The sequence below is a fragment of the Pinus tabuliformis genome, chromosome 2_2 (assembly GCF_031772625.1).
Source record: "Pinus tabuliformis cultivar Carrire ecotype Pingquan chromosome 2_2, CPIR1, whole genome shotgun sequence".
In the NCBI taxonomy this organism is placed as follows: domain Eukaryota; kingdom Viridiplantae; phylum Streptophyta; class Pinopsida; order Pinales; family Pinaceae; genus Pinus; species Pinus tabuliformis.
In genome coordinates this window covers 348,650,353-348,711,300 of record NC_142300.1, presented here as the reverse complement: position 1 = coordinate 348,711,300, position 60,948 = coordinate 348,650,353, and the positions used below count along the sequence as shown (strand labels likewise).

At 37.6% G+C, this 60,948-nt stretch overlaps 1 pseudogene; it reads left to right on the top strand.

Moving 5' to 3' along the window:
- The first annotated feature begins 1,826 nt into the window (after nt 1-1,826).
- On the top strand, nt 1,827-37,895 carry LOC149192694 (serine hydroxymethyltransferase 3, chloroplastic-like; annotated as a pseudogene).
- The last annotated feature ends 23,053 nt before the right edge of the window (nt 37,896-60,948 follow it).

The following is a 60,948-nucleotide window of genomic DNA, read 5'->3' as shown; positions in this document are numbered from 1 at the left end:
TCTTGTGTACAACATAGTAATAGAGGAAGTGGATTTGTTCTTACAGAGTGATCATAGCTGGTAGACTGTGATTGTTTTCTACTTTGGGAGTAGAATTGGACAACAGAACCTGGAAACTGTAACAGAAAAGACAGATGAGGAATAATTCTAGCAGTGTGTCTGATGATTTTATGTTGAATACAGGTGGCAGCAGTTGTATATTGAAAGAGTACGCAGTGGAAGCATGGTAGTTCAGAACCTGAGAGATTTGTTGATGTGACAGTGGATCATGGCAGTAAGCTATGACACAAGAGAAGTTTGCAGAAGACAAGCCAGCCAAGAAGCAAATTGATTAAAGAGGTATGAAAGTTTGTTTGATGATTAGCAACAATTGAATGAGTGAAAAGTTTAGCACAAGACTACAACAGTAAGACTATGGGAAGAACTTTTGGAAGTTCTTGGAGTGTGGCAGAACCTTGAAGAATTCCAACAGAGGTTGGATAAGGAGGACAAGTGAATGTTCTCAAAAGAGAGTGAAATATTGCAGAAGCCAGAAGGAGCAAGGTGTTGCTCAGAGAGTGGTTCCAGAGGTAGAGAACCATAAGATACCAAGAGACCAGGCTCAGAAGGAAGCTTGCATTGGTATAAAGGTAGGTTTGAAGACTTACAAAGGAGAGGCTTGAGTGCAGTTAAGTGGACAAGGGAAGTTCACAAGAGAAGAGGTGAAGACAGGGACTATGGAAAGTCATTGCAGAGGTTCAGAGAAAAGCCATAACAGAAATAGAGGAAAGGATGTCAAGGCAAATGACATGACGAAGAAATGGAGTCAAGAGGAGCTTGACAAGGAGATTACTGAGTTAAAAGAACAACTCGATGTGTTAATGATGCTGCTAGAGGAAAACCAAAGACAAGGTTGGGTCTTGAGGAAAAAGACAGTGAAGTGGCCTAAGTTACAGAGAAGGCTATAGTAGAGGCAAGTGAAACGGCTGGTGGAAAAACTCAGAGAAGATGAGTTGGAAATGGAAGTTTCCATTTGTGAAGTAGAACGGGGTGAAGTTCTGGGTGAAGATGAAGAATGTAGATCAGTTAAAGATCTCATGAACTATTGTGATAGTTCAAGGCAGCATGGAAAAATGTGGACAAAGGTAGCAGAAGAGGATATAAAGCCTTATATTTTTTAATCTAATAACTTTGATGTGTTTGTAGGTTTTGCAGAGGATTAGTAGTCTTTTGAAGCTATCATAAAAATTGATGAAAGTCTGGATGAAAAGAAGGATGAATAGTACCTCTCAGAAGATAAAAACTCTGAAGCAAAGTATGATGGAGTATGCCCCTTGAATGAGGAAAACATTGACTTGTTGCAACAGAAAGAACTTATTGACGAATTGATATTTGGAGCTGTTACAAAACATGGAAAATTTCTTGGGGAAGAAGGAGATGAAGTTCAACATTAAGAGCTGATATGTGAAACATCAATTGGGGCTATTGAGCCTTATATTTTTCCAACTGACAATTGTTGTATGAATACAGGGATTATAAGTGCTAAAGAAAGACAGTTCTCAAATACTGTTACAGAGCGTGGAGTTGATGAAGTATTGATTTTTGAAAGCATAAGGAGAGAGCAAAAACTTATTTCTGTGGAGATGAATGAAACATAATTGTCTATGGAAGAAAATCAGAGTGAATCACTCAGAAATAGTGACTATATAAAGGATGAAGCTGGAAAAGTGCATTGTGATAAAATGCTTGAGGAGCTTGAATTGATGGAGAATTTTCTAGGAGAACATGGCAATATAAAAGAAATAGTTACATCAGTACTTGGTAGTAGTAGAGAGTCTTTAATAGTCATGGAGATAGAAGAGTGTTTTAATTTACAAACCAATAGTTTATTTGCAGGTACAGTGGATAGAATGAATGAGTATGATGTTGTGATCGAAGATATTGAACAGAGGTTGTTTGGAGATGAGATAAAAGTTCATAAGCAACAAGAGGGTAAGGATGTAAGGGTGGTAGTAAGGATCCAACAACTCCAAAGTGAAGGTAACCAGTAGAAGGTTAAAGGAAAACTTGAAGAAGAGACTATGTTAGCTGAAAACATAGTGAAGAATCATCATTCCATCATGATGATAGGCACAATGGAGATAACCATGGACGTTGTTGAGGCCGTCAACAAAGAAGAAGGAATAAACTCTCATCAAAGGATTAGTGAATGGGAGAAACGATTGGAGCTACTGGAGAAATGGCTAAAAGCACCAGTAGAGAAGAAAGATCTTGATGAAGACTGCAAAGGATCTGCATCAGAGGAAGAGAAATAAGTCCAACAAGGAAATGAGTTGGACATAGAAATTGAATTGATGATGGAGCTGATGAGAAAAGTGTCTCAAAGGGAGAGTACAACATCAAGAAAGCAAAGCAGCAGCAACAAGAAAAAGACAGCAACAGACTGTGAGAGCATAGCTAGTGGGGCAATGCAGCATAAAGTATGGAGACCTGGAGAATAGCAGCAAACAATAACAACAACAACAACAAAACAATAGAAAGGAAGAGAGGCAGCCAAAGACAGAATACAGAACAAAGTCTAGGATCCAGGAGGACAACGATTGGAGACACATGATCTAGAGATCATGATTATTTTCTACCATGGGAGTTTGATGTAGGAGCATCATGGTTCCAAATTTTGTACATTTAGTAGAAACTAGGAGGTCTTGTGTTTTCAGGGGAGTTGGTTCCCTAAGTATTTAATTAATGTAATTTTCAATGTTTTGAGTGATTTAGAATAGGATTTAATTTAATATTGTGAGGAATATTTGTAAATGTTCTCTAATGTAGGACATGAGAGATTTAGGCTAGTTGAGATCTCATAAGGGTTTTAGGGATCTAGAGGTCTAATATAAGATTTTGGTTGAGTAAAGAATGGAACTAGGAGAAGCTTTAGGAGAGATTAAGAGATTGTTGGATCTGAACTGAAATTAATTCAGATTTCTCTTTGTATATATAGTAAACATTCGAAGCATTCAAGAGGTTGGCCCGGGGCTGTAAATTGGGCCTTACGAGTATGGCTACTGGCCTATGTAATTATATTCTATTATATTAATGAAAATACAAAAACACAGTGTGCGTGAGGGTGAATAGATTATGTGTGCAATTCGTTTCTGAGTGAGTCATAGACAAAGTATAAAACTGGATTAAATCACTAGTCTTCAGAAATAATATGATTTCTGTGTCGAGCGACATTGGTGAAACCTTATGAAGTTTCCTTTGTGGAATTAATGTTGAGATGTTTGTTTAAGAATCTGTGTGTAAGGCATATATAAGTCGAGATCCTTATTGTAATGGTAGATGGATCAACCAGGAGTTAATTGCAGTCCTATTATTGAGGACAGGCGGAGAACAACTATACTTCTTCGAAGACAGAAACTATGATTTTTCCCCAAATTCGAAAGAATTTTGAATTAGGTTCCGAAGGTAGAATGGAAGCACGAGAAACAAGCAGATCTGGATTTACCTTATGGTGTCTATAATGACAGGATGGTTAATTTTGCCTCCAATGTATCCAGAGATTCCTCTTCGACATTCATGGCAATGGTCATGGATCTGCCATAGTTGAACATGCCTGGATCATCCCACGCCGACTAAATCTATTTAAATGATTTGTCGATGAATGAAATGTTTGTATTGAGGTTTTCTTGTACCATATGTATTAGTAATCATACGGGGCCACTAGCAGAATTGAACCAACAAGTTTATCCTGATTATAGACGGACATTTGTTAGGTTGCAGTAATAATGGCTATATGCAATAAGCCATCTCATATCATGCTTTATTATTATTGGTTTCTGTCAGGTCTTTATTTTGTGTCTGAGAGTGATAGACAGATTAAATTAGGAAACCTAGCCCTTCAGGCCTGCGCTAGACTCTTGTTTATCAGGCTAGGCTGCCTTTAGTTTGTTTGTGGTTTTATGTTTAAATATTAGATTTTGAGACTTGAGGTTTTATGAGCTATGGCAGAGTGCGGTTTTCAACCAGGGCACACTATATACAGAATGAAATCCTGGGATTGAGTAGCCTCAGTCTTAGGTTTGCATTAATTTGGGTTTTGCAGCCATATGGATGCATCAACTTGTGTCATCGCCAAGCCAACAATCAAGAAGCAAGGCTTGTACACTTCTCTTCCTACTCCCAGCCAGCCCTAGGAATCCAAATCCATGAACTATCTGTCTGGCCTCCCTTCTACCAAGCACAGTAATGACTGTGTATTGGTGGTCATGGATAGATTTTCTAATATGGCTATATTGGCGACCTACAAGAAGAGTATCACAATATAGGACAATTCCAATCTCTTCTTTGAATGAATGTGGGTACATTTTGGGATTCCGCAAACCGTTATATCTGATCGAGATAGTAGGTTCCTTAGCACATTTTGGTCGAGTCTCTAGTCGTTATTGGACACCAAACTCACCAAGTCGATTGCATTCCATCTCCATATTGATGGCCAAATGGAGGGCGTCAACAAGATGATATGCACATACTACGCATGTACAAATCCAAGCATGCACAAACCTGGGATGAAATCCTTCCCTATGTGCAACACAGTTATAACAGATCTCTTCATAACTCAACTAGCCACAATCCTTTTCAAGCTGGTACGGGATTTCAACCATTGTGTTTGGTTGATGTTGTCATGCCTCATGCGACTACAGAGGCATAATCTACACATGTATAGTCCAAGGCTAATAAAGCAACCATGTTTATTGAACGCATATAGCACATCCACCAATAGGTTCACAACATCTTGGATAAAGCCAATGTGAATCATAAACAACGACATGACCAACATTGGGTGCCACATAAGTTTCAGGTGGGCGACAAATTTTGGTTGCATTTGTAGAAATAATGCCTTTTCGGAGCCCATTGGAAGCTTAAACCACTCTGATATGGGCCTTATACCATCACCAAGGATATGGGAGACAACAATTTCAAGCTCAACATTCCCCCATTCCTTGATCTACACCCAATGTTTAATGTGGACTACCTTCATCCATACTTCCCACCATTTTCGGACACATCAGACATTGTTGAACAACTGACACCAACACAGCTCAACCTAGACTGCATGGAACAAACCATAATTGACCGAATCATGGACACATGGATCAAGAACAATCGTCAATAGAGGATCCAATTATATCAGTTTATCAAAGTTGGCCAACTCTTGCACCAAGGCAAGTGGCTCACCATGGAATAAGTTCAACAGAAGTTTCCCCATCTCATGGAGGCACTCAACACAATGGGGAACATTGCTTCCTAAGGGGGAGTACTAATCCAGGTGGATAGTGGTGGCCACCAAATTATTCCTCTTAGACCCCCAACATTGTTTCCTTTCAATTTCCTTAATTATAGCATAATCTTCTATTTTTGGTAGTTTTTCCAAGTCCTGAACTTGCGAAGCCATTTTGAGGCCCTAAACGATGTTTTTTTGAAAAATGCGCCAAGCCCACAATCATTAGCAAGGGCTTGCCAGGAAAATTTGTTTTCCTCGAATAGATCTTTCTAACAAGGTATCATGCATGCTAAGAGGAGATCATATGGCCATTACGACCCCGAGAAGTTGGCATTCCAACTAATCCCAACGAGGCTCACAAAATTTTGGTACTTCACTCCTAGTGTTAGGTTTTTGGATGTTTAGGGGTTTCCATTGTTTCTCAAATAAAAAGGCCTTTGAACCTCATTGTAACACAGTTAAAAATGCATGTAGCCATCACATCTTTTCTCATAGATAAACTACCATCACTTGAGCTAGTTCATTTCTATTATGCATGTAAACAATTTGAGTATTTGTTATTAATGAATTGAAGTTCAATTTTTGTTGTAACTCAGTGTTTCTATTTAAGTTTGTATTTTGTTTCACTCCTACATAAATATGGATAATCAAGTTGACCCACCTTATGAATGGGTGTGACCCTTGATAAAAAAACCATCTAATTTGACCATTATAAATAGACCATTCAACCTCCTCAATTCATCATAAAATCAATTTCGACCTTAAGAGCTATTAGTCATCTATTTACACTTGTAAAGGAAAAGGGAGACACTTGAAGTTGACCAACAAAGTTTGAACATATTTATATCTATTTGAACTGTGTTGACTTGGCATTTATGGGTTACTTTGACTTCGAATCTTTGATTGGTTATTGGAGCGAATATTTAGAGTATCTTTGACTAGACATTGATTGAATCTTTGGATAGAAATTTGGATGTTGACCAAACCTGTTTGATAGTGTTCATCGCAAGTGAACTGTGACAATTTGATTGATTTTTTCTAAGAAATTGTAGAGGCCAAAATTTGCCTTGTTAACCAAATTTGACTATCTACACAAAAATATTGATATTCTCTCTCCTTTGACCAGGTTTTGATTCGCATTAAAAGCTTGGAATTGGGAAAAAATTTCTAGATAATTTATATTTTAAACTTTGTTAAAGATCGAATTTTCCTTAGAAGAAAATTTGGTTGGGTTTTTCCCAAGGTTGGGTTTTCCTAGGATAATCTTGTGTCTCTTCTGTATATGGTTATATCTTTATGATCCTATGGTTATTATTGCATTATAATTGAGAGTTTATGTGTATAATTGCTTAATGATATAAGTGACATAAGAAAACTCGAAAATTAAAATCAATGGAAGTAATTAGCAAGATTAGAAATAAATTTCTATTATAAGAAAAATCAACATGGTATCAGAGGCTAGGTGTGTTGAAAAGTGGTTGTCATAGATGTCAACCCATGCAATGCTAGAAGAAGCCTTGCTTTTGTTGACAAAGATGAATTGGAAAATCATGATTTTTGGGGTCAAGGTCACCTTCATTCGATGCTCCTCATCATGCCAATTCCAACGGTATATGGCATGCCTCATGGTTCATCTCGGATAGGGATTTATACTCTATCAAAGGTTAAAGCTCCCTTCTTGTGGTCAAAGCTCCCAAAATAAGATGATGTGGTAGCTCATCATTGGCCTAGAAGGATTTTCATGAGAGGTCTTAATAAATTAATTATTGTTGAAATTTTTAATTGGAGGGATATTCATCAAAGGCTCATTATGAATTTTTTATAAATTAAATTGGTCTTAAAGGTTTTTGGCTCCAAAATGAAATTAATTTTTTTTTTTTTCCCTCCAGTAGATAAGTCGCCTTCCCTCCTTTCTATAAGTCAGATCCATCAAATTGCACCATTCAAGATCTATAAAAATGGGCACTTGTCTCTCCGCGAGGGCATGATTTGAATGTTGAGATGAAGTGGGATATCTCTACGGCCTGTGTAGTCTTGATTAAGAAGGTCAAATTTCTAAAAAAAAATTGGATTGATTCTCTTGTTTTAGGTTATAGCTCTTCGCCATAATTAATTCATGGCTCATATGAACGGCTAAGAATGATCCATACTCCTTTTTCTGAGGCAAAATTCACATTTATTCCAGGTTGTTTGCATCCCTTCATTGTAGATTGATCTGAGATATTTCAGCCCTCTTAAGGAACAATTAGAGGCAGCTTTAGGCACATTACTGAGACCTAAAATGTAGGCCTATCAACGACTATAACTTTTACGTTTTAATGAAGGGTTTTTTTGCTTACTCGAGGATATATCCATTCCATATCTCCAAGCCCTAAGAGAACTGATATGTGCATCTTTGTGGTATTTTTTTGAGGTGTTTTGTTGCCTGACACCAATGTTATTTCAACCTTTCTTAAAGGTACATAATAGGTTCAAATAATGGTTTTTTCAATGGACTTATTGAGGTACTTTGAGCTCTTTTTGAGACTGAGTTGAGGCATTCACAAGTGTTTGAGACGTCATTTTTTATGGAGATTCTATGCACTATTTATCCCTTCTCCCTAGTAATTGTTTTGCCCCTTTCTGAGTCTTACATTTAGACATCTATGAACTAATTTGTGGCATCTCTATGCAAGAAACACAATATCCTTTGATCAATCCACAAGAACAGTTAAAGCGAAGCTGAACCAGAGGTTAGTTCACATCTCTTGGAGGCTATTCAACTCAAAAATCAAGGTATGCAGCAAAATTCTTAGGTTTTGAGCTTAATTGACCTATTCAACCCTTTAAAGAACAATTTTTTAGATCATCTTGGTATCATTTTTTATAGCTACTACTTGCATCATATTGGTCATCCTTGGTCCTGTACAAAGATAAGTTTTTGGTAAATTTATGTAGCACATTATGACTAGTTTCTGAACATGATTCATTAGTCTTCCATGGGAAATATTTGTTTGATAGTTATTTGAGACAGATTCATACCCTAATTAGAAGTAACCTAGTAGAATATCTTTGGCACATCATTGTATTGTTGAGAGTTTCACTGAATAGGGTTTGCAAGAAGTGTAATAGTTCTTTTGATAGAACTAAAAACAGAATAATCTTTGTGAACAAAAAATATCCTATGGTGTAAGAGTGGAATCTTGAAGGCATGAATAGACTTTATTAGTTTAGAATATTAAGAAGAATAAGATATCATCTACAATAGTGAACATTAGGAGAATCAAAATTTGAGACAGTGAAGAAAAGTCAGTTTTTTAGTAAATGCACACTTTGACATAAGTAGAGTAAAAGGTAGCATTGGATGAACAGAGTTGAAGTACAAGAATTGTTGCTCGTTTTCATTGTCACGTCATTTTGCAACAATTAAAGAAGTATGGTTTGCTGAACATATGAATATATTTGCAAGTGGTTCTTTATCCCCAGTATGGGAGCCCATAATTGTTTGTCTATTTTATTATCATATTCAGGGTGGTTGGGTGGTGTAGGGTAGGAGAGTGAAGTCTCCTTTAGGTTGTAGCTTGAAAACACTTCAGGGTCGTAGGGTGGTGCTAAGGAAAGTTGGAGCTTGCAGGGTGCTAGAGAATCCTATGAAATGTAGTTGATAAAACTAGGGCATTGGAGTTGGAAAAACCAGGGTGCAGAAGCATCCTTTTAGGAGTTGAAGCTACCTAATAATTTTGAATGATTTTCTAGAGTACTAGGGGGTTGGGGTTTCCCTTTCAATTGGAGTTTAAGCATACTTTTGTACTCATAAGAATATTAGAAAAGTGTTTAATGATTTTTCTCCCGGAAGGGTTTCTGCCTAAAAATTGTTGTGTATTGGTCTTGTGATGTGGTGTTGATTACTGTTCTATTGTTCATGTTCTAAAATTTTATAGTTAACTAATCATAAGTGAAATATTGATTCACCCCCCTCTAAGTATTTCCAACAAGGTGAAAGAGCAGCCACTATAGTACTTTGAAGAAAGCAAGCTTTGGAATAATTTGAAGTTGGTATTAGAGACAAGAGTTCATAAATACTTGATTCCTTTATTGTTTGAAAAATGGCTGCAAACCTTAGAATTGAAGACAAGTTGGAAGGTGCAATCAACTATCAATCTTAGAAAACTAGATTACTCCTCATCTTGGAGGAAAATTACCTTCAAGAACATGTGAAGAAAGATATTCCAGAACTAGAGGTAATTGAGGAGAAATAAAAGTACAAAAGATTGAGGCCAAAGTAAAGAGAATTCTTGTATAGTTCGTAAAATACCAATTTATTCCTCATTTTAAAAGACTAAAGATTGTCAAAGCAATGTACAATGCATTAGTAAAATTATATGCATGCAACAATACTAATAGGAAATTAGCCTTGAAGAATCGTCTTCACAACATTAACATGACTAAATTAGATTTTGTTACCTCTTATCTTATGAAAATAACTTAGGTCAAAGATGAAATTGTATCCATTGAAGATAAAATTGAAGATTCCTAACTAGTTATAGTTGCTCCAAATGGATTTCCTTCATCATGGGAACCATTTATCCAAGGAATATGTGCACGTGGAAAATTGCCATCATTTGATGACCTATGGGATGATTGTATTCAAGAGGAAACCTAGTTGTTGGCTAAAAATGAACCTTAGAATAGAGAAATTCAAGCCCTTACTACTCACACAAAGAAAGAGAAAGAAGGAAGGAGTCCTAGAAAATTTGATAAAAAGAACTTTGAAAATTTTGATAAGAAAAATATTAGAAAATTTGATAAGAGGAACTTTGGAAAGTCTTATGAAATAAATCCAAGAAGGTCATATCAAAATAAGAAGGGCATATCAAAGGTTAAATGCTTCATCTATCATAATATTGTTCACTATGCATCACAATGCTTTGAAAGAAAGAAGAAGGAAAAAGAGCATGCTTCTACTACCAATGTCTTTCTTTTTTTGTTTATGTATACAGTCAATATTTTTATTTTCTTTTTTTTGGTAGGTAAGCACCCACGGGGGATTTGAACCAGTGACCTATCGCAAGGAGTGCCTTAACAGTGCACCCATTCACCACCAATCCAAAGCCCCGTGGGCCGTCAATATTTTTATTTTCAATTGGTTGTAGCCTTGGTATTTTCTTCCTATTTTTTGTTTTTTTTTAAAACAAGATCAGATATTGGTATTGCTTTCAAAAAAAGGATGAGGGAGCAAGCTCCCATTACAAAATTTCTGGAACTAGCCAGGAAGAGGAAGAGAGCGAGGGACTTTCTCCATCAAAATCAACTGCTATCCTATTATCATAGATTCATGGCCTCCCTACTACATCTTGCTTGTAAAATCTAATGAACCGATGTGACAAAAAATTGCATTTACATTTCATGATAAAAAATATTACTTAGATAAGGGACAGATAAGGTTGGTGCTGAGACAAACTGAACACCAACAAGAGTGTTCTGAAACAAACTGAGAGTAGGGAATAGAAGCAAGTCTTTATTTCTGTTGCTTCGATCCATCATGACTGAGTTTTCTCCAGTATTGTTGGTGGTGATTTCTCTGAGGAAAGTGACAGAGTTTTCCAGGTGAGTGCACCTATTGTTCAGAGTCTTGATTTCAAAACTTTGATCCTTGAGGTGCTTCATAAGATATGCATTCTCTGTTTTTGTTTGGTAATGAACTTGCTTGATTGTCTCCCTTAGCTGATTGATTACAAATTTGTGTTCTCTGTGGTGGACACAACAATCATTCTTAGAAGTGCGCTCAAGGGGATCCATTTGCGCTAGGGGCCAATGAAGAACCTTTTCTGTGGAACAATAGATAGCAGAGGCAAAAGACTTAGATTTCGTCAGGTGAAGATGCAAAATACAGGGCAAAGGGTCGCTCTAAAACACAGAAGGCCTACAAGACACAGGAAAACATAACACTTGGGTCGCTGCCCAATCCCAAGCAGAACAAAGAGCAGTGAGGATATCTAGGAGAGCGCTCAACATCACATTAAGAGGAGATCGAGATAGGGATGAAGGCAATGAGAGATGAGAGGAGATATAAAAGGTGGAGGGTAGGTAGCTTTCAAGAATCGAGGAGAAGGGAGGATATCATCACGAAAAGAATGAGAGACAAAAATCTAAAAAATCGGCTTGGGGCAGAGCCAAGGGGACGTAGTGGATTTTTTTGGGATTACACTTCTGATAGGGAGGATAAGGAGTTGGGATTTCTTAGGCTTCCCATGCCCATGATGTGACCACTGGAGTGATGGATTTGATTTCGAAAAAGGGATAAGATTGCTCAAAGGATTAATAAGGACTGACAAACTCGAAAAATGCATCTTCGGGAGGATAAGCACTTCATTTCTGCTCACATGAAAATCATGCCTACGTGGAAGAGAATTATTAGATTTATGGAATATCTTTGTAGTGTATTTCATCATTTATTTTGAGTTCTCCCTGAGGATGTAAGCATGCATGTGTTTGTCAGCAACCTTGTTATGCTCTCTTAAAATATGAAAATAAGAGACGTTACCTAGAATTTTAAGTTGATGTCGAATATGAGAAACAATCTAATTGAGTTCAACATTTTTTGAATTTGTTTTAAAAACCATTCGCTAAATTAATATTGAGGAATCCCCTATAATGACTGGATTCATATAGTTTATTTTGTTTAGAATTTCAGATCCCAAGAGAAACCCGTATGCTTCAACTTTATTATTTGATTCTATACCCAATCCCATTCAAAGGAGATTGAATTTGCATTTCCTTGTTCAGTAATGTGACCAAATGCTCCTCCTTTTCCTGGATTAGATTTTAAAGCTCCATCAAAGAAAAGACATGGACACTTCAAAGAATTTATCCACAATAGAAAGTCTTTTTATTTCAATATAATTTTCCAGTCTTTTGGCTTGCTAAGAATAGGAGGAGGATAGTTCCTAACTTGAGGTTTATCCATGAACAAATGGATCCATGCTTTCTCTTCTTGTTGGAGGTTGCTTGGATCCAAATCCTTTGCTTCTTTAGCATGTATAATTTTGAAGCGAGCCCAAAGATTTGGCAAGGATTTTCCTAATTTCAAGATTTTTGTCTTGGAAGATTTGCTTATTGCGAGCAAGCCATATTTGCCAACAAAGAAAAGAAGGGAGGCAACTCCAAAATTTTCTTACCAGGTTTTTATTTTTGAGAGAATAAGGATAGGACGCTTTCCAATTATCATAGAAGTATGAGAGGGATAGATTGAAATTAATGTTGACCTCTATTGGATGAATAAGCTTCAGGCAACAATCTTTAATAAAATTACAATTTAAAAAAATATGCGGGCATTTGGAAGGTCCATGAATTCCTTTTTGCCTGAGATTGTCTGCAGTAAGTATATTGCCTTTGAGCATTGTCCACACAAAGTATTTGATTTTTGTTAAGATTTCTATTTTCCACACATATTTCCAATGAGGCCAAACTTGTAGACCAAGATTTTCTTGGAGCTTTGCATACCCAAACTTAACTGTATAAACCCCTCCAGATGGATTCCATTTGAAGTTATCTTAGGTTCGAAGACTTATAAGCGTTGCACCCTTAAGATTTGAGATAATCAATTTCCATTGATTACTAAGGTCGAAAGGGAAAGTTGGGGGAAGCCACCCATCCCATGAGTTATCTTCATGATTCCAGGAAGAAATTTGATCAAGAGTATTTATTCCTTTGCTTTGCATCCAAGTCTTGAGAGGGTGGATTTCTTGGAAGTCTGAAAGAGGGGGAGATCCCATGATGTTGTCACTCCACAAATTGATATCTTTTCCTCCTCCTAGAAATCTGGAAGTATTATCCTTTATCAATGGAAGGGATTTCCTGATAAGCTTCCAAATGTGTGAACAAGGCTTGATAGGGATTTTTGAAACTAGAAGTTGTTGACGAGAAGAGCTCAAGTATTTTTCTTCTAGTACTTGTTTCCACAAAAAGGGTTATCCTGTTATGAATCTCTAGATTATTTTAGCTCTGAGAGCTATATTCATCAATACCAGGAGTTGAATGAAAATTCCACCATTCTCATATGGTGCTGTCACCTATTTCCAATTTATTAGACTATTTTTTTTACTCCACTTTACCCCCTTGCTAAAGGAATTTTCTTATGATAAGTTCAATATGCTTTTGAATTCATATAGGTGCTTGTATAATTGCAAATTGGTACAATGGGAGGGATGATAAGACTACTTTAATCAAGATGACTCTTCTAGCTAGATTGAGCCATTGCATTCCCCAATTTTGTATTTGTTTTTTCATTTTGTCAATTGAAACTGTCCATATCTCTGCTTTCACATTTTCTTTGAAAATTGGAAGTCCCAAATACTTGAAATGATTCCAATTTGCATTAAAGGGAACATCAAAGATTTGTGAAATGTGCTGAAGGATTCTTGCTGAAGTATTCCAACCATAGATGCAACATTTATGGTTATTTAGAACACAACCCGAGAATTCCAGAAAACTGTCCAAGATTTTTTTAATTCTTTTTGCAAATATACACAAGGCCCTACTTGAAAAAAGGGTGTCATCCACGAATTGAGAGTGATTGATGCTTTTGAGACCCCTGCTGTAGTGTATGCATGTTATGGTGCCATTCTGCCTACTATGTTCTAAGCTTTGACTTGAAGAATCTGCCATGATAATATAGAGAAAATGAGAGAGAAGGCATCCTTGTCTTATGCCTCTTGAGCTTTGGAAAAATTCCCCCAGTTTCCCATTCACAAGAGGGGAAATCCAAGGTCGCTTTATACAAGCTATGATGAGATTAATGAAGTCAGAAGAGAACCCAAAATTTTGTAGAAAAATAGTAAGGAAAGGATGAGAGACTCAGTCAAAGGCATTGTCCATGTCTAATTTTAGGATGGAGGATTTTTCATTTCTAGACATACTGGAGTGAATGGCTTCTTGAACCAACATTATGTTATCCATGAGTTGCTTGTTGGGAACAAAGGATCCTTGGTTTTCAAAAATAAGATTGGGAAGAAGGGTTTAATCCTATTGGCTAGAATTTTGGAGATAATTTTATAGGAGGAATTGTAAAGGGATATGGGTCTAAAACGGTTAAAAGAGGAAGGCTTGGTTTCCTTGGGGATAAGGGCAAGGTAACTGGAGTTGGTGTTTCCACTTAATTTCTTTTTTTTGAAGACCCAATGAATCATTTTTAACAGGTCCTTTTTGATGAGCTGTTAAAAGGAGCAATAGAAGGAGATGGAGAAGCTATTAGGCCTCGGAGCTTTGTCAGGATGAAGACTCCAAATAACTTGCTGAATTTCAGCTTCATCCATTTCTTTTGTTAGAAAACCATTTGTCTCTTCTATGATTAGTTTAGGAATGTGCCTTAAGAAGTATACATAATTTTGTTCCTCTTGATTTGAAGAAAGCAATCTCTTGAAATGCTGATATGCTTCCCTTTTTATTTCCTCTTGACCCTTTATATCAACTCCCCCTTCTCCAATGATTGACTCAATGCGATTTTTGAGAAATCTCATTTTGGTGGTGTTGTGGAAAAAGGCTGTGTTTTTTTTTGCTAGAATGTATCCACAAGTTTCTTGATTTTAATCTCCATGTATCCTCCTCATTTCTATTATTCTTGTAAATTTCCTAATGAATTTCTTTTTCTCTTAGATGATCCTCCCTTGTTACATCACCTTCCTCACTAATTTTCTGAATATTTTCAAGCTTCTTTTGCATCTCTTCTTTCCTTTTTTGAGGTTATTTGTAATGTAATCAGACCCATTCCTTAAGTGATTTTTTGACATTTTTTTAACTTTGCTTCCTAAACAAAAATTGGGGAGCCATTTATGCTTTGTTTCCAAGTTCTTTCCACCAAGTTTCTAGCATTTTCAGAGTTTATCCAAAGGGAATTGTAGCGAAAAGGAAGAGGTATGAAATTTTCGCTAAACCCAAATTTTATCATTATTGGCTTGTGATTTGAAGCTGCAGATGGGATTATTTTTTAGGTCATTGAATTGAAATCTGAAGTGATATTGTCATGGATTAAGAATCTATCCAATCGTTCCTTTATGTTTCCCGGTTCTAACCTTTTATTACTCCAGGTATACTTCCCTTTTTGAGTTGAACATCTAATAAATTATTTGCTTCCATGATGAGTTCTAACTTGTCTCTGAAGGGGTTTGATTGAAAGTTACCACCGCTTTTTTCATTAGCATTCATAATCAGATTGAGATATCCACATATAATGTGTTTTTTTCCATTTTCCCACTCCATGCATTCAACCAAGGAATTCCAACACTGTTCCTTATCCCTAAAATGAGAAGGCGCATAAATATTAAAAAGACAGATTTGATAACCAATAAGTTTGTTTTTGAATTCTGTTTTAATCCAATGCACTTATTTATACTGATAAGTTAGCTCCCATGTGGAGAGATTCCACAATGTACATATTCTTCCTGAAGCCCCAGATGCGTTTATTGTTGTTCCTTCAAAATTATTTATTCTTTGGATTATTTGGGTCATTTCTTGTTCAAAGGATTTGGTCTCCTGTAATAAAAGGAAGTTTGGGGATTCTGATTTTATAAGGTCTTTTGTCATATTGACCTTCGAGAAGTGCCCGAGGCCTCTACAATTCCAAGAGACCAAATTCATTATTTACTATTTGATGGAGCAAAGAGGCCTTTTCCTCTCAAATTCTTATTTGTTTTTTCTTTGTTTCCAACACTTTTTTCTATGAATCTTTCAATAGGTTGCTGGTTCCCAAGGCTATATCCTTCATTGTAGCTTCATCCCTAATTTCCTTATTTGTTTTTCAACCAGATCTCTTATGATTGTCCTGGAGAAGGAGGGAGTCTTTTGACTGGTTTCAAGTCAAAATTTTTTCAGGAGGAGGGGGCAGAGGCAAGGGAAGAGGGAAGAGGGGAGAGGAATGAGAGGGGGAAGAGGCAAGGGAAGAGGGGAGAGTAATGAGAGGGGGAAGGGGGGATGAGGCAGGAGGATCAGAGGGAGAAGGGATCGAGGATTCGATTGGGAGGGGGGAGGCTCATCATTTTCATGGTTGAAAGATGCAAAGGGATTGGATTCAAGAGGGATGGAGAGGGAAGAGGGGGGAGGGACATTTCGAGAGGGAGGGACAACAGAGAAAGGAGCAAAAGGATTTGAAGGCTTGGATACATATTTTTGTTTTTTAACTGGTTTCCATTGAGGGTCTTGAGAGATGTTAGATTCTTCTATTTCCTTCTTTGGCATATATTAAAAAAATGACCATATTCGTGACATACCTTTCATTTGAAGGGAAGTTGTTCATAGTCCAGCTGCTGAATGTGAGTCCAATTGTCCACTTTAATCTTCACTGCTTCAGGTAGTCCCTTTCCCAGGTTGACTTCAACACAGATTCACTTCGATTAATGTATTTCCCAAATGCATTGCTAATAGCCTTGACTGATTCATCCCCCCAACAATGGAGAGGGAGGTGAGGGAGACAGACCCAGACAGGAACTACATTAGGGACATCGAGCTCAGGATCGAAGTCTGGAGTCCATTTATTAAGATATAAGCCTTTGGAATCCATGAAGTAGGGGCCATTTCTGAAAATGAGGTCTGTGTCTTCTCTAGATTCAAAATAAAAGGTAAAGAAACCCATTCTGCAAAAACGAATGGAGATTTCACCTGAAATGAAAGTGGACCAGTTCCTTTCAACCCATGTTTGCACAGTTTTGGGAGAGGGCCAAAGTGCAGTAAACTGTATGACGAATTCCTTTTCAGATAGTGAAAGTGCGGCTTTCCTAATCAACAAGGGAGGCAACGTGATTTCTGGAATGTCTTCAAGCTTCTTTACAAACTTAGACATAATCAAACGATTGCAAGGAGGGCCCAAGGAGGAGATGAGGTCGTTGAAGGCCATAATAGCGTCATCAGAGGGGGGCACAGCATCAGGGTGAGCCCCCTCTAGAGGGGCCACGGGGAAAACACAGGGAGAGAGATGGGGGACGATCTTTGGGGGAGAGCACAACGCGGGAGTTCACAACACCCTAGCAACTTCTTCCTATTTTTTATTATAATAAAGGATTTTTTATTTTTTTTTTATTTTAAAGATTGCTGTAGCACAAGGCAATGTAGTAAGAAGAAGCAATTTCCTACAAAGTGATCCAACCTACAAAAATAAAAAATAAAACACCCAAACCCCAAATATACAAAAAATAAATCTAAAAACCCAACCCATGTTAGAGAAATAATTTACAATTACACAATTATTTTACAAATTATACAAGGGTTTTAAAATGAATTTTGATAAAAGATTTTTTATAATATTTTTCCTTTGAAGAATGACTAGAAATGCTTGAGAAAAAATTATGTTCATTATAGCGTAAACGAAGATTTAATCCACTATATAAAAACTAGGGACCCAAGCAAAATGATCCTTGCCCGCAGTCTGTGAACTTGGAGACCAATGATTGAGTACTTGCAAACACCATGTATTATCTCAAAATAATCACGTAAAGCACAACATAGGAAGCCCGAGTCAATACATACCACATATAATGAACAAGAACACCTCGAGTTGCACCCAAAGTCTTTTATTATAGCAAAAAAAATAGTTCCCAACGGGACAATAGTTTACGAAAAAATTTCAGAAGCAGTATTCTAGCGAGAGATCAAGATGACTAGAGACTTAACTGACGCTTTAATTTATAGTTGAATCCTCCAAATGGAAAAATAAAGGAAAATTTCTTTGATCCTTGTCAAAATAATATTGATAATTGATAAACACTTCAAGATCTTTTAATCTTCGCCCTTGATTTTTTTTTTTTTTGAGGGTTTTTCGAATTTATCATTTAATTCCTTTTTAATTAGCTGAAAATTAATTATTTTGAGCTAATTTCCCCAAAAAAATGACTTTGACTTAACCACAAGGGTCAGGGAGTACAAAATTTCTTGAAATATACAATAATCCCTTGGTGGAGGACCTTTAAAAATTGATTCTTTTAAGACCAACGAATTTTTCCATTTGGAGAAATTATTTTCCTAAGGCAATTTAATCTGACTCTAATTGACTAATTTTCTTGCTTAGGATTTAATTTTGTTTTGCCAGAAAAATTAATTAATTTAGACATGAGGGGATTTAATTATTTTTCCAACCCTCTAATACGTAAGATTTTTCATTTACAAGACTCAAAGAGGGAAAACACATTTGGCTTAGACTCTCAAGACACATAACCCATCCGCCACACACTATGATCTAGTAAACCAAGTGATTTGCAATAAAATAATTAAGCCAACTAGCTCAAATTATTCCCAAACCACTTTTACATCAGACTTGACTAAAAACATGAGTCACCTAATAATTCGACAATAAATTTCACCCAAGCTTTGGGGTTTAAGCTGGAGGGAAAAAACTATTTTGATCAGCCCTATCTAAAAACATAGGTAATCAATGAGGTAAAAAAACCTCTTTGGACGGATTTCATCTTCAAATTATAGGCTTACCTAGGTTGTTACATAGACTCAAGGTTTTACTAAGATCATTTACAATATATAACTTGCAGCATGGGAGGACCATGACACATGAACTGTTGATATGTGATCCAATCCTTGTTGAAAAAGTTGGCACTTCCGCTTCCCTGGAACATTGACAATTTGAGTGCAACATTTGGTTCCATATGGGGACATGTTGCTTCTATGATATAATGTGAGAATCCCATAATCGTGCATCTAAGGAAACAAAAGTCCATCAAATAGATATCCATTAAACATCGAAATCATCATGCATATACAAAAAATACCACTAGAATAGAAAATCTACTATAATAAACTGAAATAAAAAAGACACAATATAAATGCGCGAAATAAACTATGAAATATAAAGGAAATAGAGTTAGAAATTGTTAATTTTAGATAACAATGGTATGTTCTATGCTTAAGAGAAATTTACTTCAATTTTCTTAGTAGCCCAATATCAATTTCTAGATTAGCAATCACATTAACATCATAGTAAATGTAGATAGAACATAAATAAAAACAGTAGAAGAAAAGCCAAGACAATAGGACACAAGATATAGCGCCAGCCAGGGACAAAACCCAATGTGGGGAACCCTTCAATCAATTCTTCTTATTATTCTTCAAAATTTTAGCAGAGGGAGAGTACAAAATGCAATATTCAGTTGCCCAATCAAAGTGAAATCTGTCCAAACAAACAACAACCACAAAAAGCCCTAACTAGAAAGTCAACGCTGGTTAACAGGGAAGAATTTGACCTCCAAAATAGCGTGGTCAAACCCAGTCAACTCGACCTCCAACAGTCATTTGAATCAGCCCAAAACAGTCCCAAAAAACTTAGTCAAACTTGGTCAACATAGGTCAACGCTGTAGTCAAACCCTTCTACAGTCAATGTTGGTCAAATAGTATGGATTGGCTTGAATTTTGTGCCCAAAAATGCAGCCTGGACAAATAGAAATTATCCCACCCAAATCACAATCAAACAAAGTCAATGCTGCTGGTCAAAATTCCCTGAAATTCGGTCAACATTGAAACAGAAAATCCGTCTTCTTCTTCGCATGTGTGGAGAGAGAGAGGAGCCAAGAAATCCCTACCCAATCCGATGAGGAGAGAGAGATGTATGAGAAGATGAGTGATGTCCAAATGAGGCAAAGGAACCTTCTATTTGTATGCAAATGATGAGGATGAATAGACGTCACTGTTGGGCTTCTGAGCTTACATTAGTTTGTTGGCCGACCTTGACAATTTGTCCATAAACAAAATAAATTCATAATTCCATTTGTACATGTCATAATGAGATGATATTTAGATCAATCCTACACCTCTTAGAGAGAGGAATCCAATAAAAATATTAGCTGCATCATATGAGCTATCCAAGGTGGATTTTAGCCCTAGTTTCCAAACTTAACACTCCCTCACAACTAGGAAGAACTCCACCTGCCAAACCATCTGACAATTAGTACCATCCCTGTGATCCCTGCTCTGCTCTACTTTTCTCTGTTGAACCATGAAAAAATAATGAAGAATAAATTATCAATAATGTATCATACAATTCTCCACTGACCCAAAGTCAATGTCCAATAATCGAGAGTGTATTATACTACTCTCCACTGACCCGAAGTCAGTTTCCATTGATCCCAGATCAATATCAAACATTCTAGCATAGGGAGTATGGTAGTACATGATGCATCCATCGGTAGTACTATGGTCCCTATCCTCATTTCCCTACTCATTGGCCATTGAGAGGTACTTCCCATCAGTCCCAGACTGCATGGGTAGGATGTAATGCTAGGAGAAGGTGAACCACTCATCTCGCTCATATGCCATAGGATAAGGTGAACCACTCATCCTATGCATATCTCAACATGGGTATCACAGGGGAAGGTGAACCACTCACCTTATACATCGTGCACAACTAGGGGAAATCAAACCACTCACCTTATGGTCGCTCATCGCTCCAAGAAGTACCCCAAGCCCCCGAAGCTCCCAGAGCTCAATATCCATCTCATACAGGATCCTCATAAGGGGGCCTCTCCACGACTCCAAGTCGTTCATAGAAGGTTAAGAATTTGACCTTCCCTAGAGGCTTCGTAAGAATATCTGCGACCTAATCATCAATCGCAATATAAAAGAGCCTTATTTCTCCGTGTTGTACCATATCCCGAATAAAGTAGTACCTGATATCAATATGCTTGGAGCGGTCATGAAACACAATATTCTCAGAAAGACGAATCCCACTTTGGTTGTCGCAATAGATCACGGTGGTATCCAACACATGTCCAAACAACTCTTGAGAGCTGCTTCAACGATGCTCAAATGATCCGATATGGATACTAAATCAAGAAGAAAAGGTATTACAGACTCATGTGCAAGAATGCCTATATTACTTAGTGCAATGGATTGAAAAGATTGTGAATAATACATACATTTAACAATTGGAAAACATAACAATTCTACACATCAACACATCAAATAATCAAGGAGTTCACCAAACTTCCTGGCTACGTCTCCTGGTCCAGCTTTTAGTGTCGACCTCTATATTATGTATTTAAGAACAAAGTTTATAGGTGTGAGCTCAATCAGAGCCATAACACAACAACAGTGATATTACACAGGGATTTCACTCGAAAACCTCGAGTCGAAAGAGTGCACAGACTCTCCCTCTTAGTGCCTCTGATCAACTGTTCGTAGCTATGTGTTTTCTCTGACTCTCTCTCTCCTATGTCTCTGAACTCCGACTTGTTTTTGTTCTATTATGGGATGGCTTTTTAAGCCTATCGTCCCTATCTGTTCGCCTTCCCTCTTCCGGCTCTCTGTCTCTTCTGTCCGTTCACCTTCCTTTCGGCGTTGGACACGTCTTGTTAAGACAAAACATGTAAAGCACAAGAACTCCTTTGTATTTTGATTTTATAACGGAAATACATCAAAACACAGAAAAACCCGACAAAACGCCGCATATCAGATTTCAAATTTTATAGTGCCGTATCTATAATCCTCTTGGGTTTGTGTTTTATCGCTTTTGCAAGCCCATCGTTGATCTGCCTTCAATCAGACGGTTCGCATCCAACCTGATCATCCAACTAGCTTGTGCCTTCTTCACCGTCCGATCCGTGATTGCTAATCCAACGGTTGACGGCCATTTCGGGTGGCCCACTTGCACGGAGATTACCCGCCCGAAAAAGCGGTTTTCTCTCTCCTGCAGTGTGCTACGTGTCGGCCAGTGTATGGAATCGGGCAGAGCCTCTCCAATACCACTTACTGCCTGAAGCCCGCCCAAAATATCGTTTACCACGGAACTCAAATTATATAAAGCTGTATTTATAAACCTTTCGGGTATGTGCATATCGCGTAGTCTTCGACCTGCTAGTTAAGTCCTCCCCTTTGGAATCTGCGATGCGATATACGTGGTCTCCGCCATTGATCTGCGCCCCAATCCGAAGGTCCACATTACATCACTGGATCGCAGTCGCATTTCCCTTAGGGCTGTCTCCAATACACTTCGCTGGCCTCCGTCGATGCGATATCACCAATTTAGTCCGGACCGTTGATCTGGCCGATCCGACGACTCCGGTGCAACGATACTTCAACCTTCGCTTTACTCTGTTTTTCGCCATTCTTAGTGTTTTTCTTCTGCGATAGTGTTTTCCGATAGTATATATATATATATATATATATATATATATATATATATATATATATATATGAAGACTTAGACTTACAGGTTTGATACAAAATCCATTTTGGATCATCAAGGCAACCTATTTCTACTTCCTGCTCATCCAGGATATTGAAGCAGAACCTAGAGAGAAGCAACATCCATATGTGCTTTTATGATCCACCACACTCCTAGACCAGTTAACAACATAATAACCATGGAGCCTCACATTATTAGTAGTGTATCTCAATCCATAGGTGATTGTGCCCTGAATATATCTCAAGAGATTCTTAGCAACAATCCAGTGTTTGTGATGAGGCTCTACCATAAACTGGCTCAATGTTTTCACTGCAAAACATCTGTCCAGACGAGAGTTCACCAAGAGCGTCAGGGCCCCCATGAGTTGAAGATACTCACAAGGATTTCCCAAATCGGGCCCAACAACACTTCTACACAACTTCTTGAAGTTAAGTTCCATCAGAGTAGTCATGGACTTGCAGTCCACCATCCAAAATATTTCAAGTAGCTTCACAATGTATTTTCCTTGAGAAACAAAAATCTCACTTGACTTTTTCCAGACCTCCAACCCTAGGAAGTAATGCATCAATCCTTGGTCCTTCATCTCGAATTCGGAAACCAACTCCCCCTTACATTGATGAATAAGAGGGTCTCCACCAATCAGAAAGAGATGGTCCACATAAAGTACCAAGATGAGAGGTCTATCATTCTCAACCTTAAAATAAAGGTTCAGATCAACTTCACTTCTCGTAAATCCCAGATTCATCATATAGTTGTTGATCCTCTCATACCAAGCTCAGGGATCTTGCTTCAACCCATAAAGGGATTTCTTCAACCTGCATACATGTGTCTGACGATCTTGAACTTCGAACCCCTTAGTTTTTTCTACATATACTTCCTTCTTAATTGAACCATGTAAGAAAGCAGTCTTGACATCCATTTGATGTAGATTCCATCTTTGCGAGGCAACAAGGGCTATAATAAAACATATGGTGGTATATCATGAAACTTGTGTAAATATCTCATCGTAGTCCACACCTTCCTTTTGAGAGAAGCCTCAAGCAACAAATCTAGCCTTGAACTTTTCAACGCTTCCATTAGCTCCATGCTTGATCTTGTAGAGTGATTTTGAGGTGACAACAAATTTGTCCTTGGGTCTAGGGACCACATCCTAAACATCATTCTTCATAATCGACTCATACTATTTGTTCATAGCATCCTTCCAAACATGGTTAATTTTAGGGGCGAATTTTAGCCCAAGGGCGAAATTTAAGGGGTTTTTCATTTTAGAGGGGTGAAATTTTTATAATACACCTATTTCATATATTTAGCCCAAATTTTATTTTAAAAATATATATATATATATATTTTTCATTTTAGCCCAAAAAAAGGGGCGGATAAACTATGAAAAAGACTCATTTGACCCGATTCGCTTGGTTTGGGAGGTTATATTCCATTACAATTGCCCGATTTTCTGCTTTGCAATGTTAAATTCGTTTGCAATAGCCCATTTTCTAGTTTGAGAGGTTGTATTTGGTCCCAATCGCCTTGATTTCTTCTGTGAATGGATCCCTGTTGTCAAATCTGGTTTTCATCGATGGCAAGGGTGTAAATAAATAAAAACATAAATAAAGTGGAGATATGGTAAATAAATAAAACCTCTTTTTATACTTACTCCAAAGGTATGGTAAATAAATAAAAATATAAATAAACTAGAGTTATGGTAAATAAATAAAACCTCTTTTTATATTTAGTCCATAACCCTCTTTCTATTTAAGAAGGCTAAAAAAAGAGGTTTTATTTAAGTGAATCCTATGGGCCAAATACCATATTTATAAAAGAAGTATGGTAAATTAATAAAAATATAAATAAATGAGAGGCATGGTAAATAAATAGAACATTTTTTTATATTTACTTCATAATTCACCTTATATTTACGAACACTCAAAAAATGCGTTATATTTAGGTGAAGGCTATGGGCCAAATTATTATTAATACCATGCAAAAAAACATTATTAACCCTAATATTAGTATTAATAAAAATAAAGATGACACATGGTATTGACCCATGGTATTCACGTGGAATGTAACCTATTTAAAGGGGGGAATTAAACCAACATAGATCCATCTAAGATCTTTACTCTGGATCAAATATCGTGATATGCAAACTAGCATAGAGTGAAAAAATATTTGATCCCTCTCGGGGCTTGGTAGATCAAGAGTAAAAATGGATCTTGTAATTTAATGTCACTTAAACATTTTAACTCGGTTAAAATAAAAATCAATTATTAATTTTATTAATTTTTATAAATTACTAATAGTAGTTTTTAAGCTCTAGGTTTATGATAACCCATGGTAATACCATGGTATTCATGTGAGCATAGACTATTTAAAGGGGAAATTCTATCAGCTTAGATCCATCTTAATTCCAGGTCTACCAAGTGCTGAGAGGGATAAATAGATTTCATCCCTCTAAGAGATTGGTAGATGTGGAGTTAAGATGGATATAGGTTGGTTTTTATGATAATGAATATATTAAATAGAATTAGGAAATTATATTGTAAAAAACATCTTAAGTTGAATAGTTAAAGCTACATTTAGTCACTTCACAAAATTTAGAAAAAAATACCAATATCTCCATTAATATTGGTTTTTCAGATTTAACAAAAAAAAAATTCAAAATAGTGAAATCTTATCACTCTTTCCGCATCACCCTCGTAGAAGAGAGATAGTGGCTACCCAAATTTCCCACCATTTGTCAAACGTTCTCAATATGATATCTTCATGAAAAAGTTAAGGTACTGATGTTGGATTAGTTATTTGAAAAATATGCTGGTTTGTACAACTTTTCATCTTCTCTGTTATTCTTAGTTTGTCATAATGATTTGTAAGGGTGGCCACTGCACCATATTGTCCTAAAAGGAAGATATTGTGCACCAAAAAGGAAATTAATCCACATTTTACAACATTGTTAAAAAATGCAAGACGTATGAAGGTAGTGAATTATGCTAATAAGAAATTTAGATTGGGAGAGACGTAATTAAATTTTGTTATTTAATTGAAGATTTCCAATTAAAATAATAATAAATCCACATTTATATATTTATATATTGATTGGAAGGCTTTTGACAACGGTCACTTCTTTCCATTAGATCCCCTTCAAGCCTATGGGATACCTAGATTGGGAGAGACGTAATTAAATTTTATCATTTAATTGAAGATTTCCAATTAAAATAATAATAAATCTACATTAATATATTGATTGGAAGGATTTTGACAACGGTCACTTCTTTCCATTAGATCCCCTTCAGGCCTTTCGGATACCTACTACTTTCTTATATTATATAGTTGGGGCTTGCTACTTGTTGGCATGTTGGGGTAAACAAACTTGATGTGTGTGTGTGTGTGTGTGTTTTTTTTAATATCTCACAGTTGGAGTCTATGGAATAAGAAAGAAATTTGATTTGCATTTTCTCATCCTGATAGGTAAATGTTTGTAGATGAAGATTCCATATTAGCAACTCTATCACAAGGAAATTCTGTATATTTTGTTGTTGGTCAGTACAAAATCAAGCAATTTTTTTTTATAAACTCAACATGGTTGCATTTAGGAGCAAAGAGTTGTCTCCATGTCTTCTTCACGCAAGGAAGTTGTAAGGTCCAACAATCTTTCCATATGACTATTGACAACTAGCTTGCGATACAAGGCTATTTTTGATGATGAAGTAGTAGTAGTAGCTTGGTGGTGGGGAAGATTTGGAAAGCTAAATATTCAATGAAATCCCTGATTTTTATGTGGTTGGCCCTAACGAATAATGTTTTGACGTGAGAGGTTCTACAAAATAGGGCAAGGTAGGGTTTTGGAATTTGTACTCTTTGCAAATGTGAAGGGGAAACAATAGACCACGTGCTAGTGTTCATTTGTATTTTTGCTCAGGAGGTATGGGGTGTTATTCTCCCCTTATTTGAGGATAGGGTACTTGGCAGGAGGCTTCCTTGTTGGACTGTTTGATGATAGAGCATTCAAATAACGTAGATCATTGCTCCTGATTGCCTCTAGATCCATTTGGAAAGGAAAGAAGGAATAACAATTTTGTAAACAAGGAGATCCCTCCTTTACAGGTACATCATCAAATAAAATACCTATATGAAGGCATACAAATGACTCCAAAGGTTAGAGTTCCAATGTGGGTTGCAATCTAGAGGTTGATAAAACTTATCCATGGCCTTTCTTTGTTGGTTCTTGCCAAGGGGATATTCTTGTTCTATATATTATCTGTGATTTGAACCCAAGTCAACTACTCCTACATGTGTGATATTCTTGTTCTGTATATTATCTGCGATTCAAACCCAAGTTAGCAACATGCATGAGGCAAATTCGAATTGGTGTTGCGTTTGGTGTCTTTCATGTCTACCTTTGCCAGAGAATTATCCACAATACATCAAGTTTTGGATTCAGATGTCTCCCGATATTTGATTATTTTTCACATTTTGAAGTGGGCATAAAGGATAGCTCTTGTTTCAAGTGCAAACATATTCATTGTAGGTCATAATGGGCAGTGGAGCAGTAGGGATGGGCTTGTTGGGTCAATATAATTTGAACCCAACTGCAAATTTGATGCCCAAAACTTCACAACTAGTTTTGGGGGTTCCCTGGCAATAGAAAAGTAGAAAATTAGGAGGTTTGAAACTTTGAGGTCGTGCCCATCATATAAACCTTTTTGTATCACAACAAGATTGACAATGGGAAATCCTTTGGCGTTCATGCTGGCGCAACCCTGCAACTTCTCAGGTGTGCACACCGTTCATAATTCACGCTATGATTTATTTATTTATGTATTTGTTTTTGGTTGAAATTGCTACATGTATAGATAGCCTATGTGACATCCTTGATAATATTTCCATTTGAAGACCAAGTGAAGAAAGCACATATCATAGTTGAATATAGTTTAACTTGGAGGTGTTTAGAAGATTCATTTGTGAATTGAGTTGCTGCAAATAAGCTTCTTATCTTCATTTAATGAGCTATGTCAAATACCTCGTCTTTATTTATAGTTTTTTGAGTTAAGGGTTAGTGAATGGCTTGATAAAGACTTTGTTCTTGATTTGGATTCCCCTCGGATTCCAACAAACAGAAATTGTAGACCTCAATAATACAATTAATGCTCCTGTCAAACCGTGCCTCAGTTACCGAGGGTACTAAATTTATTGTGATTTATTTATTTAGTTTGTAAATTACTCCGTGCATAGGGAAAGTAGAGCTTTGTAGATCCTCCTCTGAGTGAGCTCAATCCTGAAATGAATGTGATAATTAAGAAAGAAAAGCAGTCGTAATTCAATGGCTTGGAACTTATTTCTTCTGAAAATTTTACATCCTGGGCAGTTATGGATGCTATTGGATCATGTCTAACAAACAAGTATTCATAAGGACTCCCTGGTAAGAGGTAAGTGCCCAAAGATATAACTTGGAACGTGAAGAATGGCACCATCATGATTGGGATTGTGTCTGAGTTGCTTGGCAGTTTCTTCTTGCCACTTGGTATTTTTTTCTTGTTAAACTCAGTTTCTCTTGGCTTTTGGACCTATACTTTTTAGATTGAATGTTTGACATGTGTGTAATGTTTTATGGGTTCAATGTTATAGTGTAGAGACCTATAGTCATTGCATGAGTATTTGTTATCACAACGATGGATACAATTGTTGGACACTTTTCTATATTTATTCACTATTGTGTTGGGTTGGGATTTATGTCATGCATCCAATACGCTGGCAATGAATTCATTAATCACAGTACTTTAAAAAATTTCTCTTTCCAACAATGTTTATTCTAGCATATTTTATTAATATGTTCTTATAGTATGTAATGTTGGATTTTTAATGATTTTCAGTACTAAAATGTTTGTGGTTTGGGAAGGTTGCCAATACAGTTGGGGCATACTTAATGATGGACATGGAACACATAAATGGTCTCATCGTTGCTTCTATAATGGCCAATCCATTTGATTTTTGTGATGTAGTAACAACTACAATGCACAAGGTGAGTTGATGCTATTAATTTTCTCTACACTTCACCCTTTCGATTAAAAATATGACTATATTAGATGGATCCTTTTTTGGATCTATCTTAATGCTATCTATCTATGCCATTCCCCCCTTGTAGAAGAAAAAGAATCCCATTAATGTTCAAGAAATGGCGAAGAACTAAAACAAATATGCCATTCCCATCATAGGAGGAGTGATTATAGAGTTAAGAGGTGTAGATTTTCCTTTTGATTCTCTTACATGTTCTTTGATTCAGTTTCTTGTTTTCATTTTTTTATGTTCTTTTTGTTTCTTATCACTACTAGATCAAAGCTTCGATGAAACTCATTATGTTCCTTGAATTGTTTGTCAATTGTTTCACTTTTTTCCTTTCATTTTTATCTTTCTGATATTTTTCATTCTGAAATATTTTTGGATTGGAGGGTTGTGATTTTTAGTCTTTACGAGGTCCTTGGGGAGGCATGATATTCTTCAGGAAGGAACCAGTATTGGGGGTCGACCTAGAGACAACCATCAAAAATGTAGTTTTTCCAGGGTTACAGGTCAATCTGAGTTCTCCTTCCTTTCCTCCATCATCCATATTGTTCTCTTGCTCACTAATATCATAATATTGGATATATCGATTTTTTGTATCATTTCATTTCTAAAAGATACATGAAATAATTTGTGGCTTTCTAGGGAGGACCACATAACCATACCATAGGAGGGTTGGCTGTTTATTTAAAACAATATGTAACTGCAGAGTTCAAGGCTTAACAAGCACAGGTGTAGCACTCTCACATGTCTAAGCTTCTGTAAAATTCATGCATGTGAATTATTTTTTGAATGGATTTTGTTTCTTATCAAAGGTAAAATAGTTTTAGTAAGTTGTAGCAAATTTCTGAGCCCTTGCAAAGAGCCTAATGGATTTGGGTTACAATTTGGTGTCTGGTGGTAGTGAAAATCACCTAGTTCTAGTTGATTTGAGGCCCTTGGTAAGGATCCTCTGTTCATATGCTGGAGTACACAACCTTGTTATAGACATTTTTGTGCCTTACAGCTTTGAGCATGAAATGTCCATAATCCAAGGGATCCAAAGTCCCTAAAGATGTTGTTACAGCTCCTAAAGGAACAAGGTCAACCAATGACAGCTTCTCCCAGAAGTTCTCCACCAAAAACCACTCAGAACTAGTCAAATCAGGATCAATTCAGAAGCTCCACTAGCTGCATACGTTGCAAAGCACCCAAATACACTGGCTAGGTGCGTTGCAACGCACTTGAATGCACTACCCAGGTGCGTTGAGTGGGAAATGACAAGTGGCAGAGTCATTCAACGAGGTGGAAATACCATGGAAGCTTCCAGAATCTTCTCCAATGACACTTGCCTCACTGAATTCGACCGAGTGATGAGTAAGAGGCTCTTAGTCTCCAAGTGGAAGCAAGAACTGATAGAGAGAAGCCACAAGTCAAAACATAAGCTGACTCATCCTCTCTACTTACATCTATATATGGATCCCTCATCCCAGAGATCCAGAGGCTAGAATTTTGTGCTTTGCAGAGAATTGCTGTTGGTTTGAGATTGAGATTAGTACATTGGGTGATTTATGCTTTGTTTGAGGAGAGGAAGGGATTCCTTTGCTGGGAGGTAGATGCTGGATCGGGACTCACTTGGTTGTATCTCCTCTTGGACTTTCTTATTCTATCAATAAACTATTTGAGTTTCTCCTACATGTTGTGTATCAATGATGTTTTGCTATATTTGCATGTTTAGCTTAATCTGATCCTAAGCTTTTTATGAATGTATATCTATATCTTCGTGTAGTTTCTCTCTCTTGTGATCTTGCAGGAATTCGGTGAAGTTGGGCCGGTAAGGGAGCAGGGAGCTGGGAGCCATTGAAGAGGGGAGAGATTGGATCAACAAACTAGCGGAAGACACAGGTTAGTTACATCCTTCCTCCTCATTTACATTTTATAAAGAAGAATACTCAAGTAGTTTTCCTTGTTTGTTGCTAAGGCACTATCACACCTTAGAGTGGGATAGGGGCGTTCTGAATAGATACTTTTCCCAACAACAAATTTGCGACTCCACTGGGGATCATATCTAGTTAGTTTATTTGTGTTTCTATTTTTGTTCTTCTCATAAACTTAGGAGTGCTGAATCGAACTGCATTTGCCATTTACAAATGCAAAGTAGAGATCTGCTACTCTAGTCCACTCACTGGGCCTGTTTATGATCTGAACAACTGATCCACAAATGCTCTAACAGCCCTTTGTGATAGCTCTTTAGTCCTCCTTTAAATCATCCTCCTAATTGTACCTTATTGATAGCTTTTATCCGGCCAAAAACCTCAGATCAAACTGCAAACCGTGACCCAGAACCCAGAGACAATTCTCGTTTCTGCTTCAGCACAGGCTCTGTGAAGAGACTCTGCATTTCAACGCAGGTCCCGAGAGGGCTACCTGCGCTGCAATTCAGTTTCTCTGTGCAACAGGTGCGCTGATCAGCCTTTGCCCTGTGCAGCTGTGGTTCTTTGCATCCTTGTGTTCAGTTTTATCTCTGATTTTTGCAGCCTGTTATCAGTGTGTGTACCTATCTGAAAACCCCTTTTCTCTGCCTTAATTCCGCCTCAGTTGTATAAAAGAAACTGTATTTGTTTTTGTGTATTTGTTACATCATTTGCAGTTTCCCATTACAAAAGTAAACTAGTCATACTGTCGCCCTTAGATCTAGACCTGTCGTATGTGTCGTTTTGATCTTAGGAGAAAGTTTGTTGCTGTTGACAGTTGATTGCGCTTTTACTTTTGTCTTTTGGTTTGAATTTGTGAATTTCTAGTGTCGAAACAAGTGTTTACTTCAAAATCATAAGTGTCGTAATCGTCTTTTTGATTTCAAAAAGAAACTTGTTTGTGTTTTCACTTGAAATCGAATTCAAATTTTGTACAACAACTTTCTTTTTAGGCATCAATATTAAGAAAGTGAAAACAAATACATGCACATGTGCATTTGCATATTGATAGTTTGCATGGTTTGATTTAGGAAAAGTGCATTTAAAGTGTGCTCTATGCTCTTTGAGAAAAGATTGTGTCTTTCTTTTCCCCTTGTAGCCAGGATTTTCATTGTTGAAAAGAGATAAATGCTTGCTTATCATCTTTAGACTGCATTTAGGAATTGTATCTACATCTCGTGGTGATCCAAAAAGGCAAACTTCTAAGAAAGATCAACCTAAAATAAATTGAATGAACTTAACAACGCTTTGTAACTTAACGCACAACATAGAGGTCTAGGCTAGAGACGTGTTCCGGCGTCGTAAAACCTGGTGACTGTCGATCTCGCTGATGGTTGGGTGATTCCTCCTGAGAGACGATAAGCGCCAGTACGGATTGTGCTCCCACGTACCGTCGAGTATATATTGGGAGACCCCTATAAGCATAAAACCTTTATCCATAGGAAGCCGTGTCGACCGCCCTACTGATCGTAATGCACTGAACACAACATTCGGGAAGATTGACCGCCCGTACCTTAAAAAGTATTCTTCGGTTTTGTGAAAAGTTTGGCACACCCTCTACCTAGAACTCCAGAGCAGTTCCTTTTGGCCTTTTTCAGACTCTATAACGGAAAAAGTCCATCCGAGCATTTGTCACTTCGGGCTCGTTAAAACATCGAAGGAGAATAGAGTCATCTTTAGCTTTTTCTCGACTCTTTAAAATTGAAAAAGCAAGTTGTGTCCAAAGCGTCGTTAAAATTTATTTTAAACGGAATATTCATACCCCTTTTCCTGCGTTGATCTTTAGGTTGAGAAAATGGAGCCTACCAACCAAGGAATTCCCCTTGGTGGAAATCCTAGTCCCTTCTCCTCTTGGGGAGATGTTGGTGCGCCCCATATGGCCACATTGTCGCTTCCAGGACTGACAATTGGCTTGCCGGTCTGGCTCTTCTCAACCAATGTCGTTCAGAACACCACTATTCCTGAACAGTCGAATCAGCAGTTAGACCAGTCCAGAGTTACCCACCAGCCTTCTACTTCCTCTAATTCTTCCTCTCCTCCTTCCTCTTCGCTTGATGGGGCTGGCAAAGCCAAAAGTCAAGTTCCTAAGGAGAAGAAGGAAAAGAAGAAGAAAGAGAAGAAGAAGAAGAAGGAGCCAAAAGCGACTGGGGGCGAACGAATGTCGTCTAACGAAAATCCACACACTGCACTGACCAGGCCTAAATCGCCATGTGTCATTTGCAAGGGAGACCACTTTCACAGAGATTGTCCCTGCATCCCTCGGATACTAAGGGACTGGTCTCCCCGTTTGCACAATCCGGTGGCGTCAACCTCTGATAGCCATGTTGAATGCACACCGTCAACTAGCGAAAGTGAAGTCCCAGGACAAAGAGGGAGAGCTAGATCTCCCTGTAAACTGTGCGAAGGCAATCATGCCCTCCACCGTTGTCCCTTCTTAGACGAAGCTAAAAGAGTTTTGGATGATCGTCCGGTTTCACCGTTACGACTTCCTCCTGGATATAAAAAACTCTTGCCGAGTCCTTCGTTAGTTGAAAATCCAGCTGGCCCGCTCAAGTGGTCAGCTGAAGCGCCTGTCATTGGAGATGAACCGGCTGAATCCACACCCGACGAAAGTCAAAAGGTCGAGGCGGCAGTTGACCCGGTCTTGCCTTCAGAGGATTTATCTTCGAATGACACAGTCACTGAGGAGGATAAAGATGACACCATCCAAATTCTCTTCATCAACACAGACTCCGACGAACACGGGGGCAACCTACCCATTCCTTTATCACAGGAAGGAAGTTCGTCAGAGCGATACCCGGCTGTTTACTCGGTCCCACCTCCAAGCAACCTAGTTGTCTCCTTCGACTGGAACCAACTAGGCAGACCCCGTTTGCCAGCAAGCATACCATTCAGAATTATCGTCCAAATATACAGAATGGTTATGGCTGGCACCATCATTGATGAGGGGGCATCTGTGAGTATCCTTTCCTCTACTGCTTGGAAAGCGCTTGGTTCGCCATCGCTTTTTCCTGAAATGAGAAATCTGACAGGCTTCGATAAAGGAACCAGTTGACCTTTAGGGATCCTCCCCAATGTGCCCATAACATTGAAAGGGAAGACCGTTCAAATGAACGTGATGGTCGTTCAAGGACCCTTGGATTATAACCTACTCCTTGGACGAGACTATATATATTGCATGGGAGCCATCGTCTCCTCACTCTTTAGAGTAATGTGTTTTCCGCACGAAGGAAGAGTGGTCAAGCTCGTGGACCAGCTTTCATTTCCCGGATCACGCATCGCAAATAGTCATATACCATCCCTAAATGGTCTCTTCGCGCAAGAAATGTATCAACCCACGGTCCGTCCTCCCGATGAGCGCGAGTAATTTGGAAGGATATGACTGGAACCCAGGGGGCATGCGTCCTGGTCTGCCTCGGCAGGAAAACTTCAGGTATAGGGTAGGTTTCTGCGGGAGAATATGACTAGTCTGTACCCCGTCCGTGATTGAGATAGGGGTTATTCTAGAATAAGATTCTTTTGTCAAAGTTATGTGAGTTGGCGGGCATCGTCGCTCACCTTTGTTTATCTCGGTAGACATCGCCAGAGAAGTGTTTTGTTTACACTATAAATAGAACAATCTTTGGGTAGCCTGTAAGAGGTAGTACCCTTCCTGATAAAACAAATGTTTTATCAGCTCGAATAAAGGGTGACCCTTCCTGATAAAACGAATGTTTTGTCAGCTCGAATAGAGGGAGACCTCGAAACTCTGTTTTATACCTGGGGGCATGCAAACCTTTTGGAGTGCAAGCAAGGGGTGGGTATTTATTTTTTAAATTTTTAGGTCCTCCCTTTAAACCCGTAGGTCTAACCCTTTAAACTTGTAGGATTGGTCGTTTCCAAACTTGCATAACGAAAGGATGCGGGGCATAGCTTTGTAAGGCGCAAGCTCCATAAAAATGGCATCTTACATGAGACATTCTTATCATATGACTGGATAATCGAGCAGTTTTAGCACATAGTTCATGCTCGTTAAAAAATAAACATAAGATCGAGCAAGTGTTTCAACCCGCGTTTAAGCTCGTTAAAAAATGAACTATCCTCCGGTAAATAAGCACCGTGAATAACATTATCAGCCATTAAAGCCTTGGTCGTGTTTGCACCGTCACCTCCACTTTTCCATTGGCCGATCATTCACCTCCATATGATTGTTTACCCATTTTGAGGAACAGCTGCGAAGAGTGATTTCACTAGCCATCCTTGTGACACTGCCGTGCTTGGAAAATTCCAACCCGTACCTGGAATCAGCTGCTACCCATTTTATCACTCGTTCCTCAAAAGACGAGTCTTCTTTAAGCTCTTTTCATCTGACTCGTAAAATATGAAAAGATTGCCGAGTTTTGGCCTTCCAGCTCGTTAAAGCGACCGGAAGAGCTATCCCTCCTCTAGATTTTAATCTTTTTGGACCTGAGGGATTATTGCACAAAAAGATCGAGCGTTTGTTTTGTTCGGCTCGTTAAAACTATCGAAAATTCATCCCTTCTGTATTGTTTTATACTTTTTCGGACTTAAGGGATTAGATGATGAAAAAGGACTTCCGGAGTTAACTTTATGTACCTTTTCAGACTCTCTAAAAATGAAAAGGACCGAGTTATCTTTGTCGTTAGACTCGTTAAAAACATTAAATAGCGACAAACTTGTCTTTAGACGAGAACGAGTTTCACTATCGCTAGGCTCGTTAAAACATAGCGATGGGTTTGCCCGAAGGGCAAACTATAGAACAAGCATATGTTATCCTCCTCAAGCTTGACAAAAATAAAGAGGTACTGGTCAGCAATGACTGGGGAAAAATTGGGAAGAAACTCAAAGAACCTTTATTGGTAGCAAGTCGCTCTTGAAACATGACACTTCCACTCCGTGCCTGAGTCGGGTTGGGTTGTTTCATTCACCGGTCACATCGCCATGGTCTCGCCATACCATCCACCTTTGGGGTAAATGCTACCGATCCATCACATAAGTGTCGCCGATATGTTCAAGAGGAGTCATCCAGAGAAGTCAACCGTGTCCCATCCACTGCCATACATTATACTTCATTCTTTCATGACCGCCACCCTGAACCATATATCATCAGATCGTTTTCACCTCCATCAAAATCATTTGCTCCGTTCCGTGTCATTGATGTGGGATACATCAAGGCCCTCCTTCGACGGATCGCTTCTTGTCGACATCAGCTCATTATCCAAGAAGTTGATCTAGGAACACCCCCTTCAGTACTTTGAAGCTTGCATACCTCAATGGCAAGTTTCTCACTTCCGGCGACAGGTATACACCAATGACCTTCGACCGAAAGATTTTGCGTGGTGTTCGATGCCAAGTCCTTTATTCACACCACGTGAATTGTACTGCAGTACCTTGAGGGTCATCATCCTTATCGGTGATTCCTCTCGCGCTTGTTAACAGTTTACATCATTGACTGGTAATCAAGCGATGTCTTTCCATGTTCGACTTCAAAAACATTTCTCACATGGATCGACTTGTACTTAGAGTGAAGATCAGACGAGATTGAAGACCCCGGATCTAGTTTCATCCATCCGGGCTGCGATATATATTCAGGAAAAATAAAGACATTGACATGTACCGCATTGCAGAACAGATAATCATCCTACCAAAAGGATGATGATTTCAGCAGAATCATCAGTCTACCATCAGACGATTGTCTGTCCTATGTACATAAAAATGAATTTATAAAGCTGAGCATGGGAATGCCCGCCTCAGCTAGATCATGAAAACAGTATGAAAAATAATGTATTGTATTGTATCTTATTACAGGTCTCCTCCCAGCATTGAATGAACTTCGGATCCTCCTAATAAAGCATTTCACCCGATAAATGGCCTCATACTTTAGGGGGCAACTGTTATAGACATTTTTGTGCCTTACAGCTTTGAGCATGAAATGTCCATAATCCAAGGGATCCAAAGTCCCTAAAGATGTTGTTACAGCTCCTAAAGGAACAAGGTCAACCAATGACAGCTTCTCCCAAAAGTTCTCCACCAAAAACCACTCAGAACTAGTCAAATCAGGATCAATTCAGAAGCTCCACTAGCTGCCTGCGTTGCAAAGCACCCAAATACAATGGCTAGGTGCATTGCAACGCACTTGAATGCACTACCCAGGTGCGTTGAGCGGGAAATGACAAGTGGCAGAGTCATTCAACGAGGTGGAAAGACCATGGAAGCTTCCAGAATCTTCTCCAATGACACTTGCCTCACTGAATTCGACCAAGTGATGAGTAAGAGGCTCTCAGTCTCCAAGTGGAAGCAAGAACTGATAGAGAGAAGCCACAAGTCAAAACATAAGCTGACTCATCCTCTCTGATTACATCTATATATGGATCCCTCATCCCAGAGATCCAGAGGCTGGAATTTTGTGCTTTGCAGAGAATTGCTGTTGGTTTGAGATTGAGATTAGTACATTGGGTGATTTATGCTTTGTTGGAGGAGAGGAAGGGATTCCTTTGTTGGGAGGTAGATGCTGGATCGGGACTCACTTGGTTGTATCTCCTCTTGGACTTTCTTATTCTATCAATAAACTATTTGAGTTTCTCCTACATGCTGTGTATCAATGATGTTTTGCTATATTTGCATGTTTAGCTTAATCTGATCCTGAGCTTTTTATGAATGTATATCTATATCTTCGTATAGTTTCTCTCTCTTGTGATCTTGCAGGAATTCGGTGAAGCTGGGCCGGTAAGGGAGCAGGGAGCTGTGAGCCATTGAAGAGAGGAGAGATTGGATCAACAAACTAGCAGAAGACACAGGTTAGTTACATCCTTCCTCCTCATTTACATTTTATAAAGAAGAATACTCATGTAGTTTTCCTTGTTTGTTGCTAAGGCACTATCACACCTTAGAGTGGGATAGGGGCGTTCTGAATAGATACTTTTCCCAACAACAAACCTACTTCTATATTGATTTCTATTGGATTTAGTTGGTTGAATGTAACATGGTATATATTAATGGGCCTGGACAGGGCATTGATGGTGCAAGAGTAGAGGACGTTTTGGATGTTGCTTTTATCACATTGAACAAGAGTTTTGTACCAGGTTACATGATTTTTTTCTTTGTATATTTAGATGTAAGGGATTCATTTATTTTCCTTTCTCCATAGGATGATATAGCTTACTTTAATACCTTACATTTTTAGGTGATAAAAGTGTTATGGTTCCTGGTGGTATACGCATAGCGACTCCTGCATTAACCACCCGTGGGCTTCTTGAGGATGACTTTATTAAGGTTGCATATTTTATCCACGAGGGGGTGCAGATGGCCATTAAGGCTAAGGGCTGTGTGAAAAGTACAAAATTAAAAGATTTTATAGAATTTATTAAGTCAAACAATTTCCAGCTACGAAATAGCATTGTTGATCTCAAAAAGCGGGTTGAATAATTCGATAGCCAATTTCCATTGTCTGGTGTTGGCACTGAAAATCTTAGTTAGATAGATGACGTGCTCATAAGATCAGAAGTGTCCTTTATTAACTTTTAGGTTGGGCTTCAGTGATGATAACCAGGTTGGTAAGATATGTTTCCATGTGTATATTATAGTGATGAATAATGTTTTAAGCTGAATTTTGTCTGAATTTATGTGCTTTCCCGGCATTGGCATTAACGAATTCTATTCCGATGTGTTGGATGTTGAGTTTGCCATTTTATTTATTGGCAATTATGTACGAATCTCTTTTTGTTCATCACAAGAATTTTGGGTTGAAAAATATTGATAACTTGTATGGAAGCTATTATAGCACTTATTTATGTCTTGTGACTATGGATATTTTATATAGCCTGGAAAGAATATTCCATACTTCTGAAGGGCCCAGGTATTGGGCCAATTACACAGTTTCATAAAGTATGTTTGCTAAGATACTTCTACACATGCACAATTTCCATGTATACATGACACATTTGCAATCAATTGGGCTTCTGAGATTTTATTGTTACATTCATCATCTCACATAGGCTGGCAAGAATTGGTCCCATTTGTAGATTATAGCAATGAACCATGTTGAGATCTGTATTTTTCTTGAATTTATGTGCTTTCCCAGTATAAGCATACAGATTCTGTTTTGGTGTGATGGATGTTGAGTTTTCTATTTTATTTATTGGCAAACAAAGTCTACATAATTTGTATGGTACACCCTTGCAGTCCTTCATTTTTCTGATCATTTATTTAGACTCTCTTCTATTGGTTAGGACTACGTAATAGGAATAGTAGGCATAAAGGCTTAGGTAGGAATAAATAGAAATAAAGTGCTACTGTTACCTTTTGTTGGCATTATTTTTGGCACTATGACACAGATGTTGTCCTTGATGTCAACTCTCACAGATGACAGGTCGCAGTTCAGGCTCACAGAATGAAGAAAGAGAGGTATACGCAGGTTCCCATTGACCAAGAAGTGTGTACACGCGGGTTTGCTGACCAAAAGGTGCGTATGGCGTACACTCGCACTTTCACGAAAGGAAAGGCGCGTACATGTTGGAAAACTTGGTTTTGGTCCGTGGTATTTGGTCCATGGTATTGTGATCCATGGTATTGGTCCAAGGTATCTTGTCCGACGTGTTGACCCCAGGTATTTGGTCCAAGGTATTGATTCTAAGTGGTTTTGGACCATGGTATTAAGTAAGGCCTAAGACTATAAAAGGAGGAGAAGATCATTAGGCAAAGGCACTCATGAATTGAATATCTAATGAAGAGCAAGATCTAGATTATAGGTGATTGGGTTATGGTGCACAGCTGGATCTGAATCAAGGATGAACTTGAGCGCTTGATGAAGGATAAGTTCTATTTATGGGTCAATATCTCAAGGCTTGAAGAGAAGTATCTTTGTGGGTTTTTTAATCTTTTATCTTAATAATTGGCGCATGTCGTAATCTGTAAATATGATGATCTGGGTATAACTGATGTCTGAATAATTGTAAAGGTAAAATCATCATTTACAGATCTGTACGCAGGTTCATTATAGCAAAGGCACGTATACACGCCGGTTCGGCATTTCAAAAGTGTGTATACGCAGGTTTGCCTTGATACAAGTGCGTATGCACACAGGTTCATCACATTGAAGTAGCGTACAACTCATAAAATATGCTTTAGCTACTTCTGATTGCTGTTGCAGTGTTCTAGGTTCTGGCTTGGGTTCTGGTTACTGTTACTGTATTCTAGTTACAGCATTCAGAGAAGTGATTGTTTGATTCAGTTTTGGTTGGTGCAAAGGAGATTGGTTGATGCAGATATATTTGACGTTTGATTGATGTTATTGATGGATCCAGTTTGAAAATTTATGAAACGTGGTCCCTGGAAGAAAAGAGAAGGTTGTAGCCTTTTGTAGGTCAGCACCTACGTACTGGTACATCAGCTAGTACAAGAGCTAGGGGGTTGTAGCTTCCTTCCAGGAGAAGATGGAGAACGAGAGAAGGTTGTAGCCTTCTGCAGGTAGAAGCCTGCGTACTGGTATAAGACTGCACCAGTACAAAATATTGTAAAAATAAGTTTCTTATTAAAAGGAAGATAGAGACGATTGTAGCAGGTGGTTTTCACCCACATTGGGTTTCCACCTTATATCTTGTGTTCATGTGTGTGACTGTCTGTTTTGTTTTTACTACTCCTGGTTACTGTTTATATGGTTCTGATGCACAGATTAAAGATCAACATATGAAGAATTAACTAAATTATAAGTTTACTGGGTATATGCTAGTTGCCTTATATACAGTTGCGTATACACGCAAGTTTCATTAACTGAAGTAGCGTATATGAATCAGAATATGGAAATGAAATATTATTGACTTGCTAATACTGATTCACCCCCCCTCTCAGTATTATTTCCAACAATTGGTATCAGAGCAGGTCCTTCAGAAGAAGCTTGATCGCTTGAAGGAAGATCTATCATCATGAGTAACTACGAAAGAGAGGGATCCATTAGACCACCAACCTTTGATGGGAGAAACTTTGTTTATTGGAAGGTAAGAACCACAGTTTAGCTTCAATCTCTTGGAACAGATGTTTGGGAAATCGTGGAAGGAGGATATACATTTCCATCAACAATTCCTACAGATACGACAGGTAAAAAACAATATGAAACCAATGCCAAGGCCGTCAATACATTATTGGGGAGTCTATCACAATCAAAATTTGTCAAGGTTATGCAGCTCAAAACCGCCAAAGAAATATGGGACAAGATCGTTCTAAGCTATGAAGGAGACAATAAGGTAAAACGTGTAAAACTACAATCTCTCAGAATTCAATATGAAACTCTCGAAATCCACAATGATGAAAGTATAGCTCATTACTTCCTACGTATAGATGAGATTGTTAATCGCATGAAAAAATTGGGTGAAGAGATAAAAGAAGTTACTTTAGTTGAAAAGGTTTTAAGATCCTTGTCTTCTAAGTTTGAATCAAAAGTTTCTGCCATAGAAGAAAAACAGGATCTTCAGAGTATTACTATGACACAGCTGCACAGAATCCTAACTGCTGTCGAAATGAGAAAAGGAGGTCCATCAGATATGAGAGAAGCTGCATTCAAGGCTTCAGGAAGAGAAGAAATCAATGAATCAGGACACATTTCAGGAGGAGAGGAAGAAGCAAACTTTGTCAAGAACCTTTAACGGGGTTTTGAAAGATTCAGAGGTAAACTACCTTTCAAATGTTTTGCTTGTGGAAGAGTCGGTCATTATGCTGCCAAATGTCCTCACAAGGATAAGCTTGATAAAGGTAAGGAATCAACAAAATGGAATAGAAAACAAAGTGTAAGTAAGAAGAGCTACTATACACATGAAGATAGCGATGGTTTATCAAATAGTGATGAAGATGAAAATAGTAATGATTATAGACTTCTGATGGCTTTTGAAGATGATGATTTCTTGGATGCTTTAGATGAAGATGGTCTTTATGAAGAAATCTCTAAACTTAAAATTTGTTTAGAAGAAAAGAATATGATTATAGATACTCTGACATTACAACTTGTTGAAAGGGAAAAACACAACGAAAAATTAGAATGTGAAATTGTGGGTCTAAGAAAGGATATTGAGAAAACAAAAGCTCCCAATCTTAGATTTGCTAAAGGATCAATGATCCTAAATGAAATTATCAAAGTGCAGCATTCTCCTCTGATAAAGACAGGTCTTGGATATACTGAAGAAGCACAGAAACCATCCACCTCCACTAAAAGCTATCTTGATGCAGTAAAGAGCAGTGAACAGTTTGACAATCGTCAGCAAAGGCATAAAGCAGATCACCAAGTAAATCGGGGTCAATCTACTTCAAGGATGAACAGAAGCTACAACCAACCTCAGGTAAATCATACTTAGTTTGCTTCAAGAATGAATGTCAATGGAAACTACAATCACCAAGTCAGTAGGTTCGATAATCGCAGGAATTTCTTTAATGGCCAATGTTTTTCATGTCATAACTTTGGACACAAAGCTGCTCAATGTGTTGCTTACAAGACCATCATGACTAGAGAAGCACGAAATCAAAAGAATGTGACAAGGATCATGAAAAGGACCTACAATAACTTTTCGCTTCTTGAAAATGAAATAGAATGCTCTATCTGTAACAACTTCAGTCATGAAGATTCTGAATGTAGGAGTAAATTTCGGCAAACATCTCAGAAGGAGCAAACTTCATTGGGTCCCAAAACTTGGAGAAAGAAAGAACCGCAAACAGAAAGATGTGGTATAGCCTTGTATGCAGAAGGACAAGAAAATCAGTGGTACATCGACAGTGGATGCTCGAAACACATGACAGGTGATAAAGAAAAACTTCAATCATATAATGCCTTAGAAAAGGGAAAGAATGTCTCATTTGGAAATGACACTCCTGCTGTCATAAAAGGTAAAGGTTCTGTTCTCTTAAAAGAAAAGGTTAAAGCAGGGAATGTTATGTATGTTGATGGTCTAAAGCATAACCTATTGAGTGTCAGTCAAATGTGCGATCAAGGAAATGAAGTAGTATTTTGATCAAATGGATGTGTTGTTCGTGAGCTTGATACAAGAGAAACAATGATCAAAGGTATAATAACTCCAAACAACCTATACATACTCAAGGGAGGACAACAACAGTGCTACTTAAGCAAAAATGATGAACACTAGTTATGGCATAGAAGATTGGGGCATCTGAGCTTCTCTCAAATAAGAAAAGCATGCAGATTCCAGGCTGTTCGTGATCTTCCTGATATCAACATTCCAGAAAATACAATATGAAAATCATGTCAATTTGGTAAGGAAACCAGAGCTCATTTCCTTGAGAAGGAAGGATAAGCTAGTAAGCCTCTTGAACTTGTTCACACTGATTTATTTGGTTCATCAAGGAAAAATTCACCCCGTGGAGAAGAATACTTTATATTGTTCATTGACGACTTTTCCAGAATGTGTTGGATAGGACTTCTAAAGCATAAAGATGAAGCATTTGAAAATTTCAAAGCCTTCAAAGCATTGGTTGAAAATGAATCAGATCGCAAAATCAAATGCCTCAGGTCTGATCGAGGAGGGGAATTTACCTCAGATGAATTCTTCGACTTTTGTGAAGAACATGGAATAAAAAGGGAATTCTCTACCGCAAGGACTCCTCAGAAAAATGGAGTGGTAGAAAGGATGAACATAACTATTCAACAAATGGCTCGTGCCATGCTAGATGAATCTGGAACTCTTGCAACCTTCTGGGGTGAAGCTGCATTTGTTGCCGTCACTATTCTCAACAAAACAAACATTCGGGTAAACAACACTCAAACTCCACATGAACTTTGGTATGGTAAGACTCCTACTGTAAAATACTTCAAAGTTTTTGGAAGAAAATGTTACATCAAAAGGACTGATGAAAAACTTGGCAAGTTTGAACCTAGAGTAGATGAAGGCATTCTCCTTGGTTACTCTTCCCGAAGTAAAGGTTATAAGTGTTATAATAAAAGACTAGGGAAAATTGTTGAAAGTATTGATGTTGTGGTTGATGAAGCAGGCCAAAATCCAAAGCAGGTAAAAACCGAAGATTATGAAGAAAATGAGGATTATCCTTCCACATCAAATCAGACTAATTCTGAAGAAGAAACCAATGAAGCACTAGAAGAACAGATAACGATAGAAGAAAAGACTCCATCCAGGTATGTTCAAAAAAATCATCCAGAGACTCAAATTTTGGGACAGAAAGAGGCAGGTGTGTAGACAAGAAGAACTATTACAGAATCTTCAAGCTATCTAGTTTCCACCATCGGACCTCAAAATGTACATGAAACATGCAAAGATGAATGTTGAGTCAAGCCCATGAATGAAGAGCTTGAGCAAATTGAAAAGAATAATACTTGGGAATTAGTTCCTAGACCTCATGATAAGAATATCATTGGAACCAAATGGATATTCAAAAACAAGCTTAATGAAAATGGAGAAGTTATTAGAAACAAGGCTAGACTTGTTTGTAAAGGATATGCTCAACAAGAAGGTATAGATTTTGAAGAAACTTTTGCACCTGTTGCTAGACTTGAAGCGAGAAGAATGTTCCTTGCTCTTTCTAGCTTTCAGAACTTCAAAGTATACCAAATGGATGTATAATCTGCCTTTCTTAATGGATAATTAGAAGAAGAAGTATATATTGAGCAACCAGATGGATTCATCCTTGGAAATGATCCAAAACTTGTATGCAGACTCAGAAAAGCTCTCTATTGTCTAAAACAAGCTCCAAGGGCCTAGTATTACCGTCTTGACAAATACCTCCATCAACAAGGTTTTTCAAAAGGATCAGCTAATAGCAATCTATATACAAAGATTGACAATGATAAATTGCTAATACTTGTTGTGTATGTTGATGATATCATTTTTGGTAGAAATGAAGAAGCCATGAGTCAAAACTTTTCTTTGGTAATGCAGAAAGAATTTGAAATGTCCTTGCTCGGTGAACTCACATATTTTCTTGGTTTACAAGTTCAAAAAAATAAAGATGGTATTTTTCTATCACAAACCAAGTATCTCAAGTAGATCTTGAAAAAATATGGCATGGAAGATTCTAAACTAGTGTGTGTCGAGCAGTAAAAAGGATCTTTTTCACCTCTATTTACCCTACATTAATTGTCAATCCAGGCATGATTTGTTATCTCAAAGAGTGTACTCAGTCTGAGGCGGTCATTTGTCAGAGTAATTCTTCGTAGTATAGTGCTTTTGAATACAAGAGTAAACGAATGCTTGAAATGAAATCTGTTTTCAAAAAAAGAAACTTTTAGCACTCTGAGATCTAAATCATTTACTATAGCAACTTATCAGTCAAGGGTGCAGTAGTGATAACTCATCCCTTTGTAAACTGATGTAATTGAGAAGCGAATTAAGGAAAATATCATCAACCTGGGAACTGGACAGCAACTGTCAGTATTCACTATAGTTTCAGATCGTTTGTACACACTAAAGCAATGATAATTCAAATGGCAATAAATGGAACAACAATTAATCTATTTCTCTCAATTGAACAACAAAGATTAATCTTACGAAATAAACAACAATTGCAATCTCCACTCAGAAATGATTTAAACAACAAACATAAATGGAAAAACAAATTAAAGGAAGCTATGAAATATGGAACAACAACTTAAACCAAATGTAAATACACAGCAAACTAAACCAACGCTATCCGCAACACTTGTCAATTAAAGGAACAGTAATCTGAGTTTTGGCATAATAATAAATAATCCTGGTTATAAAGAAACAACAACTGCAATCATAGTGGAACAACAATTCAAATGAACAACGATCTCATTTGAAAGTAAACTTTAGATAAATAGACAATGGTACCGATTCATGTATACACAGTACTGTTATTCTGTAATCGAACAGCAATGATAATCTGTTAAGGAACAACAATGTTATGTAACAACAACACGATATAACTTTAGGACAAATAACATAACATGTTTATGCAGAGAATAACCTTACTATTCGAATGGGAATCAAAATATAACAGAGCTAATACATGAAATAAAGAACAACAGATTACTAAACAAAAGAGATAAGAGAAAGCAAACCACACACGACTCGAAATTGAGAATTAATGATACAGGAAGCAAGTGATCCACCAGGGCTAGGCCCTTAGCCTCCAGGGGCGCACTGCTTATAATTACTCCAGAATCAAAGATGGAACGACAATAAGATTTATATATTAAACATCAAAACAGAGTTACAGTGAATCACTCTTTTAGAGAGAGTCAATGCTCAAAGTTTCAAGTACAAAAGAGAATTTCATAAAAACAACAATAGTCCCTCTCTCGGGCTAGCAGTGCTACCCCTTCTTATAACAGCCGAGTGAAGATATCAATGATACAGAGAATCGTTAAGGTAGCGATCCATCAGGATCAGAGGATCCTGAGGGATTCGCCATACTGTTAGTTCTCAGTCAGTTTCTCGTTCTCTTGCGCCGATTTGGTATCTCCTCTTCCTTTTCCTGGTTTGTACGCTCTAGTCTGGATCTTCTCATTTGGATGCGGTTCCCTGTCAAAGGGACAAGAGTGGATGGTGTCTTGTCGTTTCCTCCAGATTGGTAATTTTCCATTTTCCCCTTTTTCTACATAGAAAAGGGTAATTATTAGTCATCGTTGCACATAAATCTTCTAGATTTTATCATAATCTCTTGTCATATACCTAGTTCATGATGTAAAGAGGTTATGAGTTTTAAAGAAAAGATGACAAAATAAATGATAATAACATACCTTCTCTAGTGCTCAACACACCCCCCTGCTTACCCTTTTTCATGCCCTCATGAAAACATTGTAGTTGACATGCAAGGCAGTGAGGGAATAGGCTGGAGACTGGATCTCATGAGGTGGTCTACAACCATGATGCCTAGCTAGGTGCTCAAAAAGATGTCCTGTCTGACCCTTAGGCATTTCATATAAGGCTTGGTATCCTGGTGCAGGATGCCAAATGACCAGACTTCGGAACCTACAACTTAACCAAGATGGGCCTTCTCTCAAAATAAGGTCACCATGGAGACCCAAGCGGTCAGCAGCTAGCATAAAGTTCTCATAATTAAATGGTTCCCTGTGCTGGATGTTCAGATTAGAAGTCTGATATCGAAATTTGGCAGTTGCAATGGCAAGGTCTTTGATGGTAAAGAAGTATTATATCCCTTGCCGATTGATTGCTGTATGAATAGGTCCTAATGCCTTAATCATGCCTGGAGTCCTCATTAGGTTCCTATGTTTATTCCATAACTGTAGTGGGTCTCTAGGTTCAGCTCTCACCCATAAGTCTAATCCATTCTCTTGTCTTTGAAAGGCATTGTAGGCTTTAAGCCACTTTATTTGATTAACACCAAAAGAAATGAATGCCTGCAGTTGGACATCACCCACGAAAGGGCTGGGATTCTGCTCTGTTTCTCCATCTAATACAAGGTTGTGCAAATAAAATTCACATAATAATCTCTGAACCTTCACCTCGTAATGCTTACAACAGTTTATGAAGTCATCAATGGTTTTTATTTCTATGGGCACTCCTACTTTAACAACTTTAATTTTCAATTGTAAATATCGTTCCATTAAAAAAAAAGCGTAATTCCTAGCAAGTGCTCTACATGCTAGCACGTCAGTATACAAAGAGCATAAGGTATCCAATTGTTTGATGACTACATCTAGCCTATGAGTTACCTTTGTGACTCTTTAGTCTGCTTTTCGCCATCCTTCAAAGGCCTGAGTTTCTGATGCATTATTGTCCTTCAGCTGCTATTGTAATTTCTCGTACTTTTCTCGAGGGACAGTCTGCTCTGTGAGTTTCTCTATTTTTTTCTGGGCCTGTGCCAAATCTTTTCGTAGAGTTGCTGTCCTTGGATATTTTTCCAACATAATAGTTGTAGGCGGAAGATCTACTTGGGTCTTCTTGTCACAACGTTTTATGGTCCGAGTTTCCTTAGAGGACGGTGCCTCTGTCTGGATTGCCTTATTATAGGCCGCTATGTTCTCTATTTGTATTTCGACATGGGAAACAGCTGGATGCTGTTCCTTTCGGTTTTGAATGGCAGGGCGGACTTGAGTCCTCTTAATATTTTTCTTGAGGGGTTTCGCTAGGGTGGTTGCACGCTTTACCACCGAGGTCCTTTTTGCTTTCTTCCCCATTTTAAAAACCCTTATTTGTTGTCGAAGTTGTGCTATCACGTTAAGCAGTCTTTTTTGTTCCTTTCGTAATCTTTTGATTTCTTCTATTTTCTTGGAAGGAACAACCGTTTGTTTACTTGGGCCTGGGCTTTGTAACTCTAGTGTTATATCTTCACCTTGACCAATTTCCTGATTTTCTTCTTGGGGTGCTTCCTCATTGTTCTACTGATAGGGTTGTTCAAGGGTAGAAACCCTAGCTTGCTCTGCTGTCTCCTGGGTAACTTCTTCTTCCACCCCTTCTTCTTCGTGGAGTTCCTCTGGTGTATTCTGGCTAGGAACAGATTGTTCCTCTTCTTCATCTTCATCACTTTTCTCTCCAGATACACTTTCATCATGGGCAGAGTGATTCTCTTCTTCTTCTTCTTTGTCACACAATTCTTCGGATGCACTCTTATCCTGAACAGAGTGCTCTTGCAGTCCTTGTTCCTTATCACACAGTTCCTCGGATGTATTTTTGTCATGAGTAGAATGCTCCTTCGGTCCTTCTTCGGTGTGGAGGTTTAGTGGGTTGAGAGGTTGAGCATATTCGCCCATATTGGCCAGAATCTGGGCCAATTCATCTTCTTGCAGTGGGTTTTGCAATGGGCTTCCATCATGTTGCTCTGTTTCCTCTTCCTCCTGACCAGATTGCTCAGTCTCTTCCTCTGTTTCTCCTTCATCGTTTTCCTCCAATTCTTTTTCGTTCTCCTCTCCTTCCAATTGTGGGGGTTGCTCGTCCCCTGAATCATCTATTTCCACCGGTTGACTGGTGTTCCCTTGGGAGTTTTCCAGCCTTCCTTTGATCCATGCCAATCTAACAGAATTCCTTTGTTTCAGCGGTCTATTCGATGTACTGGCAGCATGTTTTCGTTTTGGGGCTGGCAAAGCCAGTCCCTCGTCTATTGTGAAAATCAATTCTTCCCAACCGCTCTATTACCGAGTAAGACTATAGCTAACTATCAGTCGTATCAACCCATGGTGGCTCACTATTGACTCTTCTTCATGCTTCGGGCAACATTGTGTAATAAAGAATTTAAAAACGCAGGCAAATTCACAGTGCATTTTTGTTTTAACACGGCTAAAAGTTTAAGGTGGCGTGGTCTTACCACGTCTTTCCTGCCTTTACAAGTGATGTAGCTCTGAATGATTCTCACCAACTCTGCCCACGACTCTCCCAAGGTTGCTGGTGAAACTCCCTTTCCTCTTACAGTCAGGTTCTGCCCTTCACCCTGGAAGATTTTTATGGCGTCTTGCAGTCTCACCTTTTTAAGAGTCCACACAGGTCCAGTGGCTGGCAGTCCCGAAACCTCTGCAATTATGTCATCGGTGACTGCTATTTGTCTCCCTCTCACCGTGGAGTGATGTTCTTGCAAGTTCTGCAAAAATTCAATTGCCACTGTCTCATTGGATTGTTGTAGACGATTGAGATAGACTATCCATCCTGCCCTTGTTAGGATTTCTCATGCAGCATCAGAGACCATCAACACCTGTGGTTCTATGCGAATTGATCTTCCTCCCATGCTTAGCAAACTGTAAAAAAAACACAGAGACGACAATGGAACAACAGGCTGTTCAAACTGTTAGCAAACACAGAGAAGATTATGAAACAACAAGCTTGTTCGAATTTCGAATTACTGCTAATTGTTGCAGAGCATAACACGGAAATAGCTTTTGAACAGCAAGCCATGCAAATTGGAAAAAAAATATAACGTTAAGCCTTGCTATTCTCGAGTGAGAATTCTCCGAATGATAAGCTGACACGTATGCCAACAAATTATGAGGTCACCTGCTCACCCCATGCAATATGATAGGCCGTCCTCGGCCGTCAAATGAAGGAGCAGCGTGCTGAACTGCCATAGTACAGAGTCATAAAGGAACAACGTATATAGGGATGCCATGTTTACAAGAATGAGGGGATTTCCGAAATCGAGGTGTATAATAGAATCGCTTAATAAATAAGAGAATGCCATGATATGATGCGAGAATTAGAGGATAGGATAGCTGACGTGCATAAAAGGTCAATGCGATCATTATCGGCTTTTGCCGTCATAATTGATTGTATTTGATTTTCATGTATTAAAGGTTCGGAGGGGTTATGTACATAATCTCATTTGACCCATTACAAAGATATAAGAAGAAGGGTTTTATAATTGCTATTTGTGTATAAGGAATATGACTTCAATACCATCAACAGAGCTCTGTTGTCCACAGGTGTCCATAACCTTGACAAAGTTGTTTATTTCACCCACGGAACCATAATCCTTTGTGTATGCTTAGGAAAGTGCTGTGCAATGTCAGAATGGAGACAATTATGCTAGCTTGGTAACCAGATAAATCATAATGCCATTCACCAGGAATGAGTGAAAGGTGGGCAGGCCGGCTCGTGATGAGACCTCCTGTTCCAAGGACTTTTTATTTTTCTGATGTGCCTCTTGGACCATATCCCTAGTGTGGTGGCCATAATGGAAATGCCACTTCACTTTCTTCCTTATGATCATGGTAGGCTGGCTTTTGATGAGACCCCCTATCCTTCATTTGACAAACCATGTTAGCAAATCATATAAACATTTCTCTCTTTTTTTTTTTTTTTTTTTTATAAAGCACTTTTCCTATTTATACACAGAGGGTGGTTCAACACTCCTTAAGAGTAGGAATGGTGGAAGAAGTCTTAACATTTCAATAGAAAAATATACCCCTTGTTCTTATTCATTAATAATGATCAAAGAGGATTATGGGAATTTAGAAAGAACCATCATGATAAAGATAACCAATCATATCGGTATTAGTAGAATAATGACAGCAAGGTGATCAATAATTGTGTCCTTTCCTCTTTTCTCTAATCAATTCAAAGCAATTTCTTGTAAAGATAACAATTTTTATATAATTTGTTGATTTCAGTATTCTATAGTTTTTGTATTTGTTGCATGAATGTATCGCTGAGCATAACTCGGAAAATGATTGAAATAGTAAAACACACAAAGAAGAAAATGCACTCTAAAAATGTTATCTTCAAGATGGAACAACAAAGAAAACAAGTGCAAGAAAAAAATGCGAAAATGTTGTTCCTCCGAAAAGGAACAGTGGAAAAAATGAAAGTGTTGTTCCTTTGGAAAGGAACAACAGAAAAATGAAAGTGCTGTTCCTTCGAAAAGGAACAATAGAAAACGCAAGTGTTGTTCCTTCAGAAAGGAATAACAGAAAATGAAAGTGCTGTTCCTTCAGAAAGGAATAGCAAAAAATGCAAGTGCTGTTCCTTCGAAAAGGAACAACAGAAAATGAAAGTACTGTTCCTTTGGAAAGGAACAGCAAAAAACGCAAGTGCTGTTCCTTCGAAAAAGAACAGTAGAAAATGAAAGTGTTGTTCCTTCAGAAAGGAACAACAAAAAAATGCAAGTGCTGTTTCTTCGAAAAGGAACAACAGAAAATGAAAGTGCTGTTACTTCGGAAAGGAACAACAAAAAAAACGCAAGTGCTGTTCCTTCGAAAAAGGAACAATAGAAAATGAAAGTGCTGTTCCTTTGGAAAGGAACAAGAAAAAACGCAAGTGCTGTTCCTTCGAAAAGGAACAACAGAAAATGATAGTGCCGTTCCTTCGGAAAGAAACAACAAAAAACGCAAGTGCTATTCCTTCAAAAAGGAACAACAGAAAATGAAAGTGCTATTCCTTTGGAAAGGAACAACAAAACAATGGAACTATTGTTCTTTCGAAAAGGAACAACAAAATAGTGGAGTTGCTGAGCCTTCGAAAAGGAACAACAAAATGCAGAAGTGCTGTTCCTTTGAAAAGGAACAGTAGACTGGTGAAAATGCTGTTTTTATCCGAAAGGAACAAAAAAATGTAAAAATTGCAGAAATGCAAACATCTGTACAAAAAAGAACACAAAAGAATTATGTACAAAATTTAAAAGCAATCAAATTAGTTAATTAGCCAGACGTGAGGAAGAGTTTGCTTCCTCTGCCAGAATTTGCATGTCGGAATCTTCCCAGAGTTACTAGTAGAAGGATTTCCGAGTGAGTGGTTTGTGGTACAATTGAACTCGGTGGCCATTTGCCTTAAAGGTATGTCCAAATCCATCGATGGTGGTTAAAGTAATGGTGCCATTATTGTGTACCTTCTGGATTTCGTATGGTCCCAGCCAGCGAGTCTGAAGTTTCCTCGGAAAATCTTGGAACCTGAAATCATATAGGAGCGCCCAATCTCCTTCTCGAAAGACTTTCTTTTTTACGATGGCGTCATGCTATTTGGCTCTCTGTTGTTGGATTACTGCAGTATGTTGAAGAGCAGAGAGCCTTATTTCATCTAACTCGTTGATCTACTGTAGTCTATTCATCTGGGCCTCGTTTAAATCTAGACCGACTTCTTGTGCTGTTCTCAAGGTCTGTATTTTGAATTCTATTGGAAAGATGGATTCCTTCCCAAATACTAGCTGATATGGTGAATATCCAGTAGTGCTTCTCCATGTTGTTCTATATGCCCACAAGGCTTCCGGAAATCTTGTGGCCCAATCACGTCTGTGTGACGCAATGGTTTTTGTCAGTATTGCTTCTATTACCTTATTCGTGCTTTCTACTTGACCATTCGCCTATGGGTGGTATGAAGTAGTAATTTTATGCTGAATATGATAGTTTTTTAATGTTGCAGCAATTTTATTACCAGCAAACTATGGTCCTCCGTCCGTGATTATGTCTCTTGGGAGGCCATATCACACGAATATGTGGAACAAGAACTAAATAACGAAATCCTCTGTAGCTCTTGGCAATGCCTCTGCTTCAACCCATTTGGTGACATATTCTGTTGCTACTAGAATATATGTTTTTTGGTTCGATGATGGGTTGATTGGACCAACAAAATCGAGCGCCCATCGTTCGAATGGTTCAATGACTAGCTGTGGGTTCAGGGGCATTTCGTCAGATTGTCCAGGGCGTCCTACTCTTTGGCAGCTGTCACAAGCTTGAACAAACTTCTTTACATCTTTGAAGATTGTGGGCCAATAATACCCTGTTTACAACAGCTTGTGACTAGTTCTCCGATCTGCGAAATGTCCGCCACATGGTTCGTCATGACAAGCTTTCAAAATGTCAAAAATTTCATCTTCACGGACGCATCTCCTGATGTGCATATTTGCCCTTGTATGAAACAGGTAGCCCCCAATCCAAGAAAATTGGGTACTACGTTAGACAATCTGCTTTCGTTCATTGGGAGTCAGATGTTTTGGTAACTTGCCTACTGTTAAATAATTTGCAACATCAGCATACCAGGGTGTTTTGACAGTAACAACAAACAAATGTTTGTCTGGAAATTGATCTTCGACCGCTGCTGTGTCCACTGGTTTTGGCATTCGTGAGAGAAAGTCAGCTACAGGATTTTCTTTTCCAGGTCGGTCCTTTATTGTGATATCGAATTCCTGCAATAAAATCAGCCATCTGGTTACTCTACCATTTGTGATTGATTTATTTGCTAAATATTTTATGGCAGATTGATCTGTATATAAGACAACAAGATATCCAGTAATATAATGCCTAAATTTATTGACAACATGAATCACAGCTAAAAATTCTTTTTCAGTAACGGTATAGTTTAACTCAACAGGAGAAAAATTCTTGCTAATGTAATAGATTGTGTATGGTTTTTTGTCTTCTTCCTGCCCAAGGACTGCTCCAACAACTGTGTCTGAAGCATATGATGAAATTTGAAATGGCAGGTCCCAATTTGGACCTCTGAGTACTAGGGCCGTTGACACAAGCTTTTTCAGATCCTCAAAAGCATGGTCACATTTTTCTGTCTAAACAAAAGTCAACATTTCCTGTCAGTGCATATAGAGTAGGGGTGATTTTAGGGGCGAATGTTCGCCCTTTGGCGAAATTAAGGGGTTTTAAATTTTTAGTGGGCGATTATTTTGTATCACAGTACATTTTTACAAATCACCTCAAATAGCCCACCTTCTTTTAAGGGAGAGGGTAAAAAAAGTAAATTTAGCCCTTGAAATTAGGAGTTACAACCTTCCATTCGCCCATTTTCAAGAATAGGTTTTATTTAAGTGAATCCATTCGCCCATTTTCAAGAATAGGTTTTATTTAAGTGAATCCTATGGGCCAAAGGTCCAAATACCATATTTATAAAAGAGGTATGGTAAATTAATAAAAATATAAATAAATGAGAAGTATGGTAAATAAATAAAACTTTTTTATATTTACTCCATAAGTCACCTTATATACATGCAAGGGTGTAAACAAATAAAAATATAAGTAAAGTGGAGGTATGGTAAATAAATAAAACGTCTTTTTATACTTACCCAAAAAGTATGGTAAATAAATAAAAATATAAATAAACTAGACGCATGGTAAATAAATAAAACTCTTTTTATATTTAGTCCATAACCCTCGTTCTATTTATGAAGGCTCAAGAAAGAGGTTTTATTTAAGTGAATCCTATGGGCCAAATACCATATTTGTAAAAGAGGTATGGTAAATTAATAAAAATATAAATCAACTAGAGGTATGGTAAACAAATAAAACATTTTTTTATATTTACTCCATAAGTCACCTTATATTTACGAACACTCAAAAAATGCGTTATATTTAGGTGAAACCTATAGGCAAAATACTATGGGACAAATACCATGGACTAGATTGTTATTAATACCATGCAAAAAAACATTATTAACCCTAATATTAGTTTTAATAAAAATAAAAATGGCACATGGTATTGACCCATGGTATTCACCAAAATGGCACATGGTATTGACCCATGGTATTCACCTGAATGTAACCTATTTAAATGGGGGAATTAAACCAGCATAGATCCATCTTTACTCTGGATCTACTAACCCCCGAGAGGTATCAAATATCTTGATATGCAAACTAGCATAGAGTGAAAAAATATTTGATCCGATCAAGAGTAAAAATGGATGTTTTAATTTAATGTATGTTAAACATTTTAGCTTGGTTAAAATAAAAAATAAAATAAAAATCAACTATTAATTTTTATAAATTACTAATAGTAATTTTTAAGCTCCAGGTTTATGATAAACCATGGTAATACCATGGTATTCATGTGAGCATAGACTATTTAAAGGAGAAATTCTATCCTCTTAGATCCATCTTAATTCTGGGTCTACCAAGTGCTCAGAGGGATAAATAGATTTCATCCCCCTAAGAGTGGTAGATGTGGAGTTAAGATGGATATAGGTTGGTTTTTATGATAATGAAGATATTAAATAGACTTAGGAAATTATATTGTAAAAACATCTTAAGGTGAATGGTTAAAGCATAGACATTGGACAAGTATATTTGTATACTTCTGTTTTAAACTGAAACAAATCTAGAGCTAAAAGGAATGGATTGATTGCACTAGTCATCCTTCTATAACTTTCCAACATATGCTGGAGTAAACATATTGTAATTTGGGTAATTTTTCTAATTGCAAACAGGAACATACTTGTGTATTGGCAGGGTGGTTACGATTTCCTTAGAAGTGATGAATTTGAATTTTTCTTGGTTTTATATATAGTATTAGGTTTTTTCTCACGCTTTCTGTGAATGGCACGGGTGAATTTTATCCTACACCTACTAGGTTATTGATATGTAATTTCGGTAATTTTGATTTCAAAAGATATTTTAAAGAAATGCAATGATTTCATTTGTGTATTCAATAAACACAAGATTTTATAATTGAGTAAAATATTCGCCATCCCTGGTGAGAGATTCGCCAAAAAATTATATATACATATCATATTATTGATAAAATCGCCTTCCATTTTTCCTATATACCATGGAGATTCGCCCATTTATTATAGATGTAAATTTAGGTGGGGTTCTTAAAATTTTCCCTGATATAGAGGTGCAGCAATATGAGAAAAATGTTCTATAAATCTCCTATAATAACCAGAAAATCCAAGAAAACTGCGTACCTCTGTCTGTGTGGTAGGAGTAGGTATTAACAAGATTATCTGAATTTTGGCCGAATCTACCTGTATTCTAGCTGCTGAGATATAATGGCCTAGAATGAGTCCTTCAATCATCATCATATAGCATTTTTCACGGCTCAAACAGAGCCTGGTGGCAATGCATCGCTGCATCACTCTTTCTAGTGTGTCTAATGTTGGGTCGAAATCATCTCCATATGGTGTAAAATCATCCATGTATACTTCGGGCCCTTCATTTATTAAATCTGAAAAGATGCTGAGGTTAGCCCTTTGAAATGTGGCAGGGGCATTGCATAGACCAAAGGGTAAAACTCTATAGGCAAATGTTCCCCAAGGACAGGTAAAAGTAGTTTTGTCTTGGTCTTCAGGGGAAATTTGAATCTGATTGTATCCACTGAAGCCATCCAAGAAAGAAAAGAATTTCTTTCCTGCTAAAGTATCTAATACCTGGTCATTGAATGGAAGGGGAAAGTGGTCTTTTTTTGTTTCTTTATTTAGTTCTCTGTAATCTACACAAATCCTCCACTTTCCATTCTCCTTTGGCACCACTACAAGCGGAGAGACCCATTTTCTATCGAAGATAGGGTAAATAAAGTTCACATCTAAAAGTTTTTGTAGTTCAGCTTTTACAATGCCTTTTAGATGAGGGTTAAGTCTCCTTTGGGGTTGGTGAACAGGTCTTGCATACTTTTCTATGTAAATGTGGTATGTACATAACTGGGGATTGATTCCTTTCATGTCAGGATAATCCCATGCAAATGCTTCTTTGTATTTTCTCAATAGTTGGATTAACTTCTCTTCTTGTTCGGGAGTCAGGTTGCCATTAATGTTTAAAGCTTTTCCTAGCTCAATCTCTACAGTTTTGCTATTTGACACAGAGGTAGTAGGTATTGTTTGATCGTGAGTGTCTTTGAGAGGATCTTCTTCTAATTCATTATCAAATGCTGCTTCTATCATGTGACATTGTATGCGGGATCTGGATTCAGTCTGGTTAATAAAGTTGTTAATAACATCATCCTCTGTTTGATCTTTGAAATCGAGGGCATCTTCTATGGTTAATGGGGATCTAATATTTTCGGTGAGGTATGATATAGGATGTTTGTTAGTTCTTATTATTGTGACACTTGGCTGGGTGGGAGGGTATGGGGCTAGATTCTTGATGTTACTCCCTCTAGTTATAGTCATGCTGCATTGTCGGCAGCCAATATAAGCATCAGCGGTTGCAAGCCAAGGTCTGCCTAAGATCAATGGATGTCCATCAAGTTGGTTTTTGGGGTTTATTATCAGAAAGTCGGCAGGATGCTCCCAGGAATCAACAGATACCATGACATCATGTAGTGTCCCTTTTGGCCTAACCACTAATCGGTCAGCCAGTTCTAATAAAGTGGAAGTCGGTTCTACAGATGTAATGCCTAGTTTTTGACAAGTGGCGGTTGTTAAAATATTAATTGTAGCCCCTAAATCAACTAAGGAATTTGAAAAGGTTTGTCCATTGATTTGTACTGTTACTATCGGGTTTCGTGGGTCTTCATACTTGACAGGTTTCTCTTCTTGATAATAAGTCAGATAAGGTGCCAACTTATTAGTGGTGCGAAATTAAGGGGTTTTAAATTTTTAGTGGGCGATTATTTGTATCACAGTACATTTTTACAAATCACCTCAAATAGCCCACCTTCTTTTAAGGGAGAGGGTAAAAAAGGTAAATTTAGCCCTTCAAATTAGGAGTTACAACCTTCCATTCGCCCATTTTCAAGAATATGTTTTATTTAAGTGAATCCATTCGCCCATTTTCAAGAATAGGTTTTATTTAAGTGAATCCTATGGGCCAAAGGTCCAAATACCATATTTATAAAAGAGGTATGGTAAATTAATAAAAATATAAATAAATGAGAAGTATGGTAAATAAATAAAACATTTTTATATTTACTCCATAAGTCACCTTATATACATGCAAGGGTGTAAACAAATAAAAATATAAGTAAAGTGGAGGTATGGTAAATAAATAAAACGTCTTTTTATACTTACTCAAAAGGTATGGTAAATAAATAAAAATATAAATAAACTAGACGCATGGTAAATAAATAAAACCTCTTTTTATATTTAGTCCATAACCCTCGTTCTATTTATGAAGGCTCAAGAAAGAGGTTTTATTTAAGTGAATCCTATGGGCCAAATACCATATTTGTAAAAGAGGTATGGTAAATTAATAAAAATATAAATAAACGAGAGGTATGGTAAACAAATAAAACATTTTTTTATATTTACTCCATAAGTCACCTTATATTTACGAACACTCAAAAAATGCGTTATATTTAGGTGAAACCTATAGGCAAAATACTATGGGAAAAATACCATGGACTAGATTGTTATTAATACCATGCAAAAAAACATTATTAACCCTAATATTAGTTTTAATAAAAATAAAAATGGCACATGGTATTGACCCATGGTATTCACCAAAATGGCACATGGTATTGACCCATGGTATTCACCTGAATGTAGCCTATTTAAATGGGGGAATTAAACCAGCATAGATCCATCTTTACTTTGGATCGCCTATTTAAATGGGGGAATTAAACTAGCATAGATCCATCTTTACTCTGGATCTACTAACCCCCGAGAGGTATCAAATATCTTGATATGCAAACTAGCATAGAGTGAAAAAATATTTGATCCGATCAAGAGTAAAAATGGATGTTTTAATTTAATGTATGTTAAACATTTTAGCTTGGTTAAAATAAAAAATAAAATAAAAATCAACTATTAATTTTTATAAATTACTAATAGTAATTTTTAAGCTCCAGGTTTATGATAACCCATGGTATTGACCCATGGTAATACCATGGTATTCATGTGAGCATAGACTATTTAAAGGAGAAATTCTATCCTCTTAGATCCATCTTAATTCTGGGTCTACCAAGTGCTCAGAGGGATAAATAGATTTCATCCCCCTAAGAGTGGTAGATGTGGAGTTAAGATGGATATAGGTTGGTTTTTATGATAATGAAGATATTAAATAGACTTCGGAAATTATATTGTAAAAACATCTTAAGGTGAATGGTTAAAGCATAGACATTGGACAAGTATATTTGTATACTTCTGTTTTAAACTGAAACAAATCTAGAGCTAAAAGGAATGGATTGATTGCACTAGTCATCCTTCTATAACTTTCCAACATATGTTGGAGTAAACAGATTGTAATTTGGGTAATTTTTCTAATTGCAAACAGGAACATACTTGTGTATTGGCAGGGTGGTTACGATTTCCTTAGAAGTGATGAATTTGAATTTTTCTTGGTTTTATATATAGTATTAGGTTTTTTCTCACGCTTTCTGTGAATGGCACGGGTGAATTTTATCCTACACCTACTAGGTTATTGATATGTAATTTCGGTAATTTTGATTTCAAAAGATATTTTAAAGAAATGCAATGATTTCATTTGTGTATTCAATAAACACAAGATTTTATAATTGAGTAAAATATTCGCCATCCCTGGTGAGAGATTCGCCAAAAAATTATATATACATATCATATTATTGATAAAATCGCCTTCCATTTTTCCTATATACCATGGAGATTCGCCCATTTATTATAGATGTAAATTTAGGTGGGGTTCTTAAAATTTTCCCTGATATAGAGGTGCAGCAATATGAGAAAAATGTTCTATAAATCTCCTATAATAACCAGAAAATCCAAGAAAACTGCGTACCTCTGTCTGTGTGGTAGGAGTAGGTATTAACAAGATTATCTGAATTTTGGCCGGATCTACCTGTATTCTAGCTGCTGAGATATAATGGCCTAGAATGAGTCCTTCAATCATCATCATATAGCATTTTTCATGGCTCAAACAGAGCCTGGTGGCAATGCATCGCTGCAGCACTCTTTCTAGTGTGTCTAATGTTGGGTCGAAATCATCTCCATATGGTGTAAAATCATCCATGTATACTTCGAGCCCTTCATTTATTAAATCTGAAAAGATGCTGAGGTTAGCCCTTTGAAATGTGGCAGGGGTATTGCATAGACCAAAGGGTAAAACTCTATAGGCAAATGTTCCCCAAGGACAGGTAAAAGTAGTTTTGTCTTGGTCTTCAGGGGAAATTTGAATTTGATTGTATCCACTGAAGCCATCCAAGAAAGAAAAGAATTTCTTTCCTGCTAAAGTATCTAATACCTGGTCATTGAATGGAAGGGGAAAGTGGTCTTTTTTTGTTTCTTTATTTAGTTCTCTGTAATCTACACAAATCCTCCACTTTCCATTCTCCTTTGGCACCACTACAAGCGGAGAGACCCATTTTCTATCGAAGATAGGGTAAATAAAGTTCACATCTAAAAGTTTTTGTAGTTCAGCTTTTACAATGCCTTTTAGATGAGGGTTAAGTCTCCTTTGGGGTTGGTGAACAGGTCTTGCATACTTTTCTATGTAAATGTGGTATGTACATAACTGGGGATTGATTCCTTTCATGTCAGGATAATCCCATGCAAATGCTTCTTTGTATTTTCTCAATAGTTGGATTAGCTTCTCTTCTTGTTCGGGAGTCAGGTTGCCATTAATGTTTAAAGTTTTTCCTAGCTCAATCTCTACAGTTTTGCTATTTGACACAGAGGTAGTAGGTATTGTTTGATCGTGAGTGTCTTTGAGAGGATCTTCTTCTAATTCATTATCAAATGCTGCTTCTATCATGTGACATTTTATGCGGGATCTGGATTCAGTCTAGTTAATAAATTTGTTAATAACATCATCCTCTGTTTGATCTTTGAAATCGAGGGCATCTTCTATGGTTAATGGGGATCTAATATTTTCGGTGAGGTATGATATAGGATGTTTGTTAGTTCTTATTATTGTGACACTTGGCTGGGTGGGAGGGTATGGGGCTAGATTCTTGATGTTACTCCCTCTAGTTATAGTCATGCTACATTGTCGGCAGCCAATATAAGCATCAGCGGTTGCAAGCCAAGGTCTGCCTAAGATCAATGGATGTCCATCAAGTTGGTTTTTGGGGTTTATTATCAGAAAGTCGGCAGGATGCTCCCAGGAATCAACAGATACCATGACATCATGTAGTGTCCCTTTTGGACTAACCACTAATCGGTCAGCCAGTTCTAATAAAGTGGAAGTCGGTTCTACAGATGTAATGCCTAGTTTTTGACAAGTGGCGGTTGTTAAAATATTAATTGCAGCCCCTAAATCAACTAAGGAATTTGAAAAGGTTTGTCCATTGATTTGTACTGTTACTATCGGGTTTCGTGGGTCTTCATACTTGACAGGTTTCTATTCTTGATAATAAGTCAGATAAGGTGCCAACTTATTAGTGGTGCGAAATTAAGGGGTTTTAAATTTTTAGTAGGCGATTATTTGTATCACAATACATTTTTACAAATCACCTCAAATAGCCCACCTTCTTTTAAGGGAGAGGGTAAAAAAGGTAAATTTAGCCCTTCAAATTAGGAGTTACAACCTTCCATTCGCCCATTTTCA